At 45.6% G+C, this 70,744-nt stretch overlaps 5 protein-coding genes across 8 annotated transcripts; 2 read left to right on the top strand and 3 right to left on the bottom strand.

Moving 5' to 3' along the window:
* The first annotated feature begins 18,509 nt into the window (after positions 1-18,509).
* LOC136507693 (ethylene-responsive transcription factor ERF096-like) lies at positions 18,510-19,112 on the top strand. Its single transcript, XM_066502341.1, has one exon. It carries the CDS (start codon positions 18,588-18,590, stop codon positions 18,978-18,980), a length of 393 nt encoding a protein of 130 aa, XP_066358438.1. The 5' UTR covers positions 18,510-18,587; the 3' UTR covers positions 18,981-19,112.
* A 2,770-nt stretch (positions 19,113-21,882) lies between these two features.
* On the bottom strand, positions 21,883-27,335 carry LOC136507681 (proteasome subunit alpha type-5-like). Of its 2 annotated transcripts, XM_066502335.1 has the most exons (9): positions 27,170-27,334; positions 26,965-27,046; positions 25,848-25,928; positions 25,288-25,401; positions 25,106-25,207; positions 24,442-24,500; positions 22,816-22,918; positions 22,389-22,454; positions 21,883-22,307 (listed from the first exon to the last, which is right to left on the bottom strand). In XM_066502335.1, exons 1-9 carry the CDS (start codon positions 27,181-27,183, stop codon positions 22,215-22,217), a joined length of 714 nt encoding a protein of 237 aa, XP_066358432.1. In that variant the 5' UTR covers positions 27,184-27,334; the 3' UTR covers positions 21,883-22,214. The 2 variants fall into 2 exon arrangements, with proteins under 2 accessions (XP_066358432.1, XP_066358435.1); XM_066502338.1 differs by lacking the exon at positions 25,106-25,207 and having other exon boundaries at positions 27,170-27,335.
* Positions 27,336-31,865: 4,530 nt separating this feature from the next.
* LOC136552875 (uncharacterized) lies at positions 31,866-32,429 on the top strand. The gene has a single exon (XM_066544449.1). The coding sequence runs from the start codon at positions 31,866-31,868 to the stop codon at positions 32,427-32,429; it is 564 nt and encodes a 187-aa protein (XP_066400546.1).
* A 6,612-nt stretch (positions 32,430-39,041) lies between these two features.
* Positions 39,042-42,435, bottom strand: LOC136552844 (inorganic phosphate transporter 1-2). The gene is made up of 2 exons (XM_066544421.1): positions 41,913-42,435; positions 39,042-40,872 (listed from the first exon to the last, which is right to left on the bottom strand). Exon 2 carries the CDS (start codon positions 40,824-40,826, stop codon positions 39,255-39,257), a length of 1,572 nt encoding a protein of 523 aa, XP_066400518.1. The 5' UTR covers positions 40,827-40,872; positions 41,913-42,435; the 3' UTR covers positions 39,042-39,254.
* Positions 42,436-45,510: 3,075 nt separating this feature from the next.
* On the bottom strand, positions 45,511-50,447 carry LOC136552854 (uncharacterized). Of its 3 annotated transcripts, XM_066544427.1 has the most exons (14): positions 49,917-50,446; positions 49,757-49,834; positions 49,614-49,669; positions 48,440-48,559; positions 48,254-48,324; positions 48,022-48,115; positions 47,734-47,946; positions 47,354-47,605; positions 47,065-47,173; positions 46,142-46,209; positions 45,971-46,039; positions 45,814-45,887; positions 45,638-45,729; positions 45,511-45,558 (listed from the first exon to the last, which is right to left on the bottom strand). In XM_066544427.1, the coding sequence occupies exons 1-12, from the start codon at positions 50,277-50,279 to the stop codon at positions 45,821-45,823; spliced, it is 1,560 nt and encodes a 519-aa protein (XP_066400524.1). In that variant the 5' UTR covers positions 50,280-50,446; the 3' UTR covers positions 45,511-45,558; positions 45,638-45,729; positions 45,814-45,820. The 3 variants fall into 3 exon arrangements, with proteins under 3 accessions (XP_066400524.1, XP_066400531.1, XP_066400539.1); XM_066544434.1 differs by lacking the exon at positions 48,440-48,559 and having other exon boundaries at positions 49,917-50,447; XM_066544442.1 differs by lacking the exons at positions 45,511-45,558; positions 45,638-45,729; positions 45,814-45,887 and having other exon boundaries at positions 46,011-46,039; positions 46,142-46,154.
* Positions 50,448-70,744: the final 20,297 nt, after the last annotated feature.

Raw genomic sequence — 70,744 nt, 5'->3', positions numbered from 1 at the left:
TCTCTTGCTCTCGATTCTAGGCAACAACTTGATCATCGCCAAGAATAAAAGTTGTTCACCTATATGTGATCTCCATCTTTGCTTAAAACACCAACCCCAAAAGATCAAAAATTTTGAAGTTTTTGAATTGAGAAGATGGGTACTTTAAAACTGCCAACTGAACTTTCAGTTAGGGTTTAAAAACTATTTTAGATAAGCATTTTTGAGCAATTAATTAAGGCTAATCACTGATCAAACAACATAACTAATTACACATTAACATAGTTCAAACATACTACCAAGCAATGCAACAAAAGTTGGACAAATTTTATTTACAAAAATTCATTTAATAATTCTCCTAAAGTTGAAGTTTAACACTATTTTTCAGGGACTTAGTGAAATTTGCCAAGTGTGGAAATCAGTGCTAGATTCAACTTTGGAGCTCAAATTTGAACATGTTTTACTTGAAAACTCAATCAACCTTTTGTTCTAATATTACAATGCACACTTTATACTGCAAAGTTTATTTTAACAAAATTTTAATTATTTAAGCAAATTCTCCTATATAAATTCACAAAGTTTCTTAATTGATGTCAAAGATAACATTTCATGCAACATATAAAACATAACTCATGCAACACATGAATGCTATAATTGAAACATATAGTGCATGTATGCCACAATGTTGGGTAAATATGCTTGATGATGATCATGATCATAGTTTTTAACTGCTTTTTAACATCTGGGATGTTACATAATATAGATGCCATTGGAGATCCATTCATAGGTAGTAAACAAGCAAAACACTAGCTAATTACAATTAACCAACTATTAGAGATTAATATAGAAGAACAAAAAATCATAGTACAAATAATATCATTAACCAGCTATTTGATATTAATGTAGAGGAAGAACAAAAAATCAAAGTACAAGTAGCATGATTAACTAGCTAATTAGACAATTAAGTATCTAATTTAGGGAGTGTATTATAGGAGGTATGGGAAGGTTGGGGGTGACATTCCGCGCGCCTTCCCTCCGCCACTAGTCACATCTAAGAATCTAACCAGTCAAGCTATGCTTAATTAACAGAGACATTGTGTAGTTGGCAGCCTCAAGACGACAAGTATGAAAATAGGCATGAAAGGATTGGTCTCATACTTACCTTTTAGAAAGTGAGTCTCAACTAGTTTGGTTGGAATGTATGGACAGTATGGTTGTGTATCTCGATCATTCAAGTTCGAATTCTCTATTACTCAAATTTGGTGTCTATGTTTTTTAATGATAATGAAAGGTAGTTTTCTAAATCATTCATATAGTGTAAATATGCATAGTCGTATTCTGCTTTATCTGCTTTAACCTACTTTGAAATATGCTAAAAGAGACATATTCCCTCCATCCAAGTGAATGGCCATTTTAGGTTCATGTAGTGTACATTGTAAACTTTGGTCACAAACAGATATGTACGTTAGGAATGCATGTTGTCTCGTAAACTGGTTTTATAATAGTATATTTTTGTTTTATTTGTTTATACTTGGTCAGAAGTAAATACACCGTGGGGTGTCTCTCGTGACTTCGTTAATCTCGTAGATTCAAACAAAAAAAAGTCACTTCATTTCATAGCTAGGTACTGTTGTTAGCTTGACAATTACCAGCCTCTTGGACGAGTACTGTACCTCTGGGCACTGTCCAGCAAATTGGCAGACTGCCAACGACAGAGTGTTGTCATCCGCCCTCCGCAAGCAGTCCGGCGTCCATTCCATTTCTGTTGCTCTGGGAGCCACGCTACGTCCCCCGATCCAATCGCTCGGTTGACGAAAAAGATGCGTAGCCATGACAATGTGCAAGTTGCGATGTCAAAATGACAGTGCAATATTATCTGGCAGCGCCTAGCAGCAAATCAGCTGGAACATTATTTTTCTCTCACAGCAAATCAGCCGAAACAGTGTTTCGGTTTGTTTTTTCAGCGAAGCGACCGGGGCCCAAATGCCAAAATAGGAGTAGGGCGTCCAGCTGGAGCGAGGTCAATGCAAATACGCACTCCTTCCCTGCGTCGTCCATTCCATTTATGCACGTTGTTCTTTGGGCCACGCTATACGTACCTCCGATCGGCTCACAAAAAGGGGGGGAAAAGGATCAGTAGCCACTAGCCAGCATGTTCGTTTTATATTGGAAGGACCACGTACGATACGACAACAATTTCCAATCTCCCAGTAGGCCAGTAGTAGTGTATGGCAGTGTAGGGGTATCAGAAAGGAGCATGCATTCTTCCTGTTGCTAAACCTAAAAACGAAATATCTGCTAGCTGCTCTGGCGCCGCGCTGCGCCACGTTCCTCCCCGCGGCACGGCGACGAGGTGGTCGCGCCGCTGCCCTACACAGTGCGGTCGCCCGCGTGGCCTCATGGACAGCGCAGGACGGGGCGCGCGGCGTGCACGCCTCGGCATCGATCAGCAGGCAAAGCTAGGTAGCTTAGCTAGGCAGCTTCCCTGCAGGCGGCGCGCGCGACCAGCACACCCGCGCTTCACATGGACGCCGCCAACTTGGCAGGCGGATCGACGGCACGGCGGCCGCAGCGCCAGACCGGGGCCGCGCCCGCGCAGGTGATCGAGCGCCGGGAGACGGGATAACGATATCGATCGAGACGGCGACGCCTGATGGCGACATCTAGGCGAAAGGCGCGCCCGCTTTCGCCAAATCATTGCCGCGCCCCGCAGGACGCAGCTATGCGTCCGCGTCGCCCCGATCGATCCCTGTCCGCTTTACTTGGCAGTCGGCAAACAAGTTGCCCCGGCCGATGGATCGAGATGTTCGTCTTTTCGGCTCCTGTTTCGACGAACCACACGTAGTATGAGCTAGCTAGGCTATGACACCATCCATCAGCTAGCTCGATCCCTGGTACGGCGATGCATGATTAGAACCACTCGGCACTACAGCATATATATTGCAAGCAGGTGCGTGTGGCCATGCATGCAAAGGGTTAGTCCATTATTTGCGCTCGTCAGCATCTTTTGCGCTCTAGAGCCTAGACCCTTCGAGTAATAGGAGAAGAATATGCACTTCGTCCATATGTATGAAGTGAAAATTTATGGCAAACACACAATACGATAGATGGCGGCAAACATTATAAAGCTAGCTTAAAGGTACCAACAGGGCGCACATGAACATGTACAAAAAGATTGGCTATGAGCCCCGGCCCCGTACTAAAAATTGGAAAGATTGGGTATGCATGATTCTCTATGAATACATCACCAACGAAAGACCAGGAAGACGAATATTAGACTGATTCCTACCCCTACCCATACCCATACGTAAGAACAAGGACTATTCGACATCTCTTGCCTAGGGAGTATCTAGGAAAGCCAAAATACGCACATGGAACATGCTCGTTCACCCATACGTAAAAACGTAGGCAGGTAGTACTCCCACTGTTTTAGTTAATAGGTTGTTTTGGCTTTCCAGATACACAATTTTAACTATGTATCTAGACATATCGTATACTTAGGTGCAAAACAAAAGCTATGTTACTAAAGTATCCAGAATAATCCATAATTTTGGACAGAGAGTGGTTTAATTAAATAACATATATTGGTGGCGTCTGCACTAGAGAAACTTGAAACAAACTCCTCAACGTCTGATGTGTCTTTTTTATCACCAATTTCTGCTGTTGACCGGATGCCATTGGAGATGCCGTCAAAATTTTTGATTTTTTAGTCATCGGTCACCGGTTTCATGGTCCAATTGTTATACAGTTGCTGGTCAGGTTGCAGTTTGCAGAAGTTTTGATTTCCATTTGTCTATGTACGTAGTCAGATTAAGGGTGCTCCCAACCTAGAAACCACATGGTTTCTATATATGTTCATTAATTACGGTGTCAACTAAGCAAAAAAGATGATGTGTGGCAGAAGAGGAGAAAATGGTTTCTTAATAAGAAATCATGTCTATACAGGGACCAAGACATGAAGAGACGTGTTAGGTTTTTTTAAAGGGTTAGCAGGGAGGCCCCTACTTGTATATTTTTGTATATGTGTAAGGGAAAAAATATGTAAAGGAGAATTAGTAATGATTATTAGGCTCATGATTTTAAGGTGCTATCGCCTTTGTTTATTATACAGATATCACAAAATCCAAGGATACATATTCTTTTATTATTATTTTTATTAGTAATCTCATAATTTGTAGAACCTCTCCATGAACTTGGGTCTCCCTTTAACACTTGTAATGGATCTTTTTTTTAAGATTACACAGTACAACGATACTTACAACGCATGCACACTCACCCCTATGAACAGACGTACATAAACCCTACCTCTATGAGTATCTACGAGCATCTTCGAACACTGAGAACCAAGTAGGAAGGTGCAGTGCTGAGTTATATATTGGGGATTATATTGGAATTGGATATATATGCCTCACGGCTCGAGCCGGTATTGGCCACCGCAAGAATATAGCCCGCGGGCGGGGGTCCTGCGCTCGCGTATGGTCTCTGGCACGCCAACGACGCCCGGTACCAAACCGGTGGCGTGCGTGGACGCGTTGTTCAGCTGGAGATGATGAAAGCAAGGTTCGTGTTGGTTCGTTCATGCGATGATATTGCGATCGATCCGATCCATAGACGAGGGGCGGGCGCGACAGAGATAGATAGATGCATGCATGGAGATCATCACAGTGCGCTGCAGTACAAGCAAGTTGATTCACGCGGAGAGCGATGGATCCATCCACTACTACATGATGAACTTGTTGTCCCGAACGATAACGGCCTTTAGTCCTGGTTATCGTGCCAGGACAACGATCTCGAGACTAAAGGTGTAACCTTCAGTCTCGGGTCATCGAGCCGGGACTAAAGAGGGACCTTTAGTCCCGGTTGGTGTTACCAACCGGGACTAAAGGGGCCGCATCCTTTAGTCCCGGTTGGTAACACCAACCGGGACTAAATGCTCCTTTTCTTTTTCTTTTCTTTTGTTTAATTTGTTTTTAGTTCAGTTACACATATTTGTTTAATATATAATATATTTTTATGTACGTATTCTACGCTGCTAATATAAATACACGCACGCATATAATTACATCTAATTCTCATCTCGAGCATTATTATATTCGAATAAAGTATGAAACTATATATATTATAGATATATATGTATATATACAACACTTTCATAATCTTGTTCTCGAAAATAACGATATCAATAAACATTTAATTTACATCATTAGTTCCTTAGATCAAAGTAGAACTCACCGTTGGGATTTAGCACTTTTTCTAGAAGATATCCTGCTATTGACTCTTGAACTGCTTTCAGATGGTCTTTTTGCATGATCCTTCGTTTCAACCATTCAGTCTTGCATTTGAAATAAAAGGAAAAGTATTAATACATATATATATATATATATATATTTAAAAATAAATAAAAAAAAAATTGATATATACGTACTCTGAGGACATCTTCAAGAGTTCTTCTTATGTATGCAGTGATAAATTCACAAACGTAGTATCCACACAAGTTATTAACTGGTTCCTGCCGCAAACATCACTGTACGAGAAGAAAATTATTCTCATCATCTCACACGTAAATTGAAGTACGATATAGTAATTAAACACGTGGGGAAGTATATATAGTACAACTTACTGATATTTCAACTACATTAAGTGGTGCCTTGCAATCCTTGCGGTGTTGCCGAATAAACTCTTTCCAAACCCTGTGCGACCAATAATGTACGATCGTTAATAAATTATGACAAAGTCTATTTAATAATAGTTGTGCGCGAGAGATCGAAATTACCCCTGGATAATGTCTATCATATCTTAGTATAGTGCTCGCTCTTTTCTCAATGAGTCCAAGATTACTAACTGATTTGAGTTTAACTCAATGACAATGAGTATCCAGTGAAACATGCATTGGTTTATACACACACGTACATGCATATAAGTTGTATTGATATTACATAAAATGTATAGACTACATTATTATTAACACTTACTCAAAGTTGTACGGGAAAAGTATTGTTGTCTTGTCATGCTGCTTCACGAAAAACTTCATGATATTCGTCTGTGCTTCAGATACCCAGTGCTCCTTGACAATAATATCGGTTTTGAATACGATATAAGCATCAATGAAGCCAACACTGGTGTCTTGTATTCTTTGGAGCCCTGACATCTGGAATCTATATATAAATATAAGTTACATGTGAGGATAATTATATACACGTACGCATGGAAGTGAGTTTATTAAATAAAAGTAAGAATCACTTACAAACAAAAGGAGCTAATGATTGATTTATCCAGAGCATCCAAGTGGAATAGTTGATGCAATTCTTCGAAACTAATATGTAAGATGTCATCTCCACGGAAATAATGATGGTCTCTAAATCTGACAAAGATCCACTGCTCACCCCTGCCACACGCCTGTATGTACTACTTGTTGAGCAAGTACATTTGCGTACCCAATTCATTCAGAGCCACAGGGTTGTACAGACTTTTGCCAAATTTATAAGTCTTTCAGGTATCAACTTCCAGGTTCTTGATTAGAGCTTTGCCCGTCACTTGATCCAAGATTAAACCAGTTTATTCAAAAAAAACATTAAGGTCTTGAACCGACACTACTCCAGAGTTGTCTCGTCGATAGACTTCTACGTTGGAACCATATTCATTAGCAACAACAAGATTTTGCATTGGTAGCTTCTGTTGTCCGAGCTGTGGAACATCCTTTCCTGATGCTCTCTTCCTTTTCTTATGTGCATTATGTGACTTCACGAGGGAGCGGTCATAGTCTGATAGTGGTAGAGGCTTACGAACTTCAAGCATCTTTTTCTTGTGAGCTTCGACCTTCTGCCTCAGCTGATCTCGTGGTATGTAAAAGTACGACTTCTCCTTAAGCTTTGCTTGTCTCTGCTTTTGGATATCTATAAAAAAATATTTTACTTTTTTGTCTTCTTCAGTTGTTATTTGCTCATCAGTCTTTTTAGGAGGTATTTCTTGAGAAATAACTCTTTTTTTTGGGTCTTCTTTGCTGCCGGGACCTTAGACGTCTTTGTAGTGCGTTGCTGTGGAGGGGGTGGGGGCGGTGTTGGAGACCGACGTGGAGGCGATGAGGCCGGTGTTGGAGTCCGGCGTGGAGGTGTTGGAGATCGTTGTGGAGGCGGTGGGGCCGGTGTAGGAGTTGGAGATTGTTGTGGAGGCGATGGGGCCGGTGTAGGAGTTGAAGATCGCCGTGGGGATGAAGTCGTCTCACCCCCCGCGACGCTGTGATGAGATGAGGAATGAATGATTGGGCTAGGCTGGGGGGAGACCCTGCTACAAAAACAAGTTGTGGGTCAATTATTTTTGAAGCCGATATAAAATTAATGGAAAAATAATATTTCATTCACTTTCATTCGTACCTAGGGTGAGGTAGGGGAAGCGGTGACGCCCCAGGAATGATGATGAAGCATTTGCGCCATTGAATAAATGTCTTCTCTACTTCTCCTAATGTCTTCTTCCCATCACCGCCTTCAATGTCAAGAGGAACATTGTTGTAACCTTTGAGCACTCTATCGACCGAGACGCTAGCATATCTAGGTTGAATAACTGACCCATGGATTCTTAGTGTCTTCGTTCAGTCTATTGGAGATACAATCCCAACAGCCACCATGATTGATGCATTATTACCATCTGGAATGTGCAGCTCACATGTTGTTAGAGGCTCGGTATGTCATCAACAGGGAAGCGCAACCCAGCATCACCTTGAATAACTAGCAGCTCCGTGGAAGCACAACTGCTTTTCATCTTACCAACGGGGCTAATGGTGACTCCCGGCGTTGATTGCGATTGCATTCGACTCATTGCTAGCTGCACTTGCCTCTTGATCTCCTCCTATATTCTTGCCTCAAGAGATTTTTCTCATTCACGTGATTCAAGTAATGCTTGTCATGACTCATTAACAAATTGCTCTAATACACGGATTCGGTCTGCCTCCTCATCCTTCTTTCTCTGGCGGCTTCTGTAGGTATCCCTGTCTGCTGGGAATGCTTGTAGCCACGGAACCGCCTCATAGCCTCTTGTTCGACCACCATGTTCGGGATTCTCTAGGGCATATGTCAATTCATCTTTTTCTCTGTTGGGCTTGAAAACACCACTATCAGCTTCTTCCCTAGCACGAGCTAGTCTCTGTGTTGCTCTCTCAATTTTTTAGCCGAAAATTAGCTTGCCAGTGTCTGGGTCTAGGCTTCCCCCATGAGCGTAGAACCAATTCTTCGCGTGTTGAGGCCAGTTCTTCTCTATTGTTTCAGGTATGATTCCCTTGGCAGTAATCTCTGCTTCTAGGTTCTGCCACTTGGGAATAGCACTCCTATAACCACCTGATCCCATGCGATGATGGTATTGCTTCTGTCGGGCATTCTACTGATTCTTCATCACACGTTCCTCACTCTCTTGAGATGTCTTGTATTGTACGAAGTCATCCCAAATGGGACTCCAACTTGACAAATGCCTTAGCATTGAAATTCGGCGTTTCATTCTTCAAGATAAACTTTTTATACAATGTCTTCTTCCAACTCTGGAACAATGTTGCCATCTTCTTCATTGTCCAATCCCTCACTAGCTCCTTCAAAGCATCATCTGCTTGTAATGTGAAATGCTGAGTGATATCTCTCCAAGCTAGGTTCTTGTCACGATCAGATACAAAACTAACATTAGGAGCGGATATCTTCTGCTTCCATTCACGAGCACTAACTGAGATCCTATCCCTTACAATGAACCCACATTGATTGACATATGTCTAAGCATGAGGTCCCAATGGTTTGCCGGTGTCGGTGTCGAATTCTGATATTATGAAACGGTCCTTCAAGTTATCATCCGGAGCAGCCATTTGTATCTTCAAGATAACACATAGATGGAATTACTATGGCACATAACATAAGTACATGTGATAACACATATAGAATTACTAAATCCAATTAAATATAATAACACATAATATTTCATAAGGATAAACAATAATAAGGTATAGGCTTTGGAATCGAATAAAAAACACTTTCGATCCAAAAACATAGAAATAAGTACATGTATATATACACATAGAATGATACAATTTTCTCTCTCTCTCAACACATAGAATAAGTGCGTATGTATATATCTCTAGATATGCATGTGATAACACATAGAATGTCTCTCTAGATACAATTTCCTCTCTCTCTCTCTCTCAACACATGGAAATAATTAAGTACATGTATATATACACATAGAAATAATTAAGTACATATATATGTATACATATAGAATCTCTAGATAGAATTAATTACTAAATCTAATTAAACCTAACATATATACATAGATAGAATTATTAAATCAAAATTAAATCTAACACATATAGAGAGAGATAGAATAATAATTACTAAATATATCAAAAACTATAATAAAAAAGTATCTAAAAACTATCTAAATAAAGTACTAATTAAATTTTAATACATTTAAATCTAATTAACATATATCAAAAACTATCTAAAAAACTAAGAATAAACTACTAATTAAATTTTAATACATTTTAATCTAACATATATATCAAACACTACCTAAAAAACTATCTAAAAAAGTATCTAAAAAATATGGCCGAGCGCTATATAGCTAGCAACAGGCTATGGATGGCCATGGCGGCTGGGCATGCTGGCCGGCCACGGGGCCGAGCAGAGCCACGCGAGGATGACGTACGGCGGAGACTCGACGGCCGTCAGGCGGGGCTCGACGACGAGGCCGGGCGGGGGTAGACGACGACGGCGGCGCGGGCGCGGCAGAGACGACGAGATCGACGTTGTAAATCGAAAAGTAGAAGATGAATAGAGGAACCGTTCGATATATATAAGCCGGGACCCTTTAGTCCCGGCTGATAACACCAACCGGGACTAAAGATCCTTTAGTCCCGACTGGTAAGCCGAACCGGGACTAAAGGTCCAACCCTTTAGTCCCGGCTCGGCTTACCAGCCGGGACTAAAGAATCTTTAGTCCCGGTTGGTGTTACCAGCCGGGACTAAAGGTATTTTTGGGCGGACAATTCCACCCACCCTTTAGTCCTGGTTCCTGGCCTGGGCCGGGTCTGAAGGTCTGAAATTTTTGCAGCCCGCCAAAGTGTTGTTTTTTCATTAAGGATTGTAGATCTTGATGAGCTGCTCAAATGAGACACTAAATGACCTCAGATGAAAAATCTCTGAATACCAAGTTTGATCATCTCAGCAAGATCTACAATTGTTACATAGCTCATTTTCCTATTTGAGAAAGTTTTATCAAACACTAGTCACAAATTCTTGAATCTCATATAGACTTTCTAAAACTATGTCACACACTTATAAAATTTGAACTACATTTTGTTCAAACTTTCTTAAATGAAAAATGGCCTATATAAGGATTGTAGATCTTGATGAGCTGAACAAACTTGGTATTCAAAACTTTTCAATTTGAGACAATCTATGGTTCCAAAAACTAGTTTGTAGGCATCGAAATTTAAAAATCACAAATTTGAACCATCCAAACTATCTCAAATGGAAAGTTGACCAAAACAACAATTGTAGATCTTGATGATTTTAACAAACTTGGTATTCAAAACTTTTCAATTTGAAGTCATTTAGAGTTCATAATACTAGAGTCAAAGTGTTGTTTTTTCATTTGACCAAATTTAACTTGGTCAAACTTGCTCAAATGAGACACTAAATGACCTCAGATGAAAAATCTCTGAATACCAAGTTTGATCATCTCAGCAAAATCTACAATTGTTACATAGCTCATTTTCCCATTTGAGAAAGTTTTATCAAACACTAGTCACAAATTCTTGAATCTCATATATACTTTCTAAAACTATGTCACACACTTGTGAAATTTGAACTACATTTTGTTTAAACTTTCTCAAATGAAAAAATGGCCTATATAAAGATTGTAGATCTTGATGAAACAAACTTGGTATTCAAAACTTTTTAATTGGAGACAATCTAGGGTTCCGAAAACTAGTTTGTAGACATCGAAATTTAAAAATCATAAATTTGAACCGTCCAAACTATCTCAAATGGAAAGTTGACCAAAACAACAATTGTAGATCTTGATGATTTTAACAAACTTGGTATTCAAAACTTTTCAATTTGAAGTCATTTAGAGTTCATAATACTAGAGTCAAAGTGTTGTTTTTTCATTTGACCAAATTTGACTTGGTCAAACTTGCTCAAATGAGACACTAAATGACCTCAGATGAAAAATCTCTGAATACCAAGTTTGATCATCTCAGCAAGATCTACAACTTTTACATAGCTCATTTTCCCATTTGAGAAAGTTTTATCAAACATTAGTCATAAATTCTTGAATCTCATATAGACTTTCTAAAACTATGTCACAACAATGCATCGTTGTATCATGCGGGCATAACAGTGAATTTTTTCTTGACGTATGACCCTTGGTTATGATCTTGTCGTAACCATGGAGTGTCTTCATCATTTAACATGATGCTTGGATCTTTCTTCACTATGAAGGGTGGAATTCGGACATTTCTTTCATAATCTCCTGACATGTCTGATTTGTCTTCAATTCTCACTATATTTATTTTTCCAAAAAGAACTATGTGGCGCTTTGGCTCATTGATCATTGAGTTGATGTCTTTGTTTTTTCCTCTCTTTGATTTTGTAGACATGTCTTTCACATAGAACATCTGACTCACATCGGCAGCAAGGACGAATGGTTCGTCTTTGTACCTAATATTATTGAGGTCCACTGTTGTCATTCCATACTCTTTGTCGACTATTACCCCTCCTCCAGTCAGCTTCACCCATTGGCACTAGAACAAAGGGACTTTAAAATTAGGTGCGTAGTCTAGTTCCCATATATCTTCTATGCGGCCATAATATATTTGTATATTCCCATTTGGATCTGTGCCATCTATGCGAACACCACTATTTTGATTGGTGCTTCTTTTATCTTGGGCAACTGTGTAAAATGTATTCTCATTTATCTCGTACCCTTGGTACATGAGGATATGCCATGATGGTTGCCTAGCCAACAAATACAGTTGTTCATCAATATTGTCATCGCCTTGACATTCTTTTCGTAACCAACCACTGAAACTTTCTATGTGCTGACGTCTAATCCAAGCTTCAGTCTTCCCTGGAAACTTGGATCGTAAGAACTCCTTATGTATCTCGATGTACGGATGCACCAATGACGAGTTCTGAAGAACTATGTAGTGTGCTTTATTGAAATAATCGTCTTCCATGCCAATATATGTTTTCTTCCATAAAGTTCCTTTACCACTGAGTCTCCCCTCATGTCGCGATTCAGGAACGCCAATCGGGGCAAGGTCAGGAATAAAGTCAATACAGAACTCAATGACCTCCTCTGTTCCATAGCCCTAGGCGATGCTTCCTTCAGGCTTAGAATGGACTTTCACATATTTCTTCAAGACTCCCATAAACCTCTCGAAGGGGAACATGTTATGTAAGAATATAGGTCCAAGAATACTAATCTCCTTCACCAAATGAACTAGGAGGTGTGTCATGATATTAAAGAAGGATGGAGGGAACACCAACTCAAAGCTGACAAGACATTGAACCACATCATTCTGTAGAGTAGCTAGTTTCACTGGATTGATTGCCTTCTGAGAAATTGCATTGAGGAATGCACATAGTTTCACGGTGGCTAGACGTACATGTGGAGGTAGAATTCCTCTTAAAGCAACTAGAAGCAATTGTGTCATAAGCACATAGCAGTCGTGGGACTTTAAGTTTAGGAATTTCTTCTCTAGCACATTTATTATACCCTTTATATTGGAGGAGAATCCCGATGAGACCTTGATGCTGCTTAGACATTCGAACATATTGTCCCTCTCTTCTTTGCTAAGCGTGTAGCTAGCAGGACTTAAGTAATGATGTTCATCACCTGTCTTCTCTGGATGAAGGTTGTCTTGTTCTTTCATGCCCTGCAAGTCCCGGCGTGCTTCAAGTGAATTTTTTGGCTTCCCGTACACACCCATGAATCCTAACAGGTTCATACAAAGATTCTTTGTCAGGTGCATCACGTTGATTGCGTTGCGGACCTCTAGGACTTGCCAATAGGGTAGCTCCCAAAAGATGGACTTCTTCTTCCACATGGGTGCGTGTCCCTTAACATCTTTGGGAACAGATTCACTGCCTTGTCCCTTTCCAAATACTACTTTCACATCCTTGACCATTGCGAGTACATCTTCCCCGGTTCGGTTATGAGGCTTCTTCCGGTGGTCTGGCTTACCTTTAAAATGCTTACCTTTCTTTCTTACTTGGTGATTCAAAGGAAGGAATCGACGATGGCCAAGGTACACGACCTTTCGACATCTTTTCAAATATATACTGTCAAGGTCATCAAAACAATGTGTGCATACAATATATCCTTTGTTTGTCTGACCTGAAAGATTACTTAAAGCAGGCCAATCATTGATTGTTACGAACAACATTGCTCGTAGGTCAAAGTGTTCTTGTTTGTACTCATCCCAGACACGTACACCTGGTTTGTTCCATAAAACTAGAAGTTCTTCAACTAATGGCTTCAGATAGACATCAATGTCGTTGCCAGGTTGCCTCGGACCTTAGATGAGGATCGGCATGATAATAAACTTCCGCTTCATGCATAACCATGGAGGAAGGTTGTAGATACATAGAGTAACTGGCCAAGTGCTATGACTAGTGTTCTGCTCCCCAAAAGGATTCATACCATCTGTACTTAAGGCGAACCTTAAGTTTCTAGCCTCATTTATAAACTCTAGAAATTCCCTGTCTATCGCTCTCCACTGGGACCCATTAGCTGGGTGTCTCAGCATATTGTCTACCTTACGGTCTTCTTTATGCCACCGCAACAACTTTGCATAGTCTTTATTTCTGAACAAACGTTTTAAGCGTGGTATTATAGGAGCATACCACATAACCTTGGCAAGGATTTTCTTTCTAGGATGTTGTTCACCCTCGACGTCACCAGGATCATCGCGCCTGATCTTATACCGCGCTGCTTTACATACTGGGCATTCATCCAAATTCTCGTATTCATTGCCATGGTAGAGGATGCAGTCATTAGGACATACATGTATCTTCTAGATTTTTAATCCCAAAGGGCAGACAACCTTTTTTGCTTCGTACGTAGTGGTGGGCAATTCATTTGGCTTCGAAAGCATCTTCTTTATGAGGTTCAATAAATTCCTAAATGCCTTGTTGGATACACCATTCTTTGCTATCCACTGTAGTAATTCCAGTGTTGTACCTAGCTTTTTTGCCCCTCTTCGGCTGTCGGGTATAGCAACTTCCTATGATCCTCAAGCATGCGCTCGAACTTAACTTTCTCTTTTTCACTTTCGCATTCTTGTTGTGCATCACGAATGGCATCGCCAAGAGCATCACCGAGATCATCTTCTGCCGCTACCTCTTCTTCATCTCTCCCCATTGTAGTATCATCAAAGGCACCATACTGAGCAATAATGTCATCAATGTCTAAATCTTCTCCTTCACCTTCTTCTATCATGACCCCGCTTTCTCCATGCTTAGTCCAACATATATAGTTTGACATGAAACCTGACTTAAGCAAATGTGAATGAAGACTCATTGAGCTTGAATATTCCTTTAAATTCTTACATATGGCACATGGACAGCACATGAAACCATCCCGCTTATTTGCCTCGGCCACACCTAAGAAATAGTGCACGCCCTCAATAAAGTCTTGGGAGCGGCGATCGGCATTGTACATCCAATGGCGTGACATAATCTGCATTACACGACAAATTATGAAAACCTTGAACACAATTAAGTATTTTATTACACAACATAGATGACACACACGGTTGATTAATTAACTAAGCCTAGCTACAACGTAAGCAATCCCAACTATCACTAAACAAACTAAAACTACAATGCACTTCAGTAACATAATTATTTCGTGATCATACGTAACTAAAATAGACAAATTATTCTTCTGTTGAATATCAATAAGCTTCTCCTGCTGGCTCACTGCCTCATCATCAGCAGCCGCTACCTCAAACGCACCCGAATTCTGCACGTATGTAGCATAATCTTCCTCCCAGTACCAACCATCGCATCCATTGCCCTCCCACTGAAATTAAAGCCAAAAAATATTTAGTCAAAAATATTCAAGAAAAGCAGGTCAATTATCCATAATAATCAAATGCGTAATAAACTCACATCGCGATCCGGGCACTTGTAGAAAACATGACCCTTGTTGGGTCCCTGTCTCTTGACTCGGTACTCCATCACAATCTTCTACTTGCACTTGCCGCAGATAATGAGAGGGAGTTCTGGCCTCAGTCGTTTCGCAACCGAACGAGAGGCCGAGGATCCGGTACCAGTTGTCATCTACTTTCTATACTTATTTTTGTAAACTAGTGTAAATTTCACATTTTCTAAAATGATATATTTAAACAAAACTAAAATTATTTATTTATCTAACTAAACCATGAAATATGTACTATGTATAATAGTAAAATAACAAACTATCAAGTGATTTTACTATTGTAAATCGTTATATGATTTTGAGCTAAAAATAACATAGAAATCACATAGCTCAAAAATATGTTTCAATAAATAACCATCCGTACTAGTTTACCTTACTTACGTGATCATCTCGACGAGCATTTCTCCACCGGACGGCATCGTACTTGGCCAAGGAAGAGCTCCGATTCTACGAGGAAGGCAACACGGTCTTCCACGACCGTTGCCGCTCTCCCTCGTAGAATCAAAGCTCCTCCTTGATGTCCGTTACCGCTCGGCAGAGAACATGCTCGCCGAGATGAACACGGTCCGTAAGTTCAACTAGTACGGATTTTCTATAATTTTCTAACTATTTTCTAAGTTTTTCATTTCATGGAAAATTTAATTCTAAAAAATAAAAGGCATGATTTCTAAGTATTTCATTTCATGGAAAAAATAATTCTAAGTGACCTGCTCGATATCAGCGAGCTCGCGGGCGTTTAGGTTGCCGAGGATAGTAACATTTGTAGATGACATTTGTAGGTCTGAAGTTATCAAATATCCATCAAATTATTGCTCAAAAACATGTTTCAATAAATAATCATCCGTACTAGTTGACCTTGCTTACGTGATCATCTCGGCGAGCATTTCTCCATCGGACGGCACCGTACTTGGCCAAGGAAGAGCTCTGATTCTACAAGAAAGGGAACACGGTCTTCCACGACCGTTGCCGTTCTCCCTCATAGAATCAAAGCTCCTCCTTGATGTCCGTTACCGCTCGGCAGAGAACATGCTCGTCGAGCTGAACACGGTTCGCAAGTTCAACTAGTACGGATTTTCTATAATTTTCTAACTATTTTATAAGTTTTTCATTTCATGGAAAAATTAATTCTAAGATCACGTAAGCCGCCGGAGACGAGGATGGCGCGTGCTCCAGCGAGGACGAGCGATACGTGATTTTGATGAACTAATTTAACTTTTGTTTATCCAAACATATATGCAAATCATCATGTGATTTTGAGCTAAAAATGACATATAAAATCATAATAAAGTCCAACATATAAAGTTACACATGCATCTACATCGCAAAATGAGATAAGCTATTGATAAAACATAAGAGGATTAAGTTTGTTACCTCCAAAATCGAAGAGCAACACCAATGGAGGGGGAGAGAGTAAGAACAACAGCAAGCTGAAGAACAGAGGCAGTGAGTTTGAATGGAATGGCTCGGGCTCGAGGAGGAAGAAATGAGCTAGATTATAGGCCGGGATAATTGGTTAGGGGGCCAAACCGGGATTAAAGATTAATCTTTATTCCCGGGGCATCACCTAAACTGGGACTAAAAGCTTTAGTCCCGGCTGGTATTACCAACCAGGACTAACCGGGACTAAAGGTAGTTGGTAATGCCAGCCGAGACTAAAGATCCCTGCCCCACGGACGACCGTTGGGCAGGGACTTTTAGTCCCGGTTGGTATTACCAACCGAGACTAAACTAAAGGGTCCTTTAATTCCGAAGGCAAAAAATAACGAGGCTAATACTAAATTGGGACATCGTTTTAAAGTCTGTTCTCTAGTAATGATCGATCTCGTCGACAGAGATCAGAGGTATGTAGTACGCGTACGTCCCTTTCCATCCGTCCATCCATCCATGCGTGGTGCAGTGCAGTGGGATAATAATAGAGGATGTCTATATTATATTCATGTGTTTCATGACCAATTAGCACACGGTTGTTAGTTCCGTATAAAACACACGATTTCTATGAAAAACAAATTCAGTTGCTTTAGATAACAGTAGCACACGAATTCTACCACCATTAGATCGAAATCCAATGGACACCATGCTTATTGCATATATTTTATAATAAAATTGCAGCTGCAATTTTTGAATCCAGTTATAAAAAACCCGATACACAAAACTATACAAACCTAACGAAATCTAATATATGTTGACACAAAGACAATTAACAAGTAACAATTTTTTTCTATAGCTAGACAAAATTATATATATATATATATATATATATATATATATATATAGAGAGAGAGAGAGAGAGAGAGAGGAGAGAGAGGAGAGAGAGAGAGAGAATTAACAAATCATAATTTTTTTTCTATAGTTAGACAAGAATAAAAATAAATAATATATTATAAAATGAGACCATTTTTTTTCTATAGTCGCTGTTGTCAGGGGGAGACGATGAAATGAAACGAGAGAAGACTTGCGGAACAGCTTGTCAGCGACAAGGAAAAAAACAGATAGCTAAATCGGTGGGGATCAGACGGTCAACTATGGATAGACCTAGCGATCGGATGATCAGAAAACCATGTGCCGGGAGAGACAAAAACACACGGTTGTCCTTTAGCATTTCCTTAATAATAATTCAGCTCATCCACAACGAACTCTAGCAGCTCAACGTATGTACGTGCAGTGGCGGAGGCATAAGATCGATCGAGACCAGCTGTCGAGTAATTGGGAGTTGCCCTTGCCGGCACGGTGAAAAATGCACCGGCGCCAGCTTTTTCTCGCGTTAGTCCGCTGCCAGGCCGTGCTACCCACGTGACGGAGATTCCGCCGCGCAGCGAGCGACCTCCACATCTAGCTAGCTCTAGATGAGTATCAGACTGTACTCTACCGCGCGCCGTCGTCACAAACATGCATGGACGACATGCATGACGGCAAAGAAAAATTTGGCCCAAGACAGCAGCCGCCGGAGCGACCTCCACATCTTCACTGCTGTCGGGATCAAATAAATATAAATGTCCGTCTAACGGCATTTCACTAGCTTGAGAATGAACGAAGAATCGTCAGATATTCAGATCAGACTAAAAAAAAGAGAGCGAGGCCGATATGATCGTCGATCGTACGACCAGACCCACCGGAGACGGTCAGAAAAGCGTACTCGAGCTGGTGAAGGCGGCCGGCCCGGGAACAAATAGGAGTAAAAGGGAAAGCGTATACATACGACGTACGGCTAGTAGCTGCTTGCAATGCAATACACCGTAACCGTATAGTATGCCGCTCACCGTGTATAAATAGCAGCCGTGCACCAGAATCCCAGGAACATCCCATATCCATCTACAGTGCTATCTACTCTAGCTAGTAGTCTATTGCTCGCTGCTAGGAACGAACTGAGCTAGCTATAGCAGAATCAAGCTGTGTGAAGTGAACAATTAATGGAGGATGACAAGAAGGAGGGCAAGTACCGCGGCGTGCGGAAGCGGCCGTGGGGCAAGTTCGCCGCGGAGATCCGGGACCCCGAGCGCGGTGGCTCCCGCGTCTGGCTCGGCACCTTCGACACCGCCGAGGAGGCCGCCAGGGCCTATGACCGCGCCGCATTCGCCATGAAGGGAGCCACGGCCGTGCTCAACTTCCCCAGCGGAGGAGGAGGGGCTGCCGGTGGCCGGACCAGCGGCGGCGGCGGCTCCTCGTCCACCACGTCGGCTCCGGCCAGGGGGACGAGCAGGACGACCCGGGTTCCTGACTCGGAGAAGGTGGAGCTGGAGTGCCTCGACGACAGGGTCTTGGAGGAGCTGCTCGCGGAGGACAAGTACAACAAAAAACACTGATCATCGTACGTGATCGATGATACTACGTACAACAATATGGTAGCTACCGCTACACTGCTCTTCTCGCTAGCTGTTTCCAGTAAAGGAGACAACAATTAAGTTATACTATATACTAGCTCATTAATAATTAAGAATACCACCAGTACCCTCTCCTGTTCATTTCGGTGCATGGGATATATATATATATATATATATATATATATATATATATATATATAGAACTACAATTACGCGGCTGGTCATATAATAACTTATTCTGTTGTCACTTTGAGTTACGATAATTATCATGCTAATTTACTGATGCTAATCAACATAGTAATTACCATGCTAATCAAGGAGTTGCTATAATCTCATAAATTAACATGGTAATTATCGTAACTCAAAGTGGCTACAAAATAAGTTATTTTTGTAGCCAGTTATATAGTAGTGTATATATATATATATATATATATATATATATATATATATATATATATATATATATATATATATATATATATATATATATATATATATATATATATACACACACACACACACACACCTACTACTGGGCCATGACGTGCATGGACGCATACGTGTACACACTAAACAGCTTACACGTCATTGTTCCAGCAAGCTCGATCATGCAGCGTGCTCATCACACTCGTCACCACGAAGACGGAAGTGTGTGTGTGTGTATATATATGTATTGATATTATCGTAAATTAGTATATAAAATTATCGTAAATGGAGGTGGTTACGGAATAACTTATTTTGTAGCTGGCTACTGAATATACTCTCCTGGACCATGCATACATGCATTTGGTTCAGCGCCGGTTCGTTAGCACTTACATATATGCATATGCAGTATACAATAATGCTACTGCATTTACATAAATCTATATAAGATTATGCATATTTATTTAGTCAAATTCTCGAAAATCAAACATATATGCATATGTGATCATACATCCAAACTGTTATTTTTTTCAAAAACAATTATGGCCATATAGTCGTCCTCTCAGTGAAATATAATGTTCAAGCATGTTCTTGAAAAGATCTGGCTACATGGGAAATATATGTGTGTGTGTGTGTGTGTGTGTGTGTAGCTGAATGTTTGTGGAAGTCTCAAGAATTGGTTTTGTGACATCTGGTTGTTGTGCATGAAAAGAGTACTAACTGATGATGTATGGACGAGCCTACTTCTAAAACAATGATAAGGAGGAGAAAACGACATTGGGAATATTCTTATTCTAAGATCTAAGGTTTTTCTGCTTCACGCAATAAATATTTTGTTATATATATAGTTATTTATCTATGTGTTTTGCTCGAATGTCCTTTGAGAAGGCCTAGAAACATACCCTGCCAGGCTGCCAGGCTGCCACACTCCATATACCTAGGGTTTCGGCAAGAACGTGTAACAGTGGAGGCAATGTTCACAAAAAACATTAACACTAAACAATCTTTACCTAGTGTTTGCTAAACAATATTTCACCATATATTGCTCATGATAAACTTTCAACTGGGCACATATGATGGACGATCAAACGTGGCGACCATATATAAGTTGTTTGGAAAATACTTTGTTCTCTCTTTCGTACAGCGTACGTGTGTTCTTTTCTCATTGTTGATGATATATACCAAGGAATATAGAACATCAGACTCACACACGGCATATATACATCGGGTCAAAATAGAATCGAGGCTGGTCCGCTGGTGGTAGAAGCAATGTGGATTGTGGAGTCATTGCATTCTTAACTAGTCTAATTTGGGATCGAGCCGTAGCTCGAGTGATAACGCTGCATGTGGTGCAGCGGCCGGTCATGGGTTCGAGCTCTGCTCGACTCATGATCCCCATCGGGGGTTTTCCCCATATTTAACAGGTGCAGCCTCTCTCGCGTGGAGCTACAAAGGGATTGCAGCGCGCCGGTCGTCTACGGAGCCTTGGATGGTTTCAATGATTTCCTCAAGGACGCGATCTTGGAATCTAGGTGTAGTTGTAGGGTCTGTTTGTGTACTTGGGGTGTGAGTGAGGTGTGTGTGAGTGTGTGCGGTGTCGGTGTGTGTCTGTTCATAAACAAATACTACAGTTGTAGCTAGATAAGAGGCGCAAAAAAAAACTAGTCTAATTCGTTCATCAAGTTATGTTCCAACGCCATCTCTATAAGAGTTATCTATGTTATTATTATTTCTGGGCAGGCTTTTTAAGATAAGAATTTTATACAAGGCCAAAACATAAAATATGGAGAAACGATATGAACTTTTGGGACGGATTTTTTTTGCCAAAGATGGACCCAACACCTCAGTCCCCATCCACCGACAAATGCACCCTAGCTAGCTTTTTCACTCAACATCTCCACTAGGGCCTTGTTTAGATGCCATCCAAATTCTAAGTTTTTTTACTCTCTCTCCATCACATCAATTTTTAGCCGCTTGCATGGAGTATTAAATGTAGGTAAAAAAAATAACTAATTACACAGTTTAGTTGGAAATCAAGAGATGAATCTTTTGAGCCTAGTTGGTCCACGATTGGACAATATTTGCCAAATAAGACAAAAGTGGTACTATTTATCGGGTTAAAAAAAAATACAAAGTGAACAAGGCCTAGCAATCCATAGTCAAGGTTGATGGGACCAATGCTGATTCCCCACTGCGGAAACCCCTGCGCGACCTTCCTGGGCAACGAAAAGAGAGCGTCCACGTAAGCATCCTTCCCCGTACGCCAAGAGGAATCCGCGTTGTATGCCAAACCTGGGCACACCGCCACGCAGCGGCGGCACACGCCATACCACCCCGGGTCCATGCAATTTTATTCCCGCGCTCGTGGTCGCGGCCCACCTCTCTGGCCAGTAGCCTCGGCCGACTTAGGTTACCACGCTGGACGTGTATTTTTCATTCAAAAATAAACAACTAACGCATGAAAAAGCACAGGATACCACCGCTGCCATTTCACGCAGCACTGGAAATTCCAGGCTGCAATCACATCACAAGCATCAGCTAATTGCCAACATAACGGAAGCTGAAACGGTAAAAAAAAAGTGTGATTTCTTTCTGCCAGTACAAAGTTCTCAACGCTACATAAAACAGACAACTGAGCCGGCTGAGCTGTGAATCAAACTACCATCGACTGTCCTTGTGGAGTTAACAACAGAGTACGACGACAGCCATAATCAAGAACCAAGATGTCCACGCTTCGTACAAGGACCATCTATTACCGACTGATGACGTGAATAACAAGAGCTCAGAAGTGTTTCACAGCCTCGCGATGACGGCTTCGACCTCGGCAGGGGTGTAGAGGTGGTACTTGGGGGCAACCTTGGCTATATCAACGTTGTTTGGGGTCACCTGTTTAGAACGGGAAAATAAGATCACATATTGATGAATGGTTCGACAGAGCTGAGTATGGAGTGGTCTGTCATGCCCTACCTTCTCTTCCATAACCTGCTTCAGGATAGAAAGGGCTATGGTCTCTGCCTCCTCGAGGGTCAATTCCTGCATTAAGTCAGCAAGGCATAACTCTCGATTTTCTTTCATACGGGTAAGAGCCAACTCCATTTTTTTTCCGGATCTGCTCTCAACGCATATACATGTTTTTTACAGGACATAAAGGGCGCATTATCATCCCATTTTACATCCTTGTGGAATAGTGAAGCAAAATCTTGCAATGACGTAGCATATTAAAAGAATTGTAAGCAGCACTGCAACCGAGGTAACGCTCTCGGGCACTTCTTAACCAGATTGAGTTTATAAACACTTATCTGAGCTTTGATGTAACTAGGGTTCACAGTTAGCATACCTCTATGGAATTGTACAATTACTAGTTGATTAGTTTAACATTTATCTTGTATCATACCTTGTTGTACTGCTCCTGCAAGGAGCTATCAGCTCCCTCAGAGCCTGATCCAATTGCCTTTGCGTTGCATTGCCAATAAGTACCAGATGGGTCAGTGTAGTACCTGCAGCACACAAAAGGCAAACCATGAACTCTTAGAAGTACAGTGGCTGTGTATTTGATCATGACAAGGATTTGTCCAACATGGTGAAATAAATGATAACATGATTGCAGAATGAGCAGGACATAAAAAGGGCCCGTTCTAACTTCTAAGTGCCTAATCTCCACACAATATTCCATTAAGTAAACTATAAGCATCTGCCAGCATGTACACATGACACCCAATAAACTCATGTCTGAGAGTTGGCTAAACTTCCAGTGGTAAACAAAGAAATTTCCCCACAACTTATTGGAAGCAGGGAAAGAGTTACTTTTCTACTTATTATAATACAAATATGTACCAAATCATGAAATATGAAGCATGAGCACGCACGCACACGCACGCGCATACACACACAAAAAAAAGAACACAGAAAATTACTACCGAGGATCAAAGTTGACCTTTCTATACGGAGTATATACCTTAGGGTATCCATAGCGTTTAAGGCCTTCAAAGGCCTTAAGGGATCCACCTAACATAAGGTCTCACCCTGCTATGTATAAAGACCCTGTGTCTTAAGAGTGGATCCCACACAAGAAATAAAAAAAAATCTACCGCACACAAAGGAGGACGAGCGTGGAGTTTATGGGCCCATGGGTGATCGTGGGAGAGAGGAGAGAATCTAGGGAAAAATCGTGTTTTACTCCCTGAGGTCAGGTCTTTGGGCTAAGTCCGGTCCTCATGCTTTTGCTGCTAGGGTCGAGTATAAGACCAGCCTTGTAGGGTCTGTTTGGTTTGTTGGGCTACTGGAGCCTGGCCACAAATCCAAGCCTGGGCACCACCGGCCTGGTTTGCAGGAGCCTGGCTAAGAGCCCGAACAGGGAACCAAACAGGCCCAACATGTACTATGGAAGCCTGGCTGGGGGGTAATGCAGGGAACCAAACAGGCCCGTAGCGTATGAGGTCGACTCTAGGAAGCTTACGACCCCTGAATTCACAAACTACGGATGCCTTATGCATGTTATAAGTGAAGACCTTGCAGAATGGAAAGATAGCTCAACTATAAAGGCATGATTGGAAAATTCTTGGCTGCAGGTTCCATGGCTTTCTGTCTGGAATTCTACTTTTCTTATATATTTTCCCGGTCAAAGACAAATAATAGCTTTCTGTTTTATCATACTTTTACTAGAATTCTACTTTTCATGGGAGCTCAACAAACCATAAGTCTACACTCTACAGTAGACTCTATAGCAAAGAGACATCGACCACTTCATGCAAAATAGTGTTTACCATGCCAATCCAGAAAGAGCCAGCAAAAAACAATAAGAATGCATGATAGTACAATGATTGTACTGGAGTACAGCCCACTTTAGCATGACAGTCTAAAAAAGGGCAACATGATAGAAGCAATTACAATGCATGATAGTACAATCATTCTATACATAAGAAAAAAGAAGTAAAACAACACACTTTAAGGAAAAAAATGGATTCTAATGCCAGCAGTTGAAGAAAACCCAGTTCAGTGAGCTAAATGGATCAATACTTACAGGCTAGGTCCATTCTCATCATGTCCAGCAATTAGGAGAGAGACTCCAAATGGCCGTGACTGCACAAATAGATAAGTACATAAGGACTCCAACTCCATACAATAAATGAAGTGATTACAACTTTAAAACACTCATCTATGAGTTATTTTCATGGAAACATAAACTACAGGAAACTGGGTATATAAATGCTGCAAAGTTAACTAGTGGGTTGGCAACATCAAAATATAGTTGTTAAATGGGAATGTTTTTTGACCTTTTGTAACTGAACCTTATCAAAGTAACCATGGGTCAATCTTCATCATTAGACCCTTGTGGTAATATAATGCTCACAGATGAAAGAGCCAATGCAAGCAGTGTAGGTCTCGACTAACTATTCATCATCGTTTGTAAAGTTTGGTAGTATCTGATATCTCTTCTCAAAGTACTCATTATGGGAGTACTAACGCTAACTAGAACCCCTAAATGATCTGCTAGATTCTGTTTCCTCCACAGTAAAGAAAAAGTGAAATAAAATAAGCAGGCAACCATCAAACCACATTTAGAATGCAGCAAAACTAAGATATATGTGTAAACCCCTTCAAGAGGCGGAAATGAGGTAGTCTGCATCTAATTAGTCTTGTTTCTTTCGTCCTGGAGGTGGTATAATAACATAAATGAGGCTCACCATTGACTCTTCGTCACCTTCACCAAAGCGCAGAGCTAAGTCACAGATAGCCTGCGTCGAAGATTCTACGGTCATTGGCTCCCCGTACGAGAACCTATGATTCTAATTGTAAACATCGCAACTCAGATTAAGGGATCAAGCTTTATAACATGTATAAATATGTATATAACCCAAGAAAGTACCTGAGTTTCAACACGAGCATGCTCGACTAGTGTTCTAGCATCAGCAATAAGTCCACTCATGGCACAGCCTATGTGCTCATCAATTTCCATGATTTTTTCCACACTGCTTGGTTCCTATGACATCACAGAGCAAAGAAACATTGAATTCAATTACTAACAATTTAAACATGAAACAGAATATAACATGAAAACCAGAGGCTAACAGGAGCTGCTATATCCTCTGATAAAACTACTCCTGTTATCAAGCCACAAAATTGCATGAAGACAAGAGTTTAAAGCACTAAGATTCCATCAGCTGGATGACAATATATTGCGAAAAAAATTGCATAGAATGCAGGGCTGAACCAACAAGGTAACAACTGTGTGAAAGAGGAGCTACCTAAAGATAAACCTTGTATAAGAAGTCATGAGAATTCAATGATAGACCAAATAAGAGGATAATCATACAAACATAAGTTTGGCCAGCAAGCAATGTTCTCAATTTAATATCCTGATGTTTGTAGCTATATGATTAAGCACTACGACCAGTTAAGAAGAAGAAAAGGTGACTCAGTAAGTACCAGCAGCGGCGAGGTCACACGTTTCTCAACAGCGAGGACAACACCATCCTTTGTCTTCAACCCGATCGCAGTGGATCCCAACTGTAATAGCAAAAGAAACAGCAACATAAGCATCACTTCGTCACAAATACCCACATAAACCCGGCGACTAAAATCTTGCATTTTAGTCCAGGTGTTTGTTCTTGAGCTATTCTCTACTTAATGCCAATGACACACAACAACCTGCCTGTCAAGGGTTAAAAACTTTAAAAAAGAAAAACATGGCATCTCAGCTGAAATTGACACAGTAGTAGACTAACAAGACACAGAACCACAAAACCTTTTTACACAATAGCAACCTCAATTAGTAGGAGCGAGTGAGATACTCCAGACTTCATCATTATATAACACCCTAAATTCATAAATCCCAGCAATTCTGTTAGTCCTAAGAAACCCACTTACACCATTTCAGATTTGCACTCACACAACTGCTAACACCCAAATCTAGCCCCGCCCTCCAAACAAACACAACTGCTGATGACACACAACAAGCCTGCACAGCCACTTGGCATCTTGGCACCCTCACTGCTCAGATTCGATCGAGCACCTCGCCATCCAGCTACTACCAGTGTTCACCTAAACAGCGTTAAACAGTAAACCACGGACACCTATTCAGTTTAGGCCATAAATGGCCCTGTAAACAGTCTTGCCATATAAGAAATATTCCCTTTGTCCAAAATACTTGACATTCTAGGACATTTCAGGCAGATTAAAAGAGTGAAATTACCGCCGTCCGTCGATGCCCCTATTTAGGGGTTGTTCGATTTTTCAAGCGCTGCAGAGGAGGGTTGATTTAATGTACATGGGCCTCACTGGCTATCTAAGTGATACAGTGACACGTTGTGTTAGAATGTCAAGTTTTTTGGGACAGAGGTACTATCGACAATGTCCATCATTTGTCATCTGAGAACTTCATATGTCATTTGTCATGTGGGAACTATCAATAATTCTCTAGTTGCTACAATACTTAATTTCACCTTTTTATTATAGACACTCGCTAAACAATGGGTGAGCTACTGTTTAGCGTTTAGGCTGACACTCGCTACGACCCCAAACAGAGACGCAAGAGAAATCTCACCTTGATGGCCTCGATGGCGTACTCGACCTGGAACAGCCGCCCCTCCGGCGAGAAGGTGTTCACCCCGCGGTCGTACTCCGTCCTGCAAGAACCCAACACGAGAGAAATCTCAGCCGCATCAGACACCAGACGCGCCGCCGGATAATCGAATCGGAGGGTAGGGTTTAGAGAAGCGAAAAAACAGAACACCACAGGGATCGGGTACCTCGTGAGAAACATTCTGTCGGCGACGGCGGCGGATGCGGGATGGAGCAAGAACTCGGCGTCGGCGCCTCCCCCTCGCCCTCTCTCTCTCGCTCGCTCGCTCGCTTCCCTCTCGCAGCCTCGCTTTTGATGGCTTCTGTTCTGAGCTTCTTGCGAACGAAGTTGAAAGAGAGCCGAGATGACGGCGAGATGTTAACGGAGACGGCGCGTCGTGAAACTTACAGGCGGGTCCCATGTGCCAGGCAGACGGTCCCAGCCGCGGGGAGGAGTTGGGCCGTGACAGAACATGGAAAGCGTGGATGGGCCGAGCAGGTGGACCGCGGATCATGCCGTCCGACATCCCTGCATCCGCGCAGTTCAGTTTCACCGTATCACGCACAACTAGGGGGCACAACCGACTTGTACTCGAAGAGTTGAGGCATAAAAAAAAATAGGAGGCACAACCTGCGTCGTTCTTTGACAGCTGTATATGTATCCCTGCGCCGACGCGCGTAACGTCTTGTTTAGTTCTGTCGGATACCGTGAGAAGGGGTACCCTAAGCAAGACCCAAAAAACGACTGCGTAGACTTCGTAAAAATCGAAACCACCTAAACACCGCTGGCCTCGGCCGATTCTCCGACTCGCCCGAGGCCCCCTCACCGCTGGCCTCGGCCGATTCTCCGACTCGCCCGAGGCCCCCTCACTACTGACCTCGAGCGACTCCCCGCCAAAGGCCTCGGCCGGGCCACTGACCCTCCGTCTCGCGCGAGGCAGGCTCGGCAGCACTCCGCTGCCTCTTCCTTCTCCCGTCCCTCTGACAGAACGTCGTGTCGCATTAACTCAGCCAACTGCTGCCCCTGACATCGGCCGCATGCTCGGCACAGTACAGCGGAATGACCGACGGGACAGGAGGCAGGACGGGGCAGGGGTTATCCGCCACTGTGCTAACCACCATGCATATGGTTGACACCCATGCCTCACTGAGCTGCCAACTCCTGCTCCAAGGACAACGCAGCATGGGGAGCCACGTCTGGGCTACTGTGGCCTCGGAATCAGTACCCAGGACCAATAATTTCCTCCAAGGCCTCGACAGTTTGCTTCAGGTGCTCGGCAGCCTGAGGACCCACGTCCGCCGGGGCCCCCCGCGATGGCTTGGCCTCGGCACCTACAGAGCCACAGCTCCCCACGACGTCATCACACGATGACCTGCACGTCGCCCGGACTAGGCAGGGGTTACCCGCCACTATACTAACCACCATACACATGGTAGACACCCATGCCTCACTGTGCTGCCAACTCCTGCTCCGAAGACAACGCAGCGTGGGGAGCCACGTCTGGGCTACTGTAGCCTCAGAATCAGTACCCAGGTCCAATAACTCCCCAAGGCCTCGGCAGTTTGCTTCAGGGGCTCGGCAGCCTGAGGATCCATGTCCGCCGAGCCCCCCACGATGGCTCGGCCTCGGCATCTGCGGGGCCGCTGCTCCCTACGACGTCATTGCACGGTGACCAACACGTCGCCCGCCATGTCCTGCATCAGGCTGTACTGGAGCCCCACGACGCACAAAATCGAGTATGACCGGCGCGTCACTTCTGCACGACAAGGACGGGGCTACTCCATCGACCATACCACAACAGTGGCCGGCTACAGGGCTCGGACACGCCACCCCATTTACAGAAGCGCTATTAGCAATCTATGTACGGTCCCAGGTCTCCCTTAGAGTATAAAAGGAGGGACCGGGGCCATTTCTAGGGGCGATCGAAAGAGAGACGAACACACCGCTAGAACTACGCACTCCTACGCTGCTTGGGAACAACGCCTCAAGTAGCCCGCATCACCCACGCCGAGACCTGGGACTAGCTCCCTCTCTCACCTAGTTTGTAACCCCCTACTACGAGCACTCCGGTGCAAGGAATACAAGATCGATCTCTCGGACTGGACGTAGGGCCTCGATGGCCTGAACCAGTATAAACCTTATGTCTCTTTGCATCACCATCCGGGATTAGGGGCACGCAGCACAAATTCACTCGTTGGTTGAGGGACCCCTGGTTCCAAAGCACCGACAGTTGGCGCGCCAGGTAGGGGTCCTGCGTGTCGGCTTCATCATCCTAGCAAGTTCCGGATGGCAGCCCCCGTACGACCATTGCGTCTCGGCACCGTAGTTTGGTTCGGAAGCCTAGAGTTTATGTCTCTAGGGCATGAGTACGACATGGTGCTCCTCGCCCCTCGAGCCCCACCGTTCGACGATGAAGTCACGCCCCGGTAGCCCAGGCGCAGGCGGCGCCCGGGCAGCCGCTCTCGCCATGCTCGCCAGGCACGACGCGAGCAAGGCCACCCCGACGCTACGCGAACCCAGGGCGGCACGCCACTCCCCGCCGATACCCTACGACCAGCTGTTGGTACGGGGTCCCTGGCTGGGGACCTATCTGGCCTGAGCATGGACGAAGGAAATCGCCGGCGGCTTGCAGCGATGCCCAGCCGTCTAGCTCCGCTCCACCACTCCCTGAAGAGCCGACCCCGGCGGGGCAGAATATGGAGACGGCACCGTCGCCATCCCCCTTTGGGTTGAGAAATGCCGCCGCCTCTTACGCCTACGCTTACGCTGCCACTCACGAGCACCCCTCGGAACGCCGCCAGCGCTTCGCTCTCGACCTGAGCATCCGCTCCGACTCCTCAGATGAGGACGAGGCATGGCCCGGGGTGGATTTCTCCGAACTCCACAACCCTGGGGCTTTGCACCAATTCTTGGCTGCAAGCGACTACTGCCTCGGCTACTCCGACTCCGACGACGAAGGGACTTACGATCCATCTTGTGAGTGCTTCCACGTCGGGCTCGGGATGCCAAGGGCAGGCGAAGAGGACGAGAGGACAGGCAACCATTCCCCGCCCCGGGCGGGGGCGGGCGACGCCACACCTCCGCGTCTCGAACCCCCGGCAGCACGGAACGAGAATCCCATTCGCGGGGGACATCGACGCCCAGACCTGGAGCAGCTCCGCGAGCTTCAAGCCAAGGTCGAACAAGACCGACTCCTTCTGCAACAGCTTCGGAACACTCTTGAGCAGGAGCAGCAAGGGCGTGGTGAGGGCGGAGGAGCCCGAGGGAGGGCCCGCGACGTCCATCACCGCATCAACGACAACGAGGGGGGAGAGCCACCCCCAATCTTTGATCGCGCTAGCCAGAATGTCGCAGCGGCTGCGATGCTGGTCCGAGCGATGCCCGAGCCCTCCACCACCGAGGGGCGACGGGTCCGCGGAGAGCTCCGCGACCTCCTCGAGACCGCAGCGGTGCAGCAGGCCGAAAGTTCCGCCTCCCGCCGGCGCGGAGGCACTTCAGAGCAGCCCGCAGTGCAACCTCGCCGGGGCCAGGATGCCTCGGTCCGCCCCGAGGCCGCTCGCACGCCGACGGTCAACAGGGCCCCCTCGGTACGCGATCGACCTAGAGACCAACGCGAGGCACGGGGCGACCACGAAGTAGTTGGCAGGCGACGGCGCCACGACAACGGAGCCGCCCGGGGCTACCACCCGCACCGAGGCGGTCGCTACGACAGCGGTGAGGACCGCAGTCCTTCCCCTGAGCCGCCAGGCCCTCGGGTCTTCAGCAGGGCCATCCGCGCGGCTCCTTTCCCCGCCCGGTTCCGACAACCGGCCAATCTCGCGAAGTACAGCGGCAAGACCAACCCGGAGCTCTGGCTCGCCGATTACCCCCTGGCCTGCCAGCTAGGTGGCGCGGACGATGACCTGCTCATCATCCGCAATCTCCCTCTGCTCTTGTCGGACTCGGCATGAGCCTGGCTCGAGCATCTCCCTCCCTCGCAAATCCACGACTGGCGCGACTTAGTTAGGATCTTCGTCGGGAACTTCCAGGGCACTTACGTGCGCCCCGGGAATTCCTGGGATCTTAAGAGCTGCCGCCAGAAGCCGGACGAGTCTCTCCGAGACTTCATTCGGCGCTTCTCCAAACAGTGCACCGAGCTACCCAGCGTCGGCGACTCGGAGATCGTCCAGGCTTTCCTCTCCGGCACCACTTGTCGGGACTTGGTCCGAGAGTTAGGACGCAACGTCCCGCGCTCTGCTGCCGCGCTCCTTGACATCGCCACCAGCTTCGCCTCAGGGGAAGAGGCTGTCGGAGCCATCTTCCCCGACGCCGATTGCAAGGGTAAGCGGAGGGAAGAGGCCCCCGTGGCCTCAGCCTCCCACCTCCCAAAGAAAAAGAAGAAGGGTCGCCCAGGGAAGCAGGAGGTCCTCGAGGCCATCCATGTCGCCACAACAGATCGCAGGAATCCCCGAGGCCCCCGTGGCCCCAGGCTATTCGACGACATGCTAAGAAGCCCTACCCTTACCATCAAGGTCCGATGAAGCATGCTCTCGAGGATTGCACCATGCTGCGGCGCTACTACGCCAGGCTCGGGCTCCCCGACGATGACGCCAAGCAGAAGGGCGCCGGCGGTCGGAACAAGGACAAGGACGATGGGTTCCCTCGAGGTACGCAACGCTTTTATGATCTTCGGTGGGCCCTCGGCATGCCTTACGGTGCGGCAGCGCAAGAGGGAACGCCGAGAAGTCTTCTCGGTCAAGGTGGCCACCCCCCAGTACCTCGACTGGTCCCAAGAGGCGATCACCTTCGATCGAGGTGACCACCCCGACCGTATTCCGAATCCCGGGCAGTACCCGCTGGTCGTCGACCCGATCATCGGCAACACCCGACTCTCCAAGGTGTTGATGGACGGAGGCAGCGGCCTCAACATCCTCTACGCCAACACCCTGGAGCTCTTAGAGATCGACCGATCGAGGCTACGAGGTGACGTTGCACCCTTCCACGGCATCGTGCCGGGGAGGCGCACGCAACCCCTCGGGCGCATCGACCTTCCTGTCTGCTTCGGCACCCCTTCCAACTACCGCAAGGAAGTCCTCACCTTCGAAGTAGTCGGGTTTGGGGGAGCCTACCACGCCATCCTGGGGCGACCATGCTACGCCAAGTTCATGGTAGTGCCCAACTATACCTACCTCAAGCTCAAGATGCCAGGCCCTAATGGTGTCATCACAATCGAATCCACGTACGAACATGCATACGACTGCGACGTCGAGTGCATCGAGTACGCCGAGGCCCTTGCGGAGGCCGAGACCCTCATCGCCCACCTAGACCAGCTCAGTGGCGAGGTGCCTGACTCCAAGCGTCGCGCGGGGGTGTTCGAGCCCGCTGAAACCATCAAACTCATCCTAGTCGACCCCGCATGCCCCAACGACCGGGCGCTGAAAATCAGCGCCACCCTCGACATCAAATAGGAAGCCGTGCTCATCGACTTTCTCCGTGCGAACGCCGACATTTTCGCATGGAGTCCCTCAGACATGCCAGGCATACCGAGGGAAGTCGCCGAGCACGCCCTGGACATCCGGGCTGGATCTAGACCGGCGAGGCAACGCCTGCGGCGCTTCGACGAAGAAAAACGCAGGGCCATCGGGGAGAAGGTACAGAAGCTCTTAGCGGCCGGGTTCATCAAGGAAGTATCCCACCCAGAGTGGTTGGCTAACCCCGTTTTAGTCAAGAAGAAAAATGGGAAGTGGAGGATGTGTGTAGACTACACCGGTCTGAATAAAGCCTGTCCAAAGGTCCCCTTCCCATTACCTCGAATCGATCAAATCGTTGATTCCACCGCAGGGTGCGAGACCCTGTCTTTCCTCGATGCGTACTCCGGATACCATCAGATCAAGATGAAAGAGTCCGACCAGCTCGCGACTTCCTTCATCACACCGTTTGGCATGTACTGCTACGTGACGATGCCCTTCGGCCTCAGAAACGCAGGTGCCACGTACCAGCGGTGCATGACCCAGGTCTTTGGCGACAACATTGGGTAGACCGTCGAGGCCTACGTAGACGACATCGTGGTCAAAACCAGAAAGGCCGAAAATCTCGTGAATGACTTAAGGGTGACCTTCAAATGCCTTAGAGAGAAGGGCATCAAGCTCAACCCCGAGAAGTGCGTGTTCGGGGTCCCCCGAGGCATGCTCTTGGGATTCATAGTCTCGGAACGCGGCATTGAGGCCAACCCAGAGAAGGTCTCAGCTATAACCAGCATGGGACCAATCAGAGACCTCAAGGGAGTACAGAGGGTCATGGGATGCCTTGCGGCCCTAAGTCGCTTCATCTCGCGCCTCGGCGAAAAAGGCCTGCCCCTGTACCGCCTCTTGAGAAAGTCCGAGCGCTTTTCTTGGACCGCCGAGGCCGAGGAAGCCCTCGCCAGGCTCAAAGCACTGCTGACCAACCCCCCCGTCCTAGTACCGCCCACCGAGGGCGAGCACCTCTTGCTCTACGTCACCGCGACAACCCAAGTGGTCAGCACGGCCGTAGTAGTCGAGAGGCAGGAGAAGGGACATGCTCTACCCGTCCAACGACCTGTTTACTTCATCAGCGAAGTGCTCTCCGAAACTAAGACGCGTTACCCCCACATCCAGAAGCTGGTTTACACCGTAGTCTTGGCTCGACGCAAGCTGCGTCACTACTTCGAGTCCCACCCAGTGACTGTGGTGTCGTCTTTTCCTCTGGGAGAGATAATCCAAAACCGGGAGGCCTCGGGTAGAGTAGCCAAGTGGGCTGTCGAACTCATGGGGGAAACTTTGTCCTTCGCGCCTCGGAAAGCGATCAAATCACAGGTCCTATCCGACTTTGTAGCCGAATGGACCGACACACAGCTGCCACCCGTTCAGATCCAATCAGAATGCTGGACCATGTACTTCGACGGGTCCCTGATGAAGACTGGGGCTGGCGCGGGCCTGCTCCTGGTCTCGCCCCTCGGAGTACACATGCGCTACATGATCTGGCTTCACTTCGCCGCCTCCAACAATGTCGCCAAATACGAGGCCCTCATCAACGGCCTGCAAGTCGCCATCGAACTTGGAGTACGACGTCTCGACGTACGGGGTGATTCGTAGCTCGTCGTCGATCAGGTGATGAAAGAGTCAAGCTGCCATGACCCCAAAATGAAGGCGTACTGCGCGATGGTACGTCGCCTGGAGAACAAGTTCGACGGTCTCGAACTCAACCACGTTGCACGAAAGTTCAACGAGGCCGCGGACGAACTAGCAAAGATGGCGTCTGCACGGACCCCGGTCCCCCCGAACGTCTTCGCCAGAGACCTCCACAAGCCATCCGTCGACTACGCCTCAGCGATGGAAGGGGGCCCATCGGCCGAGCCCACCACAGGGCCCGAGGCCCCCTCTGCCACCGAGACCTCGCCCGCCGAGCCCGAGGCCATGGCGATTGACGTAGAGCCTCCCAAGGCCGACCAAGGAACGGACTGGCGAGTCCCTTTCCTTGATCACCTCGTTCGAGGAGAACTACTTGCTGACAGAACCGAAGCCCGACGGCTTGCGCGATGCGCCAAGACTTACGCCCTCTGCGACGACGAGTTGTATAGGCGTAGCCCATCTGGTGTTCTCCAACGATGCATCACCACCGAGGCTGGCCAATCCTTACTTTGGGACTTACACGCGGGAGTCTGTGGGCACCACGCGGCGCCTCGGGCGCTCGTAGGTAACGCCTTCCGCCAAGGTTTCTATTGGCCAACAGCGGTGGCCGACGCTACGAAGCTAGTACGCTCCTGCGAGGGATGCCAGTACTACGCTCGACAGACGCACCTTCCGGCCCAAGCCCTCCAAACCATCCCCATCACATGGCCATTCGCTGTGTGGGGGCTGGACATGGTTGGGCCTCTGTAGAAGGCATCCGGGGGCCATACCCATCTGCTGGTAGCTATCGACAAATTCTCCAAATGGATCGAGGCTCGTCCGATCGCTCAGATCAAATCCGAGCAAGCGGTGCTGTTCTTTACCGATATCATCCACAGGTTCGGGGTTCCTAACACCATCATCACTGACAATGGGACACAATTCACCGGACGCAAGTTCCTAACATTCTGCGACGACCACCACATCCGGGTGGCTTGGTCGGCCGTAGGGCACCCAAGGACGAATGGCCAAGTAGAGCGTGCCAACGGCATGATCCTACAAGGCCTTAAGCCAAGAATATTCAACCAATTGAAGAAGTTTGACAAGAAATGGCTTGCCGAACTCCCGTCAGTCATCTGGAGCCTAAGAAATACCCCGAGCCGAGCCACGGGATTCACACCATTCTTCCTGGTCTATGGAGCCGAGGCCATCCTCCCCACTGACTTAGAATACGGTTCCCCGAGGCTACAGGCGTACAACGAGCAAAGCAACCGCACTGCCCGCGAAGACGCCCTCGACCAACTGGAGGAAGCCCGAGACGTCGCGCTGCTGCACTCAGCCAGGTACCAGCAAGCCCTACGGCGCTACCAAGCCCGGCGCGTTCAAAGCCGAGACCTAAAGGTGGGCGACCTGGTGCTGAGACGGAGGCAGAGCAACAAGGGCCGCCACAAGCTGACCCCATCCTGGGAAGGGCCGTACATCGTCGCTCAAGTGCTGAAGCCCGGGACCTACAAGTTGGCCAACGAGAAGGGCGAAATCTTCACAAACGCTTGGAACATAGAACAGCTACGTCGTTTCTACCCTTAAATTTCCAAACGTTGTTTACATTGTTTCTCGAAATACAATAAAGAAGCGTTCTTAGTTGTTATAATCTTTTGAGGAACCCCCCCCCCCTTATAGACAAGTCGATTGTATAGAACCTAAGGACCGTACGATCGTCTCAAAGGCGAAAAGGCCGGCCGAACCGTGAGAACGGCCTACGCCTCCGGGCTACAGTAGCTCCCTCACCACCTTTTCACCCAAAGGACAGCGTAGGCTCCGAGGAAGTTCTATGCAGAGAGCGGGGCTCGATGTCACAATAGCGCTATAAGGGAGACTCGGCTCTGCCTCTGCAGAGTCGAGCCTCCCTCGGGGGCTAAAAAGGGGAAACCCCCTAAGTCCCGAAACCCCCTAAGTCTCGAACACCGTTTGTTAATGGTCTTTCAAAAAATTTCTATGCCAAACTCTCTCGTGCTCCGACGGGACCTTCACAAGAAACCCAAAAGACCAAAAGTTTGTCTAGAGGCCAAAGGGCCGGTCGAGTCGTGAGAACGGCCTACGCCTCTAGGCTACGGCAGCTCCCTCACCACCCTTCGTCGAAGGACGGCTTAAGTCCCGAGGGATTTCTTTGCGGGTTCCTAAGATCGAGACAGAGGGCATAGGCTTGGAAGTAGAACAGAAAACGGTTAAAAGACGCACATACGCAAATACTTTAAAAGGCCTCAACAGCCACAAAAACGTCACGATACAGCAACTAACTCAATCCGGTTACATGGCCCCTTTTGGCCCAGGTCAAAGCTCAAGGATCGGTGGCCGGCGCGGGAGGGACCACCTCTTCTTCAAATAGACCAGCCAGCGCCGTGCCAGGTGCCTCGGCCACCTCCAACAGCTTCACGACCTCCGCATCAGCCTCCTCGTCATCTTCTGGCAACACATAGCCGTCGCTGACAGCCTCGAGGTTGATGGCGTAGTGCGAAGAGACGACGGCCAGGGCGCGCTTGACACCCATGTGCAACGCCCCCCAGAGCCTCTCGTGGACGCGGCCGCTCAACGCAATCAGGCGGCTCCCAAGGGAGCTGGCTGATTGGACCTCCTCGACGTCCAGGGCCTCGCAGGCGGTACGGACAGCGCTACGTAACGCCTCGTGCTCCCGGACCTCAGCATCCAGCACCGCTTGCGCTGCGACGGAGGCCTCAGCCGCCTGGGAAGCTTCTTTTTTCAGATCTACGTCGCAACGAGGGGTCAGGAGTCAAACGCGAACCGGAACAAATGGAACAAGGAACACGGTTCAGCGGAACTTACCCTCGGCCTTGTTCTTCCAGGCTAGGACCTCGACCCGAGAGGCCTCGGCCGCCTTGGTAACCTCTGCCAAGGCGACTCTCGTCGCCTGATGCTCGCTCTGCTCCGCACCCAGCTGCCCGGCTGTGGCCTTCGCAGAGGCCGTCGCTTCTTGGGCCCGAGACCTGAAGGAGTCTCGCTCCTCCTCCAGTTCCTTGATCTTCGCCACCAAGGGGGCAGCCTACCCCTTAGCCGTGACCAACTCGGCCTGAAGGTCAGCACAACGAAGGCGGAGGTCCTCCACTTCCGCACTCCGCGCTGACAAAAGCCCCTGGGCGTCGGCAAGCAGGCCCTTCTGCCGCCGGAGCTGGTCCCAGATATCCCTCTCCCTTCGTAGGAACACCGATTTCCCAAGGGACCGGGTCTCGAGCTCCTATAAAGGAAAGAAACGCGCGTCAAAACACTGCGAGGGGACTCGAAGAGAAAACAACTCGGCACGGGAGAGGAAAGTACTTACCTGGGTGACACCGGGCAAGTCCCGTCCCATTATAGTCATCGCCGTCTGCAGCGACCGCACTGCCAGTTGGCGGTACTGCTCGAGGGTATTCCACCACCCCCCCTCTGCGATATCTTCAAGGGCGAACACAGGCTCCCCCTCGGGATCAGCCTGGTTCTGCCAGAAAACACGCGGGAAGTTCCACCCACGGGGCTCGGGCCGTAGCCGGGCAAGGGCCGAACTCCCCTCGGCGGGATCTGGGACCGGCTGCTCCGCGGTACTGGCCGCCTCGACGTTCGTCGCCTCCTTCCCTCGGGAAGAATCATCAGACGAGATTGTCTGAACCAGGGGCGGCGCCAAAATTTGCTCCGTCTCCACCTCCATCGCCTCGGCCTCGACGGACCCGGGGGCTCTGGCCTCCGCCATCTCTACCTCGGTGGCCCCAGCATCCACCGCCCTGGCTTCAGAGGTCTTGGGGGCTCCGGCCTCACCCTCAATGGCCTCGGCAATGGTGGACGCCCCAGCCTCCTTCGTCCCAAGACCCGCGACATCGCGAGGCGTGGGCTCCTCCTCCTCCACCCGCTCCGCGGCTGCCTCGGCACCCTTTTCCTGGGCAGCCGCCTCCTCCAAAACGGCCCCGCCCGACGCCGCGCCACGCTGCACGCCAGCCTGCGCCTCCGCTGCCTGATGGGCGGAGGAGCTAACATTCACCTTGAGCGTCTTACGGGGCGCCAAGGGAGGATCTTCCACCAGATGCGTCTGGCTGGAAGCAAAGACACTCCCAAGGTCAGCATGCGACCGATGGGCAAACAAGAAGTACTACGGACTCCACCAGAAAAAACGCTTACCGCGAACGGGGATGCAGCCGCTTCGACACCGCCAGCCTCCTCTGCAACGGCAGCGGTGGTGGCAGCAGCGCGGCCTCGGTGTCCACCGCTTATACTAAATAGGATTTTCTTTTTTTAACCAGTCCACTCTATATTCCAGAGTGGAAAAATAAAAAATTCAGAAAAAAGTAAAAAAAAGTCTAATTAGATCTATCTCGAATTTTCGAGAACCCCTTGAACGTCTTTTCAAAGGGTTCTCAAATCAAACAAAAAAGGAAAAAACCTGAAGGTTTTATGTTATGTAATTATATTAGATGGTAATGTAAATGAACCGTAACTATGTAAACCTATTCCTAACAGATTGATACCAAAATAGTGTCCACTCTTGTTTTCTCATCAATCAATATAACAAGAGCGTTGGAACAATCTTGCTGCGATCTCAAAGAATGTAAGCTTGAACTTGCTTGTGTAATGTGTATGATTGCGCGTATGGTGTATGTGATGTGGTTGATGGTGATCTACTTGTATGAATGGTGATCTTGACCATCACTTAAGAATTGAGATACATCTCCCCAATCAATGGGTATCAGAATTGTTCCGCTTCAGGCCCCGTTCGTTTCTTCCGGAATGGGCATTCCATGCCCGGGATAGTTCCCATGTTATACAATTTTGTGAAAACACTAGTCCGGCTGGGAACGGTTCCAAAGAATCCGAACGTGCCCTCAATAGAATGGACCTTTGGATAGGATAATTCGGATGGCATAGGAGAAATGCAGAAACATATGTACCGTAGCTTTTATTTACTGATGAGAATGCTAGACAACCAACACAAACACCAACGCAAATGAAATTCTCGATCGAGAAAGTACCCGGAAATAGTTCCGAATTATACACAAACCGCAACAAAATCAGAAGGTAATAAATCACACAATGACAGAAGCAAAAGCATACAAACAAACCATCCGTGCATCACATATGCATGCACGCAGAAAGTGCAATGTACGTGCAGAGGCGGTGCAGATCTCTCTACACTTTGGCCTCAGCTTCCTCGTCCACGTTCTCCTTGGAGATCTCCTCAAGCGACTTGCCCTTGGACTCCGGCACGAACAGAGACATGAGCATGCCAAGAAAGTTGGTTCCGGCGAGCACGAAGAGCGCGTTGCGGATGCCGATGCCCGGCGAGTACCCCTTGTCGGGCTTCTTAGGGTCCTGCGCCGCGTACAGGAACCCGAACGCGCCGATGATGGCGCCGGCCTTGCCTGCCGCCGCCGATATGCCGTGACACGTGGACCGGAGCCTCGCCGGGAAAATCTCGGCCGGCACGACGAAGGTGGTGCTGTTGGGCCCGAAGTTTGCGAAGAAGAAGGTGAGCCCGTATAGCACGACGAAGCCGGTGTGGTTGGACGCCTTGGTCCAGTGCTCGTACGGCACCCCGAGCGCGAGCATGAACACGGTCATCATGAAGAAGCCCATGATCTGGATCCAGAACCTGCCCACAACGTCGATGAGGCCGACGGTGAACCAGTAGCCCGGGATGGTGCCGCAGAGCGCGATCAGCGCCTGGGCGCGCGAGATGCGGTACACCTCCTCGATGGCGTTCATGGTCCTCGCCGGCGGGATCCACCCGACCTTGGTGAAGATGTCCTTCTGGAACAGGTTCTGGCTGTAGAAGGCGATGTCCAGCAGGAACCACGTACTGGTGGTGGCCAAGAGGTGGAGGCCGTGGCGCCGGAGGAACTGCGCCGAGAAGAGGCCCCAGGTGTCGGCGCCGACCACTTGCCGCTCCGCCTGCTCCTCCTCCTCGATCTCCTTCTTGAGCACCTTGGCCATGTCGGCCGTGGCCTGCTTCGTGTTCCGGGCGATGAGCGCCGTGTACCGCGCCGTCTCGGGCATCTTCACGCGCCAGTAGTAGGTGAGCGCGGCCGGGACGGTGCCGAACATGAGGATGACGCGCCAGACATAGTCGGCCTCCGGGACGAGCGACGCCTGGGCGTCAACGAAGTACGGCGGGGCCGGGAACGCGTTCCGGAACGCCGCCGAGACGACGAGCGCGACGATGGTGCCGAAGAGGATGCCGAAGCCCTGCATGGCGAACACGGCGGCGATGAAGGCGCCGCGGGTCTTCATGTTGGCGTACTCGGACATGATGGTGGCGCTCAGTGGGTAGTCGCCGCCGATGCCGAAGCCGAGCCAGAAGCGGAAGAAGCAGAGCGTGGCGATGACGCCCTTCGGCGTGTGTCCGAACGAGAGGCCCGACGCGACGGAGCAGAGCACCATGAGGATGAGGGTGAAGCCGTAGACGCTCTTGCGGCCGAGCTTGTCGCCGAGCCAGCCGAAGAAGAGCTGTCCGGCGAGCGTGCCGCAGAGCGCGACGCCCGTCACGGCGGCCGACACGTTGGGCGGGAGGCTGCCGGGGTCCTTGGAGGTGGGGTCGGAGTAGTAGATGCGGCCGAGGAGCTTGGTCACGAGCGCGATGCAGAACAAGTCGTAGGCGTCGGTGAAGAACCCCATGCCGGCGATGACGATCGCCATGAAATGGTACCATTGCGTCTTGGCCTGGTCGAGTGTGGCCAGCACGTTGAGCTGACCTCCCGCCATTGTGTCAGTCGAGCTTTCCCTCGGCTGCTGCAAGAAGTTACCTCTACTAGAGAGGATCGGAGAGAGGGAGAGGAAACTGTCAGAAAAGATCGGTGTGCCTGCTTGCTTTGGTCAGTTTCCTAATCGTTGTTTCATATATATAGGCAATCAAACCGGCAAGATGCAGACAACGAATTAGTACGCCAATCTCACATTGGCTTGTTGCACGTATAAAATACCTCCTGTATATGGGCTGCATGCATAATGCATGGCATGGCTCCGTACCCTACATATGGTCCCTGATAGAGATAGACTGACATGTTGGTAATAAAAGATTGGAGTATTCCGAATGTCAAATGCTTTGCTTAAGAGGTACAGCCGTACAGCTAGCTTCATTTTAAGATTTAGAGTTACAGCAAATCCAATAATAAAGCCAGTGTTTGGCTACAAGTAAGTTTTAAGAACCAAACTAGTTTCGCTACAAGTCAAGTTATAAGAAACCAAACTAATTTGGCTGCAGAAAAGTTACAAGAAACAAAACCATATAGTAGTTATCTCTTATTTATCTGTGAAGAACTTTTTTATTATTACTTTAACCTAGGTCACACCTATTTTCTCCTAATCCTCTCCTCATATTTACTTGATATTTGGACACAACGCTGCATAGGCTCTCGTGCCCAACTCGTTGTTTGCAATGTGGATTGCCGAGTCATTGCATTTTGAACTAGTCTAATTCATTCAAGTTATGCCCAACGCCATCTGATCTGTATAAGAATTTTCTTTATTATTATTATTATTATTATTATTATTATTATTATTATTATTATTATTATTATTATTATTATTATTATTATTATTATTATTATTATTATTATTATTATTATTATTATTATTATTATTATTATTATTATTATTATTATTTCTGGGCAAGATTTTTAAGATAATAATTTTATAAGGCCAGAACACAACATTTACAGCAAGTTTAATAAGTTTGTCTATAGACCAAGCCAATGCAGCAATAGATCAACATAATAAACAGGCAATACAACAAACTAATCTCTTCTCCTATTTTAAATATCATTTTTATTAGCTGTGGGACCCACCCACCTTTCATTTCCGTTCCTTCATTCCCTCCGCACCATTCCGTCACGCAGCTTGCAGCGAGGACGGCGGCGTCTGCTACGCGGACGGCGGCAGCTGCTGCACGGACGGCGTTCGTGGCACAGACATCGTCCGGGCGCGGACGATGTCGGCTGCTGCGCGGAGGCGGCCGGGGCGCAGACGACGGCGCACACGGCGAGGACGACGGCGGAAGCGATGAGGCGCGCGATGGCGGAGAGTACGGCGGCGGACGCGGCAAGGACGATGGCGGCCTGCGTGAGGACGGCGGCGAACGCGGCGTAGACGACCTGCGCGCGACGGCGGCGCGGACGACGACGGAAGCAGCAAGGAGAACTGCGCGATTGCGGTCCTGCTAGGCGGGGGTGCGAAGCCGGCGGCGAGGTGCGGGCTAGCGACGGGCGCATCGCTGCGACGCGGATGGTTGAGTTACGGGAGCTCGGTGGTGGCGGGCCCCATAAACCACGGGGAACCGCGCAAGCACTCGGGGCTGGATCTTGCGAACAAGCTCATTCTCTTTTTTTTTTCTCTCTCTCTCTTTTCTTCTTTCTCTCTCTTACACGTAAGATTTTGCTAAGTTAGTTTAGCTATAAGAAGTTGAGGTGTATTATTATACTTTCTTTAAGAGTCAAGCTCTTCTCTTTGTTCTCTATACTCTCCTCCATCATTATTGTACTATACTTACTCTTAGTGCACGTTCAGTAGCTCTAAGCTAGTATTAGATATCAGGGAAGAAAAGAAAGACAAAAAAAAAACCCTTTGAGCTGACATGAAGAGAAGAGCTAAGTTTTCTGCGCGCCCCAATACATGAGACATAATTTCTCTATCTTATCTTAAAATGCAAGAAATATATATAAATAAAACACCTTATGTTTGGAATATATAGGATGAGATGAGAGATGACACCTACGAGTCTGCAGGGACGAAGCTGGGAAAAAATTTAGGAGAGGCTAAACAACGGACAATTAGCAAAAAAAAAAAAAAAAGGTTCAATAAATCTCAGCTCCTCCTACATGTACATCTACAGCTAAAATTTCAGACGGCGACTCTACGGAGCTTCACTTGCTTGCGAGCGGTAGGGGGGGCTGGAGCCCCCGTAGCCCCATCGCTAGCTCCGTGCCTACGAGTCTGTATCTAACTCGTTCCATTGGAGATGACTTTACAAGCTCCTAGTTTAATTGTTGAAATGTTTAGAAGGTTCGACTTTCCAAATAGACACGGAACCGGTGGCGCAGCAACCGATACGGTGGATTTGGTTGCCATGGTCGTAGTGGTAGCAAGCAACCGCATCCTGAACGCAGCATTGATGCAAAAGTTTTTTGAATTTTTGTCGAATATTTTATTCTTGCAAAGTTGCAATGCTTGATTTTTTTTAGGAAAAAAAAAACAAAAACAAGAGCTTTTTCGAGCATATATTAATAGAAAATGAGCAACTTACAGCAATTCGTTACTGGGGACGTGGCGCGTATGTACATTATTTATATCTAGTTTCCATTTCTGACAGTCCTTTTCATCTTGCAAGAAATAATATCAGATAATTTCAGAACAAGAACAATGCAGAAAGCCAGTAGTAGTCGGCTAATTGCTTTATGCTATTTGACATCTTCAGCAGCAGCTAAAAGTGGCCTTTGACTTCCAGTTTGGAGCTGCAATCCATCTGCCGATTCACAATTCACAATTCAGAACTGATTTGCGGCGGTAGTAGTACGCCTGACATCATTACAGGAACGGATAATCCCACTAAACTAATTGGCCCCGTTTTTTCATATTGCAAGATTTTGAAATTTGAAATTTAAAATTATCAAACAATCTTGGATATTAATATGGTCTATATGAAAGTTATAGTTCTCAATACGATCTACAACTTTGTAGTTGAAAAGTTTTTTGTTTGAAGTCATTTAGTGTCCCAAAATTTAATTTTAAATTTCAATTTTCAAAATCTATAAACATACAATAATATTTTGGGACTCTAAACAGTTTTAATTCAAAAACATTTCAACTACAAAGTCGTAGATCGCGTCGAGGGCTTCAATTTTGATATAAAGTTTGTCTTCATTCAAGTTCATATGAAAAAGTTATGAATTATTTTTTGATATAAAGTTTTTAGATCACCCTGTTTTGACTCAGATGAGACTCGAAACCAAGTTTAGGGACCGGGATGACACAACTGAACAAGTTTGAGGACATAAATGTTCGATTTGCAAATTTAGGGGCCAGGATGACACAGCCGAACAAGTTTAGAGACCGAGATCACACAGATGAATAAGTTTGAGGACCTAAACGGTCGATTTGCGAGTTTAGGGACCGGGATGACACAACGGTATAAGTTTAGAGACCGCTGGTGCACTTTACTCATAATTTAGTTAACCGCTGGTGTGTCACAACTCACAATTTAATTCTAGCGATCTTCTCCCGTTGTAGTAGATGGTATGATATGCTGCGGTCCTTATCGTTTGCCAATTTAGAGATTGTTTACTCCTTCCCTTCTGAACTTTCAATGAAGGATGGCGTCTTGATTCATGTCATCTGTTTATTTACATTCCATAGCTGTCCACGGCATGAAGCAACGCAAGAGCTGCACGTCGTCAGTCTATCAAGCATCATGCTTTGATGGGGTTCGCATTGTAATATAAGCTGGATTTTATGGATTAACTGTCAACCGTATTAATTTCAAATGAGTTGACATTTTTAGTTTATGGAGCAGACTTATGCATTAGGAATTAGGTGTATTTTATACGGAGTACTCCGTACATCACATCTTCTGTTTGTCTAACTTTGACCATCGGCACTAGTTATATCCAAATTTAGCACCCAACTATCATAGCCGTTTGATTTTGACCCATCGACCATTTTTTAGGTGGTTTTTAAGGTGATGCGGCAGCAGCTTTTCCTTTAAGTTGGCGTTCTCCTTTTTTTGTCAGCTAAGGCCATCAGAAGAGAGAATTCAAGGTGGCAAAATAAAGTTAAACTTGAAGACAAACCGTTGCCAAATAACTCGAAAACCTCCAAAATGGGTTCATGATTAAAAAAAATAATTAAAAGGTATTGAGAGTATCATATTTAGACGGTGAACCTCAGGATCAGAATTATATAATCACAAATTTTGTCAGACTACCTCATGCAGTTAACCTAAAGCAAAATAGACCAGATTTTATTCTTCCTCGTCTTGAGGACTTGCTACTATTGTTTGCAACAGCAAACAGATCAGTCTTCAACCTATTAAGACATTCCATGCGCCGATCAATTACTCTGAGACGGAACAAACTGCAATCTTATTTCTCAATATTATCTATGGACCTGTCAAAATTTTACAGTACCTAATGAGCACGCCCAGCTCTAGGCAACTTGAGAGACATTTAGATGCGGCATTTATTTGTTTACACAGAAATATGCCTCCCTAAAAGGAGAAGGAATAGCACAGAGCAACAATGTCAACTAGATACAAAATGCACAGCTCTAGAAGGGAACTCTTCTACAGAGGACTGGACAGTCTGTACAGACTACAGAGTGAGAGTGGTACCGTGAAGCGCTCATTTGCAGGTTCATGACAGATCAACCAGATGGTCTCTGGTAGACATGCTTTGTTCTTGGGTCAACAATTATGCCCTTTCCACCATTCACTTCAAGATCATGCCTGCAGGATTGATTATTTGAGACGGATTATAGTAACTAACAGACCTCTAAGAAAAGCTAACAAGTAATAGATTGCTTACTGGAATACAAAATCAGGAATGGTTAGCTGTTCACGCGGCACATATCTGAATAGCTGCACAAGTCTGTCGACAAATACAACTTTCTTCCAGACCTAATCGAAACAAAAAAAAATTACAGAAATTTCAAGCAAGGAGCAGCTCAAAGAATGTTTTTGGTTTAGCTGCACTGCAAGTACCTCCCCGTCAACAAAAAGCTGCATCACCATAACAGCTGTTCTCAATCCAGTGTCGGGTGGAGTATATATATTGTCTGTAAAGATTTGTGCTATCAAGAATCTACATATTACAAATAGAAAACTAGAACCAGGTAATGAGGTCAAATAAGATACTCACATGAAGATTTTTTTATGCTTCCGACCTAGTATCTGTTGCAACCGTTTCATGAATCCTAAATCAGGCTGCCTGTAAATTCAAATGAAAAAAAAACAGTTCCACATACCAGGGTTGACAAATGAGCCAAAAAAATGATGTGGTTTCCATCCTGAATATTTATCCAACACTTACGGTTGTAATGATGCTGCAGAGTGGAAGTAGACAATTGTGTAAGGCTTCTGAAACAGAGGTTCAAACTCCTGCAAGGATGGCATATGATGATACTTTCATAATTTATTGCTCAAATGAGCCAAAAGGTATGAAGAAAATACTATTCAATGAGGAATCAAGATAGTAGGTACCAGGGATTTTGATGAGAAATCTGAGGAATTATTTGCACAGTGCATGACAAGAACTTCATTATACAATGCTTGCACAACTCTCTCTCCCCCCCCCCCCCCCCCCCCCCTCTCCTCTTTTTATTAAGCCTGGTTTGAGTTTGCTTTTGTAGGCCCAACCCATTCCCACCATTGGATTAAATTGCTGATATAGCTTAATTCATTATTTTGCTAATATTTTATAACCTTCAGAAAAATTTGACACCATAGGAAACCTACCATTCAAAAATAGTAAATGTATTGCAAATCATGAATGTGAACTAGTGTAGAAGTTATAAAACTTAGTTTGCTGCACAGCAACCAGCATATCCTTCACACTGGAAACTCCAGGCCAACTCACGGACAAAGAAAAAAAACAATTTATTTGACATCGGCAATTTTAATACGCATACATCAAAATATCTAGTTTACCTTCTGGATACTTGGGCAGTGCTGCCCCATTACAAAACAACTAACATTGCCAAGAGGATTCACTTTATAATAAGAAAATAGTATAGACAAATTGCATCAAGTATTTTTGCCAAGACAAAGAACAAGAATAATAATAAGATTAGGATATTCATGTATGGGTCAAGAGAGAACAGGAATGACTGGGCAGGCTCAGCAACTACATGATTACTAAGGGCATCTGCACGATTACATATAGGAAGATAACAATTGATACTCTTCTTGTAGCAAAAGTCTAATTATGTCCAATTAGAGTTAAGATTCAATCACCTTTACTACATATAGAACAAATCGTTCAAGATCCAAGCAGCGAAGAAGAAAGTGAGCACCAACAACGACCATAACTGGACGCCCTTCACTATCAACTCCTCCACGGTAACTGTAATTGATATAGAGCATAAAAATAAAGGCAATAATACCATGAGAATATGGAAAAATGATGGATAGAGATCCTTTAGCGTCACAAATGTAAAGCAATGCAAGAGAGAGAGAGAGAGAGAGAGAGAGGGAGAGAGAGAGAATCCACAAAAGGAAATAAAAACTGAATAAGTTTGCCTACATTATTTTCATTTCAGCAACATCTGACAGATTCATAGAATTTGCTTTAGCAAGGTATCGTGAATGAAGTGAATATTCTTCAGCAGCAGATAATGGTGGACTGCCAAGATCACCAAACCCAAGCATGTTAGCCAAGTTAAGTCCCTTGTTTGCCTGAGCAGATTTTTCCCATTGCTCCTTGCGTCGGAGATCAGGATTCTTAATTATAGACATAAAAGCAGGATCCAAATATGAGTCCAACTTGAAAGAATTCCTGTTAAGATAAACCAGATAAATTCTTAATGAACAATAACTAAACAAGTGAACACACACAGAATATCTTTTAAGGTAATCTCTGCCAGTCACCAGAACCAAGAAAAATGCATGTGCTTTCAATTTCACCTTCTACGTGTCAATCTCGAATCAGGAAGAGGGATATCTGCAAGTGTAGGAATTGGTGTTTTGCTATTTGCTGCCCCAGCAGGCAAGGGCTTTATTCTTATTTTCCTTTCGTCAATTACTGTCTCACCATTCTCATCCCCAACATCAGCTGGAAGCTTCAACGCGGCTATCTCTTCTTCTTGCTTGTCCCGAGGGAAATATAGTGGAAGCAACCTGAGGAATAAAACATTATCAACCTATATTGGAAATTTGTCGTGATAAACTAATAGTGGACTTCGATTGGAGAACCTCTTATATATCTCTGTGTCAGATGATGATATTGTACAGAAGACAATAGCTGTTATTTTGTCCTTTTGTTTCTCCAGGAAACGTCTCACAGTTCCTGTTCAATCTCAACCGAAGAATATAGTACATGAAAAACTAAACGTGGAGTAGGTAAATCATTGTACAAAATAAATCATGTTTCAAATCCCATCCATAGTAAAACTGTACAAAAGCAAAAGCAAATCAGCGAACTCACTTATTGCCACATGAGCAGCTAGTTCACGAGGATAATTCTTGGCTTCTGTGTAAATGCAGCCAGTAGCAATGCTAACCACATCAAAGGCAGAATAAATTACTTGCAAAAGTTGAAGAACATTCAATGTGAAACCTAGCATTAGAAATGGAATCTAAACTTCTAAATACCCCTTTTCATAATAAGTACCTTTCAAGGCCATTCTCAATGAGCAGTTCTAGACAAGACCTGTAGCAGTGGCTAAGCGCATTCTCTGCAGCTGTGTGATACTTTACAGCATATTTTGGGCCCACGGTATGGATGACCTTCCTACATAACCAGATAACTAACTTTTGAGCCTTAACAAAGAGCACTAAATTTCTGCTGTGATATGTTTAAAATAAATGATTCTCAAGGTTCAAACAAATGAATTTAAAAAAAACTCGACCTACGGAGGGGTTATGACGGCCCCCGGGTTTTCCGTTAAGAAGAAGGATCTTCTCACACAGATCGAGAAAAACCCCGAACCCCTGCCCCCCATCCTGACGCAGGAGGTGTCGTAACCCTGTGAGAACCAGGTGGGAGCCTTCCACTGCGCTTTGGCACATGGGGACGGGCGAGGGGATTTTTTAACCTCAGCCTGAAATCCGCTCCCACGGGGAGTCGAACCCAGGACCTGAGGAGTGCCGCTGGGTCACCTAACCGTTTGAGCTAGGCACCCTTTGGCATGAATTTGATGAGTTTAAAATAGTCAGCCATAGTAACCCGCAATATGCCATGAAGAAAATAATAGCCCTATTGTATAAAGGTCAAATCATATAATGGTTCCTATCTTTCTCAAACAATTAATAAGAAAAAAAGCGTGCTCCGAAATTACCATCACCTCACCTAAGTTATAAGTTACAACACTATGATCGCTTATTTCACTCCTATATAGTCACCACAGATGCACCTATAATATAATATGTGCATTGCATATGCATGGTTCTTTTACAACCAAGCTACTGATCCACGTAGGGGAAAATGACACAAATTTCCCTCACTCTGTCTGCGATAAGTGTGCCTTGTGTGTTTTGTAAACAAGACTAGATCTCGCGTCAAAATTTTGGTAGACACGAATAAATCTAGCTAACCATAACAACTAAGATGTTCAGTGTCAAGTTGTAGTTGTAACTCATAAAAAACGTGCCCAAAATCCATACTATTTGAAATGAGCAATACCAGGACCTTTGTTTGTGGGGGTGGGGGCTCCTGTATCACCTAAAGGGGCTTATTCAGCGTTATAATTTCCAGAAAACAATGTTGTTGGTGAACACTACAAAACCCATCAATAGTATGCAATCTGATGCAACCTCTTAAGCCATCAGTCACTAATCAAATATACCTGGCAGGAAGATCATAAGCATTTGTCATCTTAGCCATCCCAGTGCGGCAGCCACCCTGCAAGACCATTCACAAACGAAAAGCCACCTAACAATCCCCATCTTAGCAGCCAAATTTAGAAGCAAAGCCAGCATTAAACAGTACCAAGGTGGCGCACTCCTCGGCGAGCCCCGTCCCTGTAGCAGCGTGAAGCCCAGGACTGCTATGAGCTTCGTCCAAGTTCTACACAACCACACAAGTACTAGACATCAGCATCTCAATCGAAGCATTTCAGAACTAAGCAGCCGCGGAGAGGAATCCCGACCTCGTTGGTGGAATTGACGACGGCGTCGACCTCGAGGCTCCACGGGTGGCCTCGCCAGAGGTAGATCTTCGAGTTGATCTCGTGATCGACGGGGAACCGCGACGCGCCACGGCCCCCGGCCCCGGCGGCCGCGTCGTCCCCGGTGAGCGGGTCTGAGAAGGAGAGGAAGGACGAGGGCGGGGTGTCAGATCCGGCGGCGGTGGGCGACAGCGGGGAGATGCGTTGGTCCGGGTCGCTCCAGCGCGGGACCTGGTCGAGCGTCACGGCCGGCTCCACCCCGCCGACGCCCGGCGCCATGGCCGCCGACGCCGCGGCCGTCGGGGAAGCGGAGACCGACGCCGCCTCCGGTGAGCGGTGCTGCATGGCTGTGGCCGGATCAGAATCGCGAGGGCATGGGGATGTGTGCTGGAGGCTGGAGCGATAGAAGGAGATGCGTTCGCGCGCGAAGCGGGAGGAGGCGGAGGTGACTGGTGTGAGCGAAACCTCGGGGGATCGCAGCGACGGGACGGAGGAGAGAGAGAGAGAGGGGGGAAGGAGCACTGCCGGAGACGGCTTCTTTATTAGGACGCGTTTGGCGCTGCTCCAGGCGGCTCCAGCTCCTCACCTCGGGCACTGTAGCAACACTGTAGCAGGAGCCGTTTCGGAAATCGAGGCGCAAAATGAACTGAAAAGAAGCCGAAAAGAGGAGGAGCCGGCGAAGCCACGATTTCGAGCTCCGCCGGCTCCGTGCCACAGTACATGAACAGTACCGGAGCCGGAGCACCCGGGAGCTCCTCCAAACGGGTCCTTAGTGTCCCACATTTTATCCGGTGCTTCTTTATCTAGTGTCTCATATTTTATCTAGCGTCTTTTATCGAACATTTGATAAAGAGACTTTGTCTAGTGTCCCACACTTGCCGTGTTTAGTTGGAGGCCGATTCGGCACCGCCAGATTCGGCGGCACTGTTTATGTATTGTAGTGTTTTGTTTTTATTTGATAATAATTGTCCAATCGTTGACTAATTAGGCTCAAAACATTCGTCTCGTAGAGTATAACCAAACTGTTCAATTAGTTTTTGATTTCGTCAACATTTAGTACTCCATGCATGTACTGCAAGTTTGATGTGACGGAGAATCTTCTTTTTGCATAGTGTCAAATTCTGAAAAATGGAGGAACTAAACATAACCTTACTAGTGCTTTTTATCATGCGTTCAATAAAGAGACTATTTATCGAGTGCCAAAGAGAAAGCACTCGAAAAACAACCGGCACTCGGCAAATACCAGGTTTGAAAACACTCGACAAATGGCTGCCGCCGTTAATAGCTGGCAGCCACCGTTAACCCTTTGCCGAGTGTCTTCTTCTGACACTCGGTAAAACGGTGATTTATCAAGTGTCATTTTTTATACTCGGTAAATCATATTTTTTCATTTTTGACCTTCAAATTTTTTCTGCAGTCCTCATATACTACCTGGTACTCCATGTTCCAATGTGGCACATTTCTCGAACTTTTTCTATATTTCTTTAATTTATTTCATTTAATTGAATTTTCTTGGATAATTCAAATTATAACCGCTAGTCATTCGAATAATAAAAAATAAACGGAAAAATAATATTCATGTTATTTAGTATAATGTGAGGCCGTATCCAGGAATAGACCATTAATTTCGAACATCTTATTCATGAAACGTGACCACGAACTTGTGGTCGAGTTGTTTTTAAATTCTATAAAAAATAAACGAAGTCCAAAAATCATGAAACTTGTTAAGATGTCATGATATCATATGTGAAGGCTATGATAAAAAATTGAGAAGATTCCGCGCAAGTTGTCACGTACGATGCTTACAAACCGAAGAATCTCCGAAGAAGTTTCATGATTTCATGAAGAGGACGAAACCTCCTTAATTTTTTATCACAGCCTCCACATATGATATCATGATATCTTAACAAGTTTCATGATTTTCGGACTTCGTTTGTTTTTTATAGAATTTAAAAATAACTCGACCGCAAGTTCGTGGTCATGTTTCGTGAATAAGATATTCGAAATTAGTGGTTTATTCCTAGATACGGCTGAAAGGATCAAGATGCCTAAGAGGAGGGGTGAATTGGACTAATTCTAAATTTTCTTGCAACAATCAAATCCTACGGATAGCCCAATTAATCTCTTATGCCTAAAAAAGTGTTTCTATTAAATTAACGCACAAAAGACTTGCAACCTATGTTCCAAGCTTACTCTAGCATAGCAATTCTATGAATGTAAAGACAAGTATTGAATTGCTCAAAGTAAATACTTAAAGTAAATGCTCAAAGTAAATAGAGATAGGAACGCGGCGATGTTTTGCCGAGGTATCAGAGAGTCGCCATTCTTCACTAGTCCTCGTTGGAGCACCCGCTCAAGGGTGTAGCTCCCCCTTGATCCGCGCAAGGATCAAGTGCTCTCTACGGATTGATTCTTCGATACTCCATCGCGGCGAATCACCCAAAGCCACTCATAACTTGAGTTGGGTCATCTACAAGCTCCGTTGGGTGGTCTTCAAACTCCCAATCACCACCAAGTCGTCTAGGTGATGGCGATCACCAAGAGTAACAAGCACGAACTCTCACTTGACCACGCGAAGCCAAATAAGAAGATGGATGCACACTTGTCTACTTTTGATTCACTAATGAGGTTTCACTCTTGGATTCTTAAATCACAAATACCTCACTAGGATCTTGCTTTTCTTGGCACTCACAAACGTGTTTCTCAGCTGTTGGAATGAGTAAAAGTAACTCCACTCACAAGTGCAGCTTCTATTTATAAGGCAGCCTAAAAAATAAACCGTTATGAGCTTCTGCAGGGTGATCGGACGCTCCGGTCGTGATGACCAGACGCTCCGGTCAGTTCAACCCGTGAACCAGTGAAACTGTGTTGACCGGACGCTGGTAGGGTCCGATCACCACTGACCGGACGCGTCCGGTCGCATAAAACCCTCACTGGATGCTTACTGGACTCGACCGGACGCTGAACCCTCAGGATCCGGTCAGCACTGACCGGACGCGTCCGGTCACACTTTCTCAAGTCTGGACCCTTACTGGAGTCGACCGGACGCTAGCCCTCAGCGTCCGATCACAATAACCTTCCAGCGTCCGATCACACCAGACTTGTTCTCCTCGATCAAATGAACTGACCGGACCCTGCGGCCAGCGTCCGGTCACACCGGAGCCAGCGTCCGGTCAGTATTTGACCCTCCATTTACTTACAACTCTCGATCATATGTGAATGAAGTTTGCTCCAAAGGATCTTAGACATTCATAGGAGCTACCTAGAGCTAGTTTTAACAAGTGTGCACCACACCTAACTCACTAGACTCAACTAGGTCAAGCTACCCATCTATACCCCCCTTAATAGTATGGCCAAAGGAAAAACAAAGTCCTAAACTACTCTAAGTATTTCTCCAACTTCAATCAACACTTAGAACTAGTCGTCCTTAACCTTGTCGTCAATCCTTTAAAAAACCAAAACAATTTCCATCGTAGGGGCATGACAACCTCGATTGCCCAATCGATCTTCATTACCATAACCTAACTTAATTGCCTCTGCAAAATACACGTTAGTCATAGTAGTCTTGTATTGACATTAATCACCGAAATCCAACTAGATGCCTAGATGCTTTCAATCTCCTCCTTTTTGGTGATTGATGACAATACCACCTCGAGTATGTGAATGAGTGAGGTTTTTGACGGGCTTAATTCATATAAGCTTTTGTCGATAAGAACAAAAGTGTTAGTTAAGCTTATATGACCCAAGCCAACACAATATACTCAAAGAATATGAATTAAGCATGAGTACGAGTAGCAAAGCTCATTTGCTTCAAAGAATAAACGCGGAAGCAAGGGCAAATGAGCATAACACAAGTGATATGACATTTAAATGATGCAAAGTAGAAATCACACATGTCATTATCACAATCACGTAGATAGCACTATCACATATATATAATAGTATGTATGAAGGTAAACACACGAATGCATAAGTAATAGTATATCACACAAATAAAACTCCAAATATATATAATAAGCTAATACTATATAACTAGCTCCCCCTAAATGTAGCTCTCCCTGAGACTACATACTCGAACTCCCTCTCCCCCTTTGGCGTCAAACACCAAAGCCTAGGGGGTCGATCGGCAGGGCTGCAGTGGACGAGCCGGGCACTGAAGAACGTGGGGCAAGCTGGAACTAGGCACTATCATCATCTAACCCTGAGCTCTGAACTGACTGACCCTCTATGGCAGGAAGTGTCATTGAAGCAGTCTGGGTCTGAGCTGGGGCTGGTGCTGCCTGTAAAGCTGCTAGTATATCTGTCGTAGGATTTGACGAGGCGACAGACGAGGGGAGCCGCTGAGTAGTCATGATAGCTGGAGCTGCTGTAGACGGACCGGCGGTATGCATATGAGGCGGAGTAGGCATGCCGGTCAACTCGCTGAAGGATGCTCCAAGACTCCTAGAGACCAACGTGTCAGGTACAAATAGCGAGGGAGACTGCTCTGGTGAGAAACCCGTGTGATAAGGAGTGAACTGTGGGGCAACCACCGATGAAGACAACCACTGAAACACCTGAACTATAGGTGAAGTGAATGGAGCTAGAGGCTGTCCCTGACCCTAAAGCCCGCTGGACTGTATAGCTGGAGTCATCATGGTGGAAGCAGGCTGAGCAAGCTGGGGTGAAGTCTATGGTAGTGGGGCCCCAAGAGCTGTCACTACATGCTGCATGAAACCCATAAGCTGCTGCTGCAAGAGTATCTGCTGCTGATGCATCTGCCGCTGCTGCTGCATGACCTACTGCTGCCTCTGGAACTCGTCCTGTCGAGTCTGAAACTGGGCAAAAGTAGCAGCTATCTCCTATGCCTGTCTATCCTGTGTCTGCTGCATTCGTTCAAGAATAGCAATGAGAGCGGGGTCTGTCTGCAGATCAGGTAGAGCAGAACTGGAGCTACCGGCCTCTGCATCATGTTTGCGTGGAGGCATCTGAGGAATAGGCAGATAGTCATCGTCAGAGCTGTCACTATACTCGCTCACCTCCTGCTGTGCCTCTAGCTCCTCCTCCTCAGTGGCTGTAATCCCTCTAATGATCTCATCCTGTTGAGCTATGGACTCTAGCATGTCGGGATGACGGCTAGGCTATCTGGGTGCCTGAGGAGTGGTGTGTCTGATCCTCTGTGACAGGTTGTAAGCTAGAAACTCTGTGATGGCACCTGTATACTCATCCATCATACTAGGGGGTTTATCAAGTACTACTCTATGGATGAGGAACGTGATCTAGTGAGCATAGGGAAGCTGCCTACGACCCTTGAATCCCTTAGCTATAGTATCCTCCATCTTTGAAAGAAGGAGGTCCCAGATATCAAATAATATCTGCTGCATCAGGGTATTAAGAAGCCAGAGCTGTAAGTGAGTCAGGCCCTCTCTATATCCCAACTTGGGAAGCAGTGTCCTCCTGATAATGGCCTCTAACACTCTCGCTGTAGGAGTCAAGCCACTAGGGTTCCTGCTCGACCCCTCTCCAAAAGGCTCCTTGAAGCAATGTCGCACTAAATCTGTAGGAGATACCAACCCTCCATGAGGACGCCTAGGAGGCTCCTACTGACCATAACAAACCTCATGCATCTTGATAGGCTGCTCTTGTAGCCTTAGTATCTCTCTGGCCCTGCCACTTATCACTCTGTAGTCTTTGCCTCTGAAAGCAAAGTGAATGAATCTGTGATGTGGATCGATGAAGAGTGAAGCATAAAACTGACAAACCCAAGATGGTACATATATCCCCGTCCGTCCAATCAAATATGTCAGTCCTGGCAAATATAATAAGTAAGGCCGAATGTGCTCTCTGGCTACTGCCACAATAGACTCTATCCGACAAACTCTCTGAAATCTGAACACTGCCCTACTGTTGAGATACGCATTGTAGAAATCTTCCTACAGTGGCGTGTAGAAACCCTCAGCTGCTCTCTCATCCCTCCTCGGAGGAAACCAAACCTCAAACTCAATAAAACGCAGCTGCTGAACCTACCTGGCTATAGCGGCCCTCAAGTCGAGGTGTACCACTAGAGGTGGACCCTATGGTCTAGGTGGAGGACGTGATCCCCTCCGTTGTGTCGGCGGCCTCGGCGAGACTGGTACATGGGTCCGTCCAGAGCGGCAAAGCTGGGGTGCCGGCTCTGTCTCCTCAGCCTCCTGGGTCTGTTGTGCCTGCTCGTCCTCCTGAGTCTACTGAACTAGCTCCTGCTCGGCTGACTGACCCTCCTCAATGGCAACCCATTGGCCTACAAACGTGGTAGTCCTAGCTGGACTACCGTGACGATGCTCAACCTCCTCAATCGCAGCTCTGACTGCTGGTGAAACCGGCTGATCTGCAATGACGACTCCGCTGTGGGCACCACCTCTCTCGGCATGCTCTGCGGCCTCTACAACAGTTGCTGCTCTCGCTGTCTCTGCGTCGGGGTACTTCTGCTTCTTGGATGTCACCTGCTTGGTTGACTTGCCCTTCGATCCTGCTGGCTGGCGAGGCGGGGGCCTCCGATCATCATCGCCTGGGCCACCACCAACATTCTTGGTGCGAGCCATCTGAACTGACAAGATGATGAACTGCCGCTGACCAAGATTAACTGTCAAACTACCGCTTTCAAGGCTTGGCCTCGGTCCGTACTCACGAGCTTGGCCCCGAGATATCTAACAACTATCACACGAAACTCAGCGGCACGACACGCTGCACGATAGAATAGATGGATATACAAATAAATACCATATGTCTAATAGATGCGAAACCCTAATAGAGAAAGCAATGTAGATATGAAAATGAGACGACAGGCAAGCTACCTGATGATCTAATAGATGCGAAACCCTAATAGAGAAAGCAATGTAGATATGAAAATGAGACGACAGGCAAGCTACCAGATGATCCATGAACCGAGAAAAGATAAGTTGATGTGCGGGGAAACCCTTGGAACCGGCAGGGGCTAGAGTTGCAAGGAACAGCGATGAACGATAGGAGGTAGACCAAAGGCATTGGAATCGATTTAGAATGAAACTGTGCTGGAGGAAACGACGGCAGCGCTGTGGCGAGAGGACCAGGCGAGCGTGGGTAAGGGAGGCGCGGTGGCTTGCGTGTCTGGCATAGGAAGCTCGGCTGCAGGGCTACGACGGCGTGGCGAGCTTGGGCGTGAGGTTGCGGTGGAGCAGCGAGGCAAGAGCATGGCGATGCGTGGCTGGCGAGTTGTGGAGGTGGCGGCTCGGGCTAGGGCAAAGGCGAGGTGAGGGGCGAACAAGGGTATGGCTGTGGTTAAATAGTTCCCCACATGCAACGGATTAGGAAACAGAGAAAAGAGTCCTAAAGTCACGCGAGATCCACTGACCGGACGCATCCGGTGGTCCATGATCGGACGTAGGTAGGGTCCGGTCAGTACAACTTGTCCTTCCTTCGATCGATCAGACGCTGGATCCCCTCCTGACCGGACGCATAGACGCAGCGTCCGGTCACTCCATCAGCAGCAGTTCACCTCCTGTGAACTGGCCGGACGCTGGACAGCAGCGTCCGGTGCAGCGTCCGGTGCACCTTTTCTAGCAAATCTTCAAACATCCTTCGCGCTGCCTGTTCCCAATCAAGTCCCAACTTGAATAAGATCTAAATAAACACCAATTGGGACTGATGTGAGTGACCTCTCTCAAACCCTCATATTTTTCAAAATATTTTGCCTTAGGCTATAATTCTTTTTTAAGAAAATAGGCAATAAGAGGGCAAATGGAACAAAAACGACAAAACAACATTCATGCATATGCAATACTTGTGAGTAAATCTAGTTGCTTGTCAAGTTTGATCCAAGGTTAAGCTTCTTCACACGCTTTTCGGTGGTTATCTTAACCATGTTAGACAAGCCCTATATGCATTGCCATAAATTAAGCATGTTGTATATTACAATAAATGCAAGAGACAACACAAGCTCAATTTTTAGTGAAGTTACTAAAATCAAGGACATTGATCTCATTCCGCAATCTATAAAATATAGCCTCATCTAGCGGTTTAGTAAAGATATCCGCTAATTGATCTTCGGATCTTACACCTTCTAGTGATATATCATTTTTAGCCACATGATCTCTTAGAAAGTGATGGCGGATATCTATATGCTTGGTGCGAGAGTGTTGAACCGGATTATTTGCAAGTTTTACCGCACTTTTATTGTCGCACAAAAGAGGTACTTTCTCTAGAACTACTCCATAGTCTAGCAAAGTTTATTTCATGTATAATATTTGTGCATAACAAGCACCCGTAGTAATGTATTCCGCTTCGGCGGTGGATAAAACCACACTATTTTGTTTCTTAGAGGACCAAGACACAAGTGATCTACCAAGCAAATGGCACCATCTGGATGTGCTTTTTTCTATCAACTTTGCATCCGGCGTAATCCGAATCGGAATAGCTAATTAATTCAAATAAAGCTCCTTTGGGATACCAAAGGCCAATGCTTGGTGTGTGCTTAAGATACCTAAGAATTCTTTTTACATTAATTAAATGTGTTTCCTTAGGACTAGCTTGAAATCTAGCACACATACACACACTAAATATGATGTCGGGACTAGATGCGGTTAAATATAATAAGCTACCAATCATAGAATGGTAGAGAGTTTGATCAACCGGGTTACCTCCCTCATCTAGGTCGAGATGTCTATTTGTAGGCATTGGTGTCTTGATTGGCTTACATTCATCCATCTTGAATCTCTTGAGAAGATCTTTTATGTATTTCTCTTGAGAGATGAAGATGCCTTCTTTCATTTGCTTGACTTAAAAACCAAGAAAGAATGTAAACTCATCAATCATTGATATCTCGAACTCCTTCGACATCAATTCACCAAATTCTTTGCATGAGTCTTCATTTGATGATCCAAAGATGATATCATCAACATATACTTAATAAATGAAGATATACCCATCAAACTTTTGGGTGAATAGTGTAGTGTCGACCTTCCTAATGGTGAAGCCCTTCTCAATGAGGAAGTCCTAAAGGCGCTCATACCAAGCTCTTAGGGCTTGCTTAAGCCCATATAGTGCCTTGGACAACCTATAAACATGATTAGGATATCTAGGGTCTTCAAACCCGGGAGATTGATCAATATAGACTAGTTTATTAATAAAGCCATTTAAGAATGCACTTTTCACATCCATTTGATATAGTTTCATTTCATGATGTGATGCATATGCAAGTAGGATACGAATGGCTTCTAATCTTGCAACCGGTGCAAAGATCTCTCCAAAATCCAAGCTTTCAACTTGAGAGAACCCCTTTGCAACTAGTCTTGTCTTGTTCCTCACAACAACACCTTGATCATCTTACTTGTTGCGGAACACCCACTTCGTTCCAATAACTCTTGCATCTTTTGGTCGCTCTTCAAGAGTCCAAACTTTATTGCGAGTGAAGTTGTTCAACTCTTCATGCATGGCATTGATCCAATCGGATCTTTAAGAGCTTCTTCTTCCTTGGTAGGCTCATAGCAAGAGATAAAAGAGTGATGAGCAATAAATGAAGTAAGTTTTTGAGATCGAGTCATTACACCCTTTAATGGACTCTCTATGATGAGATCTTGTGGATGATCTTGTAGGAAAGGTGTATTTCTTCTATTGACCACTTGAGGAGGAGATTGTGGAGCATCAACATCTTGTGCTTGTACCACTATTTGCTCATAGAAGATATGAGTATCTTCATTTTCCACTCTTCTATCTTTTTCACCATCTTATGGTATATTTGATGAAGAAGGTTGGTTAATGACTTATACATCATCTTCATCATCTTTTGGCTTGATGTCTCCCATGGGAATATTCTTCATAGCCTCCCTCAATGGTTCATCACCTACATCATCAAGATTCTTATATGCTCCTTGGGAGCCGTTAGATTCATCAAATTCCACATCATATATTTCTTCAACCAAGCCGGTGGCATGATTAAATACTCTATATACTTTGGACTTTAATAAGTAACCAACAAGAAAACCTATATCACAACGTCTTTGAAACTTCCCTAGGTGTTGCCGCTTCTTATAGATGTAGCACTTGTAACCAAACACTCTAAAGAAGGAGACGTCCAGTTTCTTCCCATTGAGTAACTCATATGGTGTCTTGACAAGGAACTTTTGAAGAAATAGGCGGTTGGATGCATAACATGCGTTGTTGATTGCTTCCGCCCATAGAGCTTCGGGGGTATTGTACTCATCTAGCATTGTCCTTGCAAGAGTGATCAAAGTCTAGTTCTTCCTCTCAACTACACCATTTTGTTGAAGAGTATAGGTTGCGGAGACTTCAAGTTTGATTTCAACTTCATCACAATAAGCTTCTATGTTTGTGTTGTCAAACTCTTTGCCATTGTCACTTCTTATCTTCTTGAGCTTCACTTCAAATTCGTTTTGAGCTCTCTTGGCAAACTTCTTGAAACAAGATGCAACTTCGAATTTGTTATAAAGGAAGAACACCCATGTATACCTTGAATAGTCATCCACAATCACAAGATAATAGAGATTTCCTCCCAAACTCTTGTATGTTGTTGGTCCAAATAAATCCATATGTAGAAGTTCTAGCACTCTTGTGGTTGACATGAAAGCTTTGGTTGGATGAGTGTTTACAACTTGCTTGCCGGCTTGACATGCACTACAAAGCTTGTCTTTCTCAAACTTCACATCCTTCAACCCTCTCACCAAATCATTCTTTATAAGCTTCTTGAGTGAGCTCATCCCAACATGAGTAAGTCTTCTATGCCATAGCCACCCAAGTGTTGTTTTGGTAAATAGGCAAGTCTTCAAGTTTGCATCTTCGGAGGTGAAGTCAACTAGATATAAGTTGTTGTATCTAAATCCACTAAATATCACTTGATTGTCATCTAACTTGGATACAACAACCTTCTTCTCGGTGAATAAGCATTGAAAACCAAGATCACACAATTGCCCAATGGATAGTAAGTTGAAGCTCAATGAAGCAACATAGAGTACATTAGAGATGGAATGATCATTTGATATTACCACTTTGCCCAATCCTTTAACCTTGCCCTTTGAATTATCTCTAAATGTTATTTTCTCTTGTCCATCTACCTCTTTATCTAGTGAGGTGAACATACGAGGATACTGGTCATATGTTGAGTGCAACCACTATCAATAATCCAATGACTTCCACCGGTCTTATAGTTCACCTACACACAAGAGATTCAAGCTTTAGGGATCCAAACTTGTTGAGGGCCATTCACCTTCTCAATAAGTGACTTAGCCACCCAAATCTTCTTAGGCCTACTCTTGTTGGGGGGTCCTAAGAACATGACTTTCATCTTTCCACTAGAATTTTTTCTAAGCATGTAGTGAGCATTGAAAGTAAAGGGTCTAGCATGCTTGGACAAGGGTTGTGGTGGTAGAGTTTGACACTCATGAGCAAAGTGGCCTTCTTGTCCACACTCAAAATATCTCTTTGGCTTTAGCTTTGGTTTTGATTGTTGGTATTGAGCTTGAGCCTTCTTATTCTCTACACTTGCCATATATCCAATGTCACTTCTATCCATCTTCATGGCGGTATTCATGAGTAGCTCACTTTAGAGATGTTTGCCTCTAGCAAACTTGCTTAATCCCACCTTGAGATGCTCTTTCTCCATCTTGAGCTTCTTGTTTTCTTCCTTGAGAATATCATTATTCTTCTCTTCCTTGAGTTTCTTGTTTTCTTCTTTGAGCTTCTTATTCTCAAGGATCAACTCTTTGTCATGATCAAGAGTTTCTAGCACAATGGTGTTGTGACTTTTTATCTCTTCAAGATCTTTCATGAGCTTCTCATTGTCACTCTTGAGCTTGACATACTCATCATAGTCATTGCACTCAACCACTTGCTTGCCTTTGCTACTAGATCCATGCTCAATGCTCTCATCAATTAAATCATCATATGAGGTAGTTATATCAATCTTAACAACATGATTAGTAGCATCATGTGGCTCATTTGGTAAGAATTCTTGTGCAATAACAAGGGTATCATAATTGATCTTTAGAGTTATATATTTATCTTTTAGCTTGTTGTGACTAGTGATAAGCTCATTGTGCACCCACTCAAGTTTGTCATGTTTATCTTTAAGCTCTTTCTTAGAAGATTTGAGCTCCTTGAGTTTGGATAATATAGAATCATTTGTTTCTTTGAGCTCATCATTAGCCTTCTCTAATGTGTCACACTTAGCTAAGAGTGAATCATTTTTAGCATCAAGTTTTTCATTTGTAGCTCTACTCTTTCTAATGATCTTAGTGTATTTTCTTAGTATTTTGATAAGATCATCATATGTAAGTGAATCATCATCGCTATTGCTATCATCATCACTAGCTTGCTCATCGTCACTACTATCATAACTCTTAGTTACCTTGCATTCACCCTTGGCCATAAGGCATAGGTGTGTAGAGCATAATAGCGATGGTGGCGGTGAGGATGCAAGATCAATAGCAATGGCGGCCATCTTCTTATTGTCACTATCATCATCGGATGATCCACTTGATGAATCAATGTCCATGAGCCAATCACCGACAATGTAGGCCTTGCCACTCTTCTTCTTCTTCTTGTAGAAGTCCTTCTTTTTGCCATCTCTCTTCTTGTATGGCTTGTTCTTTTTTTTCATCTTCATCGCTTGAATCATCTTTCTTGCCCTTGTTCTTGAACTTGTCTTTCTTGGGCTTTGTGCATTGATAAGCTAGGTGGCCAAGTTTGCCACAATTGTAGCAATCCATCTCGGAGATTGGCTTTCTTCTTAAGCTAGTGAAGAACTTATTCTTCTTGCCATCAAACTTGATGCCACTCTTGTTTAGCTTCTTTAGCATCTTGGCGGTCTTCTTCACCATGAGAGCAAGACTTTCTTCATCATCTTCATCACTTGAGCTCTCATACTCAAGTCTTGCCTTGCCCTTATTTTGGCTAGCTTTGAATGCTAAGTCTTTCTCTTTCTTCTCTGTAGAGAATAAGCCATCTTGTGGTGTGATGTGCATATACATCTCATGGGCATTGATCTTTCCCAAGATTTATGTCGGTGTAGCGGCGGAAAGATCATCTTGATGTAGCACGGTCACAATGTGCCCATATTTGTTAATGGGAAGGACACTCAAGATCTTTTTCACAATGTCGGATGGTGATATTTGAGTAAGTCCAAGCCCATTGACTTCCTCTACAAGAACATTTAAATGAGAATACATTTCATTAGCACTTTCTTTGGGAAGCATCTCAAAAGAATTTAGCTTTTTAATCACAAGATGATAGCGTTCCTCACGCTCACTCTTGGTTCCCTCATAGAGCGCACAAACATCCGACCATAGTGCATGGGCGTCTTTGTGGTTCCTTACACGATTAAACACATCTTTGTAAAGGCCTCTAAAGATGATGTTGCGAGCCTTTGCATTCCATTTTTCATAGTTTACTTCATCGCCTTGAAGTTGTGCAGCATTCTTAGGTGTTGGGAACCCTTGAGAGGTGGCTCTAAAAATTCCAACATCTAGACCTTCTAGGTATGCCTCCATGCGAATTTTCTAATATAGAAAATCATCCCCCTCGAAGATAGGAGGAGGTCCATCCCCATGAGATATTTTGCTCTAAGCGGTTAAGCTTAAAAATGTGAGCACGAGGCTCCGATACCAATTAAAAGGATCAAGATGCCCAAGAGGGAGGGTGAATTGGGCTAATTCTAAATTTTCTTGCAATAATCAAATCCTACAGATAGCCCAATTAACCCCTTGTGCCTAGAAAAATATTTCTATCAAATTAACGCATAAAAGACTTGCAACCTATGTTCCAAGCTTACTCTAGCATAGGAATTCTATGAATGTAAAGACAAGTATTGAATTGCTCAAAGTAAATACTTAAAGTAAATGCTCAAAGTAAATGGAGAGAGGAACACGGCGATATTTTGCTGAGGTATCGGAGAGTCACCACTCTCCACTAGTCCTCGTTGGAGCACCCGCGCAAGGGTGTAGCTCCCCCTTGATCCGCACAAGGATCAAGTGCTCTCTATGGGTTGATTCTTCGACACTCCATCGCGGCGAATCATCCAAAGCCGCTCACAACTTGAGTTGGGTCACCCACAAGCTCCGTCGGGTGATCTCCAAACTCTCAATCACCACCAAGCCATCTAGGTGATGGCAATCACCAAGAGTAACAAGCACGAACTCTCACTTGACCACGCGAAGCCTAATGAGAAGATGGATGCACACTTGTCTACTCTTGATTCACTAATGAGGTTTCACTCTTGGATTCTCAAATCACAAATATCTCACTAGGACCTTGCTCTTCTTGGCACTCACAAATGTGTTTCTCAGCTGTTGGAATAAGCAAAAGTAACTCCACTCATGAGTGGAGCTTCTATTTATAAGGCAGCCTAAAAAACGAACCGTTATGAGCTTCTACGGGGTGACCGGACGCTCCGGTCGTGATGACCGGACGCTTCGGTTAGTTCAACCCGTGAACCAGTGAAACTGTGTTGACCGGACACTGGCAGAGTCCGATCACCACTGACTGGACGCGTCCGGTCGCATGAAACCCTCATTGGATGCTTACTGGACTCGACCGGACGCTGAACCCTCAGGGTCCGGTCAGCACTGACCGGACGCGTCCGGTCACACTTTCTCAAGTCTGAACCCTTACTGGAGTCGATCGGACGCTGGCCCTCAGCATCCGGTCATAATGACCTTCCAGCGTCCGGTCACACTAGACTTGTTCTCCTCGGTCAAATGAACTGACCGGACCCTGCGGCCAGCGTCCAGTCGCACCGGAGCCAGCGTCCGGTCAGTATTTGACCCTCCATTTACTTACAACTCTCGATCATATGTGAATGAAGTTTGCTCCAAAGGATCTTAGACATTCATAGGAGCTACCTAGAGCTAGTTTTAACAAGTGTGCACCACACCTAACTCACTAGACTCAACTAGGTCAAGCTATCCGTCCATACCCCTCTTAATAGTATGGCCAAAGGAAAAACAAAGTCCTAAACTACTCTAAGTGTCTCTCTAACTCTAATCGACACTTAGAACTAGTCGTCCTTAACCTTGTCATCAATCCTTTGAAAAACCGAAACGATTTCCATCGTAGGGGCATGACAACCTCGATTGCCCAATCGATCTTCATTACTATGACCTAACTTAATTGCCTCTGTAAAACACACGTTAGTCATAGTAATCTTGTATTGACATTAATCACCAAAATCCAACTAGGGGCCTAGATGCTTTCAACGGCCTCACATTATACTAAATAACATGAATATTATTTTTCCATTCATTTTTTATTATTCGAATGACTAGCGGTTATAATTTGAATTATCCAAGAAAATTCAATTAAATAAAATAAATTAAAAAAATATAGAAAAAGTCTGAGAAATGTGCCACATTGAAACATGGAGTACCAGGTATTGTATGAGAACTATAGAAAAAGTCTAGGGGTAGAAAGAAAAAAAAAATAAAAATGGTTTGCCAAGTGTCTGCGTTTGGCGCTCGGCAAAGGAGCATCTTTGCCGAGTGTTAGGACGGTTGGCACTCGGCAAAGAATTTTAATTTTTTTAAAAGAAAAACCTCTTTGCCGAGTGCCAGCCCGGGTGGCACTCGGTAAAGAATTTAAAAAAATTTAAAAAATATTTTGCCGAGTGCCAGATCGGGAGCACTCGGCAAATATTTTTTTTAAAAAAGCTCTTTGTCGAGTGCCAAGCCAGGTGGCACTCGGCAGAGAATTAAAAAAAATGAAAAAAATACTTTGTCAAGTGCCAGATCAGGGGCACTCAGCAAAGGAGGGGTTTAACCCCACCGGCCCAGCCGGCCCACACACACGTAGTCGACCGCGCCAGCGCCGTCGCCGAAGCTCATGCCAGCGCCCGCGCTGCCCCTCGTGCCGCGCCATCGGAGAAGGAGGAGGAGAGGAGGAAGAAGGAAGGAGGAAGGAAGGAGGAAGAAGGAGGAAGAGGATGCGAAGGAGGAAGGAGGAAGAAAAAGAAGGAGGATAAGGTGCCCCGGTCATCGTTGCCACGTCCCCCGCGCTTCCCTAGCCATCGCCTTGTCCACCAGCGCCCTAGCCCCTTCACCACCACCGTCCTACGACGCTCACTAGGTATGCCCTACTGTCGTAGTATTACTAGTAGTTACGGTAGTAGTAGTAGTGGTAGAGTAGCAGTGGTGGTTGTCGTAGGAATGGTTGTGACATTGTTATATATGTGGTTGGATATAATCTTGTGCATGTCGACCATCGTGTCGTTCATATATATGTGCATGTCGGGCATCGTGCCGTTGATTTTCTTGCAGGTTTTGGAAACCTCACCGTGCAAGGGAGGTGCTGCCGAAATTTTGTATTGATAGTTTTATGTTTTTTTTGTAGAGAAGAGCCCGTCGGAGCGGAGCCAGAGTACCTCGCCGACCTCGATCGACTTCCTCACTGCTGCGGATCTGTCTACACCGCGTCGCCTCGCCACTGCACCGACCCACCATGGCCCTGCTAGCCTGACTCCACCACTACCCTAAGTATAACCCCTCTTTCTGTATTATGGTCGTAGATCACGTAACCCAGTTAGACGTCTCCCGTTCGAAAGAGATACAGTTGAAAATATGTAGATATTTCCATATCTAAAATCGTATCTGTTTCAAATTGTCCACATTTTTGGACAGCCTACGAATGCGTAGGCGGTGTTTGATGATGCCAGGTGTAGCACACCATCAAGGCAACCGTAGCCTCAACGGATGCGCAGAAACATGGGTACGCGAATTCATGTATTTATTCTAACGCTCAATTATGCATGATTTCTAATCATCTTGCTATTTTCTCGCAGTCAGCGTCACATGGTGGCCAGCCTTGCTCCATCTTCAAGGCATTTGCTATGGCCCACAAGGGCAAGGCAACGTTCGACGTCGACTACAACCTAGAGGACGGGCCCTAGGCATACAGAAATGCAACCATCCACAACCGCCTCAGTGAGTACACATCGATGGCAAGGAAGGTCCATGGCCCAGAGTACGATCCAAGCATCGAGGACCTTGATGGAGAAGTCATCATGAGGGTGGGAGGAGGCAAGAAGCATGGGCGAGACTGGATTGGCGATGGCGCAATCGACTCGTCCGCTACTCTCAGTCTCTCCTAGATTCAAGTAAGTAGCATGAGCCCGAGCCTGACCATACGACCTCGGTAGGACACTTTACACCACCGGATAGAGGCACTCGAGGTTATTCCTGGTTTATTCGTCGTTCATTGGTTTTTTCATATATTTTCTTTGCATTATTGTAATATTGAGGTGAATATATTATAGGCCTAGCTGAAACAAGAGAGTAGGATACGGGAGCAGATGTAGGCGAAGATGGAGAGGGTGGAGGCCAAGCGGGAGGCCAAACAGCGGAGGATGGCAGAGATTCTTCAGTACATGCAAAGTCTTGGCGCCGCTACGGGTGTAGTTCCGCCACCTTCGCTATTCGCTCCACCTCCACCTCCACCTTCTCACTATTCTACTCCTGTGAGTATAAATATTTTAGTTTGTATGTTCATGTTTACGGTCAAACCTAATGGAGTATGAAAGTTTTATTCATGTATGGTATATATTTATCTTATCTCACATATGCAATCTATTCTCCTTTGTGCAGAATCAATCGGCGGCATCGAACGATCCTCATGCTTCAGCAAATCCTTCACCAAATCAGTCTCATTGGCCATCTTGGTGATGATACTTGTGGTTGTTAATGGTACTTCTATTTGTAATTATGGTTGTAGATGATGGAGCACTTGGATTACTTGTGAATTTATTTATGATATATTGTGAGACATGTGACGTTTGTGATATATATGTGGTGTTGGTGATATATATGTGTTGTTGATGATATATATGTGATGTTGGTGATGTTTGTTATATATATCTTCTATTTATTTGGATGGGATGTAAAAAACAAATAAAAAATGTTGTTTTCAGTCACTTTGTCGAGTGCAATGGCCATAACACTCGGCAAAGTAACTACCTGGGAACATGCTTTGCCGAGTGCAAAGGCCATTACACTTGGCAAAACATCACAGATTTGTCGAGTGCCACGGGCCAGACACTCGGCAAAGGTCACCTGTTTGCCGAGTGTCTTGACAGGACACTCGGCAAATAGGCTACCTCTGACGAGTGTCTTGCCACCGTCGGTGCCACTCGGCACAGTGGCCACCTTTGCCGAGTGTCTGAGTCAACGACGCTCGGCAAAGCGGCGACCTTTGCTGAGTGCTTGATCTTGACACTTGGCAAAGCTGTCGTCACGGTGGCGTTCGCCGTCACGGCGACTTTTCTTTGCGAGTGTCAGATTAGCACTCGGCAAAGGCTTTGCCGAGTGTCCGATAAAGTGCACTCGGCAAATATGTTTTTGCCGATAAACTGTTTACCGAGCGCCCTTTGTCGAGTGTAACACTCGGTAAATGCTTTGTCGAGTGCCTGAGGCACTCGACAAAGAAGCTGAATCCGGTAGTGGAGATTACATAGAGGAGTAATTAAAAATTTCTCAATAATTGTTGCTGTCTGCAGAAATTGTAGAGGCAAGACGAGAATGGGTGTAGGACAGTATCCACTCGGCATGTTCGTTGGTTGATTTCTAGGCTGGCTGATGTTGTTTGTTGTGAGAGGAAAATACTATTGGCTGGCTGATTTAGGCTGGCTGAAACCAACAAACGAACATGGTGACTGTCTACTGATATGTGGGCCTAACGTATGGGTAGGGTTAGCCTTTTAGAAGTGGCTACGCGTCGTTGAGTACATTTGAGTTTATATTGCTGATGATGCCGCCCGTGCTAGCTGGATTCGAATAGGTTCTGTTCTGTTTTGTGTGTTCCACATGCTCGCCAATGTTTTGAGCTTGCTGAGATGGACTTTTATTGTCACGTGTTGAAATCGACTTATCGATGTGTCAATGTCCATTTTGTAAAATACAAATTTAACTTATTGCAACCATATTTGTAAAAAAAACATACTTCTATCGTCGCTTAAAATGGTGAGTCGGCGATATTTAGATTTTTACCAATTCAAATGGCAAAATTTCCCTTGCCGCTGGTTCAAGTGGTGGAAATTTTCCTTTTTACCTTAAAAATCATAAGATTTATATGAACATTATAGATTGATGAATATACAGCTTTATAGTTTATAGATTTTTAATTTGTATAGAAAAGTTTTACAATTTTATATAAATTGTTTCTCCATTAGATCCTGTAACTTTTCTTGTGTGATAAAAAGCTCTACAAACATCATATTATATATAACTTTATTTATCTTCATCCAGGTTCATATAAAAATATTTGTTTTTTTGGATATTTGTTGTGCTAGCTAGCGGATAAATGGATGGCTTGATTCACTTCCTCGTAGCATATCTAAAGATTTTATTTTTCATATGACATGGTATGAAGATAGATTTTATATGAAAGTTGCAGGACAAAATGTTGTAGCTCACTTTTTTATTTGAAGACCTCTTTATGCCAAAAGTTGTAACTACAAGGATATTGGTGGAATTTACCCTTTTCTGAACACTGTAACATAAGAAGATTATAACTTCATAGCTTGCAAATTTTTCATCTGAACTACAAACATCAAGGAGCATTTGGAGGGGCTACGTACGGATCCGGCCCTGCACTGTAGCAGCACTGTTGTACTACTATGACGGAGCCGCTGAGCACCCTAAGCTTGGCTCCTCCGGCTCTCTCTTTAGTGGCAGGCAAAGCTGGATCGCCTAAAGTGCAACGGACAGTGAAGCACGGAGTGCACAGTAGCAACGCAGGTGGAGCCAGGACCGTGGAGAGCGCAGCCAAACGAGACCTAAATTCATATGGAAATTATGGAACTTAACGAGATCAGTAACTTATAAGAAAACATTTTATGCTGAAATTTATTCTTGAATGCTATCACGTACCATAATATTATGCTTCTTTGTGAATGCATCTTGATGTCAATATTTAAACTCCATCAATTTAATTGGAGGTAGAGTAATCTATAATTTGTACTATCATTTTAGAAGAGACTACTTTTAGAAAAAAATATAATCAATTTGAATTGTTGTTAAGCCGTCCCAACTGCAACGTGGTCTATACATATACATGATATTGAACCAAGCATGATCCATGCTCAAGTAAGCAAGCAACCTATCTCTTCCCCCCCTCCCAAAAAACAAGCGACTACCGTATGGGATGTGATGACCACATACGGGCATGTGTTTTAATTAAGCCCAATATCAAGCCCTCATAAGCGAATAGAGGGGGAAGCGACAATCTTGATATTGTTCACGTTTACACAAGCAACAACTCACGCTGCCTAGGTTTGATTGGTATGTATCTAAAGGATTGTTATGTTGCTAGTGGTCGTAACTCGTAACCTCCATAACTATATGTGGTTATAAAGATAGACCATGTATAACTAAAGAAGTGTCACCAAAAAATAGTATGGACGAAGATATCCCATGACGGGTCGTGCGATTAGGAACCGTGCGACCCTTCTTCCTCCTTGCCGGCGCTGCACCCGTCTCTCCTCCCATCACCGCTGGCACCCTGCTCCGCCCCACCCACCTCCAACCGTCGCCTCTCGACCCCCCTCCTCTAACCACAGGGTCGTTGGCGACTACTCCGTGCCCGACGCCCCCCGTGTCAGCCCCGCCCAACCACCATCTCCCACTGCCTGCAGCGGGCGGCGCCCCCGCCACCTCGCTCCACCGTTGTCTCGCCCTGCCACCACCGCCGTGTTGAGAATAATGCTCCTCCAAGCCCTCTTCTACACCCGCTAGGGAATGAATCCCCTCTCGGAACCCTAACCCCGGCCCCGAACGACTCATCTTCTTCCCTTCCGGCGGGGTGCGCGAGCACACGAATGC

Source organism: Miscanthus floridulus, chromosome 1 (genome assembly GCF_019320115.1).
Source record: "Miscanthus floridulus cultivar M001 chromosome 1, ASM1932011v1, whole genome shotgun sequence".
Classification (NCBI taxonomy): domain Eukaryota; kingdom Viridiplantae; phylum Streptophyta; class Magnoliopsida; order Poales; family Poaceae; genus Miscanthus; species Miscanthus floridulus.
The sequence above is the reverse complement of the archived record's forward strand: the minus strand, read 5'-3'. Positions and strand labels throughout refer to the sequence as shown.

Bases quoted from the DNA above. Each gene is read 5' to 3' on its own strand.
- LOC136507693 (XM_066502341.1), top strand. From the start codon at position 18,588: ATGGAGGATGACAAGAAGGAGGGCAAGTACCGCGGCGTGCGGAAGCGG.
- LOC136507681 (XM_066502335.1), bottom strand. The intron at 25,402-25,847 runs GTACTTACTGAG...GTGATGTCATAG, and splicing joins GTGTGACCTCGCCGCTGCTG to GAACCAAGCAGTGTGGAAAA. The intron at 22,308-22,388 runs GTAGGGCATGAC...CGTTCTAAACAG, and splicing joins AGCAGGTTATGGAAGAGAAG to GTGACCCCAAACAACGTTGA.
- LOC136552875 (XM_066544449.1), top strand. From the start codon at position 31,866: ATGGACGGAGGCAGCGGCCTCAACATCCTCTACGCCAACACCCTGGAG.
- LOC136552844 (XM_066544421.1), bottom strand. From the start codon at position 40,826: ATGGCGGGAGGTCAGCTCAACGTGCTGGCCACACTCGACCAGGCCAAG.
- LOC136552854 (XM_066544427.1), bottom strand. From the start codon at position 50,279: ATGCAGCACCGCTCACCGGAGGCGGCGTCGGTCTCCGCTTCCCCGACG. The intron at 49,835-49,916 runs GTCGGGATTCCT...GTGGTTGTGTAG, and splicing joins TCGTCAATTCCACCAACGAG to AACTTGGACGAAGCTCATAG. The intron at 46,210-47,064 runs GTGATTGAATCT...CCATCCTTGCAG, and splicing joins TTGTTCTATATGTAGTAAAG to GAGTTTGAACCTCTGTTTCA.